Source organism: Panicum virgatum, chromosome 9N (genome assembly GCF_016808335.1).
Source record: "Panicum virgatum strain AP13 chromosome 9N, P.virgatum_v5, whole genome shotgun sequence".
NCBI classification, from domain to species: Eukaryota; Viridiplantae; Streptophyta; class Magnoliopsida; order Poales; family Poaceae; genus Panicum; species Panicum virgatum.
In genome coordinates, this window is record NC_053153.1 from 20,757,886 (window position 1) to 20,828,992 (window position 71,107).

At 46.7% G+C, this 71,107-nt stretch overlaps 4 protein-coding genes across 6 annotated transcripts in view; all 4 read left to right on the forward strand.

The window, feature by feature from the left end:
• LOC120688468 (chaperone protein dnaJ 13-like) overlaps window positions 1-11,841 on the forward strand; it is a 12,164-nt gene extending 323 nt beyond the window's left edge. The window contains exons 1-13 of one of the 2 annotated variants that reach the window (XM_039970802.1): window positions 1-30; window positions 987-1,273; window positions 1,946-2,143; window positions 2,229-2,343; window positions 8,243-8,329; window positions 8,954-9,042; window positions 9,151-9,235; window positions 9,833-9,886; window positions 10,166-10,246; window positions 10,383-10,460; window positions 10,788-11,027; window positions 11,330-11,440; window positions 11,604-11,841. The exon at window positions 1-30 is cut by the window's left edge and continues 323 nt beyond it. In XM_039970802.1, coding sequence (XP_039826736.1) covers window positions 1-30; window positions 987-1,273; window positions 1,946-2,143; window positions 2,229-2,343; window positions 8,243-8,329; window positions 8,954-9,042; window positions 9,151-9,235; window positions 9,833-9,886; window positions 10,166-10,246; window positions 10,383-10,460; window positions 10,788-11,027; window positions 11,330-11,440; window positions 11,604-11,660 — 1,512 coding nt within the window. In that variant the 3' untranslated portion in view covers window positions 11,661-11,841. The remainder of the gene's footprint in view (window positions 31-986; window positions 1,274-1,945; window positions 2,144-2,228; window positions 2,344-8,242; window positions 8,330-8,953; window positions 9,043-9,150; window positions 9,236-9,832; window positions 9,887-10,165; window positions 10,247-10,382; window positions 10,461-10,787; window positions 11,028-11,329; window positions 11,441-11,603) is intronic. The other variant, XM_039970803.1, reaches the window with a different exon arrangement.
• Window positions 11,842-16,060: 4,219 nt separating this feature from the next.
• Window positions 16,061-27,177, forward strand: LOC120688829. Its single transcript, XM_039971196.1, has 3 exons — window positions 16,061-16,154; window positions 25,144-26,007; window positions 27,044-27,177. Exons 1-3 carry the CDS (start codon window positions 16,061-16,063, stop codon window positions 27,097-27,099), a joined length of 1,014 nt encoding a protein of 337 aa, XP_039827130.1. The 3' UTR covers window positions 27,100-27,177.
• Window positions 27,178-40,221: 13,044 nt separating this feature from the next.
• On the forward strand, window positions 40,222-41,309 carry LOC120688470. Its single transcript, XM_039970804.1, has one exon. The coding sequence runs from the start codon at window positions 40,715-40,717 to the stop codon at window positions 41,054-41,056; it is 342 nt and encodes a 113-aa protein (XP_039826738.1). The 5' UTR covers window positions 40,222-40,714; the 3' UTR covers window positions 41,057-41,309.
• Window positions 41,310-70,255: 28,946 nt separating this feature from the next.
• Window positions 70,256-71,107, forward strand: part of LOC120688471 (vesicle-associated protein 1-3-like) — a 3,392-nt gene continuing 2,540 nt past the window's right edge. Inside the window, exons 1-4 of one of the 2 annotated variants that reach the window (XM_039970806.1) lie at window positions 70,256-70,403; window positions 70,527-70,597; window positions 70,726-70,807; window positions 70,940-71,055. In XM_039970806.1, coding sequence (XP_039826740.1) covers window positions 70,349-70,403; window positions 70,527-70,597; window positions 70,726-70,807; window positions 70,940-71,055 — 324 coding nt within the window. In that variant the 5' untranslated portion in view covers window positions 70,256-70,348. Of the gene's footprint in view, window positions 70,404-70,526; window positions 70,598-70,725; window positions 70,877-70,939; window positions 71,056-71,107 lie in introns of both variants that reach the window. The other variant, XM_039970805.1, reaches the window with a different exon arrangement.

A 71,107-nucleotide genomic window follows, 5' to 3' on the forward strand; every position in this document is an offset into this window, starting at 1 on the left:
TACCACCCCGACAAGTACCAGGACCCCCAGGTTGAGCCCCCGCCCTTTTTCCATGCGATTCGATTGGCTTGAACTGCTTAGCTTAGGGTCCCCGCGCCGTGCTCCGTTCGGAGCTGGGTTGTGGTGCGGCAATCGGGTTTAGCTATCCCCAAGTGCTATGTTACTTTTGGGCTGCGGTTTGGTCAGCACACACTGGCATTGCTGTCATGCTATGATGCAATGCTTGTTTTGAACTTTGAAGTTCTACCTGTTAAATGTTTGCGATGATAGTTAGGAACCAAAAAGGATTTTCCTCTCCTCTGGACACGAGATCAAGGGTATGGGTTTGGCAATATGTGTGAGAATGCAATGTGGTTTTATTCGTTCATGTATCTATTTGATTGTGTCTGAAGATATGCCTAGTAGCATCAGAGTAGTGGTAGAAATAGACAGAGCAGTCTGGATAAGCGTGCACTTTGGCACTGGTTCTATGTCAGTTTTGTTCCCAAAATGTTGCAGGGCACATGAAAATCTGTATTTTGTGCCTACGTTAAGATTGGTGACCAGTTGATGGTGCACTGGGGAATTGTAATATATTGCAAGTTGTGGGCCATTTATGTTTCTATTCCCTGAGGAGCCCATGGATTTAATGGCTAGCACCTATTCTTATTTAGGAATCAGGAATTTCTTATTTAGTTAGAGAAGGAATTTCTTATTATGTGATCAAAAGAAAACTTTATCTTTTCTCGGATACGATTCTATGAATATTACTAAGACGAATCCTGCATTCCTGATTGACGTACTGTTTAGGTAACTTGGCAGATGCCATCAAGTGTTTCTAGTGCACTCCTCACCTATATTTCAAGTAATAAAAAAACATAGTGCGGTTAGTTAGATTCTTACACGCATGAATCTGTATTTTATTGAACAAGTCATCTGCTGTTTGCATTAGTGCATACTGCTGAACTGACTAGTATCCTTCTTCATTTTCATCTGTGATTGTCCAGATGAAGGAAGTAGCAACTGAAAATTTCCAACGAATACGCGATGCATATGAGATACTATCCGATGAGAACAAAAGACAGATTTATGACATCTATGGTATGGAAGGTTTAAATTCTGGCCTGGAACTTGGTCCCAAACTAACTAAACCAGAGGAAATTAGAGAACAGTTGGAACGACTGCGGCGGCGCAAGGAGGAAGAAAAATTTCTCGTTCATGCTCGACCCAATGGCTCAATCATTGCTAATTTCTCGGTGCCACAATATTTAGACGGTGATGGCATCATGAAAGGGTACATATTTATTCTATTTTAGTATATATGCCTGTAATCTTTTGTCCAGTCACATTGTTCGGAAGCTGCTAAGAATTATGATAATAATGTGCAACTGTTCTCTTGTTTAATTCATAGTTGCATTATGGTAAAATTGCTTAGTAATTTATTACTTGTAAACCTCAAATGTTAATGTAATTTTGATGATGTAATCAATACGTGCTATTTTGCATCCTTCAGCATTTGTATTTGTGGACTATGTTTAGTCCGTATACATTTTTCATACTGGCACATAAAGTTCTTTTCTTAACTGATTAGTAGTGTTAACTAACTTATGTGCATAACTACCACTTGGACCCCTTTTGATAGCATTCCAGCATGAATGCTTAACTGCTTATATCTAAGTTAGAGATATAGAAAACAGGGAAGCAAACCATTTATTAGGAGGTTGACCACTGGGTGCTGGGAGCCAGCTATGGCTGACTGCCGCCTACCTTTCATGTTTTATGTTTCTCATTTTCTTTCGGTGCTCAACATTTTTCTTGAACTTTCAACAACATATGATGTCACTTTAGCAATTTGTTTGTACTTTAAAACCTCTTGGCATATACGTCCTTCAATTACTTCTTTAGATATCATATGAATAATTGTAGACAGTACAGTTATTTAGTCATTTGTTTTGGACATGGATAGAATGGGAATGTCTAGTGAAGTTGAGTTGCCAGTGTCCAAGCAAAATACTGTCATTGTTGGCGGGAATTTGGTTGTCAATGGCTCAGCTGGAACTGGAGCAGCAAGCACTGTGCTGCGGCACCAGTTATCTTCTGTTTCCCATATTGATTTTATGGCAACAGCTGGACTACGCTCTGTTATTGGCATGCAGACATTTCGGTGAGAATGTCATCCCATATCTTTTCATCCATTACTACTTTCTTGCATGCTGCAAATTGTAATTCATTAACATTGTGTACTTCAGTCAAATTTCACCACATTCTACAGCAACTTCTGGACTTGCTGTTTCTTTAAGAGATGGATCTATCAACCTGTCAAATGCTTGGACTCGCCAACTATCTGAAAATGCTGTTGGGAATGTATGACACTTGACACCTTACACTCAAATGCTTTTCTCATGTGGACGATACTTATCTGTGTAAAAGTTACTTGCCACTCTTTAATATAATGATGGTCATATGTACATGGTAGTGATCCATGATTTCAATAATAGATGCTGAAACAATGACTTCAGTTCTGTTACTTATATACATTACTATGTGAAGAATCATGTTCAGTCTAAAAGTAATTTTTTTAGTTGAGATATAAAGCTTCCAGCTAAAAAGGATTGCTGAAGCTAGGCAAGCTTTTAGTATGAATTCAGGCCTTTTCATGTCTAGAACAGGCATCAACTGTTAACTTTACAGTTACATAGTTAATGTATAAGTTTAGGCCTCATAGGTATGTCCAGAATAAGGTGTTAATGCTGGACAAGTTACAGTATGACCTGCACATATTGCACATTAGAATTTTTCAAGTGCTACAGATGTCCAAGATGTATCTTCCTTTAGATCTTTCTTGTTCTCTTGTAAGGGATTTCAGCAAGATGTTTGTTGCCTGCTATCTTTTTTTGTTACAGCTGTGATATTAGGAGTAGGGTGATAGTTTATCTACTGCACATATTATTAGAGTATATTTGGTAGTTGTAGATATACGTATCGTAAACTGCCATATGTATCCCGGGGAGCCTTGTCCTCCAAGTCTTGTACTCTAATATATACCGGCCGAGGCCTCAATGCAATCCATCCATCAATTACACCAATTCTATTATTCTACATGGTATCACGAGTTTATGGTTTCAGATTCTAGGCAACCTTCCGCTGCCCTAACCCTAGCGCCGCCGGCGCCCCTCCTCTCGCACCGCCGCCTTCCCCATGTTTCCCACGGCGCCCCTCCAGGGCGCCCCCTCGCCGGCCTTCTAGCGCGCCCCCGGGGAGGTCGCCCATGACCTCCACCGGGGGCAGCGCCCTCCATCGCGGCGGATCGAGTTAATCCGCTGCCTTTAGAGGCTCCGGTAGCAGCACATCGTCACGTACCTCGCCATCCGCCGTGGAAACCGTCGACGGCGACCTCGACCAGCGCTGTCGTGGTGGTAGCTGCGGTCAACCGCGGCGCACGCGTCCTTCCCTGCACTGCCGTGGTGGCAGATCGGGCTTCCGCGCGCGCCCTCCACCAGTCGTCGACAGGTCCCATGGCAGCGCCAACCCTCCATCCCGTCGATCCTGGCGGGGATCCGCCGGCCTCGGCATCCGCAGCCGTGGAGCCACCCGGCACCAACCTGGCGGACTCCGCTTGCGCCCGTCGGGCACCGCGCCGCCCGCCACCGTCGCCGGCCGGGACCCGCGACCCCGACCACTAGACGCCTCCGCCGCCTCGGTGCAGATCCCCGCCGCCCAATCCATCGCCGTCGCTGGGCGCCTACCCATCGAGCCTCTGCCTTCTCTCCTCTGTTTCGGTCCCTCTGACCGACGGGTGAGAGAAGGACAGAGATAGGAGGGGTGAGGTGCCTGTGCTACGCGCACCCAGAGGTCCTACACGAGATGATGCTGCTGATTTCTTTTTGGTAATTTCTCTGAATTTTTACTCGATCACTGATCGAGATTGCGTCGCCCACCGCCCGTCGACCGCATGCCTCTTCTTCGACATCGTCACCGGCCGTTCTTCTTCAACACCTGTGTCGCCTGGGCTGGCGTGCGGTGCGCGTCGGTGCACCACCCGCAGCGCCGCCAGGCCCCTCCGCGACACTGTCTCCAAGCCGATCGTCCCCGACTTCTCCGCCATGTTTCTGATCTGCGTGGCATCGTCTTCCGTCGTCTCGTGTGTGCACCCTCGGTCTGATCAGCCGATCAGCATACACGCACGGATCTGGGACGGGTGTTCTCAGCACGCGTGCATCTTCCCCGAGCATGGAGGGCTGCCGCTGTGTCGTCTCTTCTAGCAGCAGCGGTTCCACACATGGTCTCCTCCGCCGTTGCATCTACACCGCCGCCGACCACGTCCACGACCTCATCGTCGACTCGTCGCTGCGCGCTTCGCGCATGGTCTTCGTCAAGCTGTACGAGTTCTTCGCCGTCTCCTTCGAGCACCGCCGCCACGTCATCCGGATCACTCGGCCTTGTGCTAGAAAGTCTGGATTCCCCTCATCGCTTCGTCTAGCACAACCACGTCGCCAGCGTCGCCATCTCGTCCCCGACTACTTCGTCTACTCCAGCAACAGCAGGCGTTGGCACCTTCTACCTCGCCTTCTTCTGCGCCTGCGACCGCCATGGAGGCCTTCTCTGCTGGTCCCCCCGGCGACGACGTCTGGTTGTGCATCCTCCCTTGCACGTCCGGTATTGGCAACACCGGTGCGTGCCCATCGTCCCCGATGCGTTCTCGAGCCTGGCAAACTCGGGTATGTGTCGCCCGATGGCCTGACTGCATCGACTTCGGCAGCGCTCCCTCTACGACTGCTTCGACGCGTCGCCATCTTCGTCTCCGGCGTTTTCTCCGTTACGCCACCACCATGGCGCCTCCTCGTGCGCCCGCGGCTTCATGTGTGGCTACCTCGTCTTCGGCAACCTCGACAGCTCTACGTCGACCATGGCTATCCTATGCACGGCATCTTCAACCATGGCTCCTCGCCCTCCAAGTCGGCTACCTCGACATCGGCACAAAGGGCTACCATCCGCATGAGTTACTCGCCGATTTTCTCTCCAGTCGCAGCATCCGCACCACACCGACGTTATGACTGCAGGGGGATGTTAGTCCGTTGGCTACTGCTTTCGACTTCTTCTCCAGTCTCACCATTTGCGGTGCTCCCGCTGTGACTGCAGGGGAGTATTAGAGTATATTTGGTAGTTGTAGATATATGTATCGTAAACTGCCATATGTATCCCGGGGAGCCTTGCCCCCCAAGTCTTGTACTCTAATATATACCGGCCGAGACCTCAATGCAATCCATCCATCAATTACACCAATCCTATTATTCTACAACACACGCACACACACACACACACATATATATATATAGATAGGGAAAGTATATTCTGTGGCCGGCTATAAAATAGACTATTCTGTAGCCAGTCCATCCAACGCGCCATATGCACCAGCGCTAGATTCCCCCCGCACGATCGCTCCCCCCTTGCGTCCATCTAGCTAGCCAGACTAGGGTGAGCGAGCCACCGTGCTACCGGTTGGGTGAGCCGCCAGCTTCTTTTAGTAATAAATGATCGTGATTACCCATGCATTTACAGGCCTGCCTCTCCTATTATTTTGTCTATACGGTGCATGTGAGTGAGCTACAATGTTTTTGCCCACGCATCCATGCGAGTGCCCAATAGTTACGAGAATGGATCAAGTAACATATTAGAAATTGGTATTCGTAGCACATATGAGTTACGACAATAGCTCAAGTGATACATCAGATTGATTTTATATGATGAGTTACGATAGTACACACTTTACTACTTACTATTTAGTAATTTTGGACAGTTTTACTATGTGTTTGTATTGACAATCAATATTATTATCAATTTACTATAAAATGACTACGTGTTATAGTTCAATATACTGTAACTAGAAAGGAGGGACAGTGGCAACAATCGGGCGTCAAGCAGTTCCCAGGACAATTTGGCAGTAAACAAAGAGATCATTTTACCATGACATAGTTACTAGAATCGATATGTGCCATTACAAGGGGATATGTTCCCAATTATCCTATTATCTAGGCAGGACCGCCGGATCACAAACCAAGGATTTTGGTCTCATTAGGGAAAATAGAAAGGCAACTAGCATATATATATGTTTGCTCATATTTTGAGAATGCAGGCTTCCTTTGGGCACAACATAACAACAAGGGCAAATCAATTTGAATCTGCAAGGAGTGCGCAGTGCCCTCCACAACGTTTGGCCTCAGAATATTTGAAGTGGTGAGCCCATATGGAGGTAGGCACCTAGAAGGTGGTGAGAAGGAACAAGTGAGCTGGAGCACTATCAAACAATGTTGAATATGCTTCTCTCTAAAGTAACTGAATAGATGCTGCTGCCCAGAATTTCCCACGAAGCATCATCACCTGCAAATCTGGAATCATTTAAAACAAGAACATAAGACCAATATGATAATTTAACAAGCATGAAAAGCTGAACTTCAAGCTTCTTCCATTAAAACAGGCATACCGGTAAGAGCCACAGTGACATGTCCAAATTTATTCTATGGCAGCTGAAAATTGAAGATGCGATGGAAGCAAATTTATGATAATCACATGACCGTGGTAACAAAAATTATCAAATTTTGAGCTCTAGCTTGGCAATGACATAATGATATGAGACAAACATCATTTTTGTGTAATCTTAATGCACTAATCCACTGATAAGAGGCCTAGTACTAGAAAGAAATCTGCTAGCAGGAAAATATTAGCCAGGAACAAGTTAATTGAGTGACAGTATAGATAAATAGACAATAGGTTATATGTTTATTTTTTGCAAAAATAATCAGCCATGTAGATAAAGATCGTGGCCTGTGTGCCCCAAGTCTGGCAAGAACCTTCTTATTGATCATACATGTTAACTAATGCATGCAAACTATGGTAAATGTTCAGGCAGTTACAAGGATCCATTAGGGAGGATGAGTTACCAAATTAGTGTTAAGGATTTTGTAAATAGTTTACTAGTATCGATGCCCTGCTACCATGGTAAATTGTTGCAACACAATGATGCCCTTATATGTGGTTAATCTTTTACAAGACTTTGATAAACAATTTACTTGTATGTGATCTACTAGAATCCATGACTGGCTACCACTTGTAAATCCAAAAACCATGACTTACCAGAATCTGTATATGATTTACCAGCATCATGATTTACAGGAATTGAATATCAAGAATACACAAAGTGACTTTTTTGTCATTCGCTAATAAGATTTACTATAAGCAAAAGTTACTAGGCTAATGTGTAAAGAACACAACGATTTACTAGAAGAGTGATAGCATGATGAAAGTGAAACCATGAATTTGTCACCTTGTAAAATCTGATAGAATCGAACAAAGCCGTGCACACCCTGGTGTCAAATTGAAATTCAGATGATTTTCCAGTAATGAGTGTCTAGTAATGCAGTAAAAATGAAAAAAAAACAATGAATGTCCAGTACTGCAGTAAAAATACTCCAAAGGGGAACCAGCTCATAAATCGAAGGGGAATATGCTCGAGATTGAATGGGTAAGGTGGATTTCAGCGTCTGCTCACCTCAGGATCGAGTCTCCGTTGGCCTAGATGGCTATGGCCGAGAACTGCGGGAGGGACAGGGACTTCTGCGACAGCTCACCTCATAATCCTATCTGCATCGGCATAGATGCTGATTAACACAAGCTACTCAACCACCACCGCCGGCAGGCCACTGCAGATGAGGTCGCTGCCTCGTCAGATCGAAAGGGTGCTACTGTCGCGAGAGGGAACGGCCGTCGCCAGGGTTGTTGTTGCTATACCAAGACTCACCTGGAAGGTAGGTAGGAAACAGCACCGATGGGAAACGGCCGCCGCTAGATCGATGATGCTTCCAGCAGGGGCGGCGGCGACGGAGAGAGAAATAAATCTGGATGGGATTTCCGTGATTTGTGCGGGGAAAGAATGAACGCAATTTAGGGACTATGATGGCTCGTCGCGTGCTCTGTGGGCGGCGGTGGACATGCGCCGGCGATGGTGGAGCCGAGTCTGAAGTCTGTATGAGCCGGGTGTCAAGGGCACGGAGCCAAACGGAGATTGGGTCCGGCCATAGAATTAGCTATTTTGTGGCCGGCTACAGAGAATAGATTCTCTCTCTCTCTCTCTATATATATATATAATATATTATATATATATAATATTATATATATATAATATAATATATATTATATATATTTGTTCAGGTAAGCTGATGTCATTTCCCCCTTGTGTCTGTTGCTTTCTCTTTTCATCAAACTCCAGATACAGCTAGTCCTTGGTGATGATTCAAGTATTTCTGTTGGATGGCAAAAGAAGGATGAAAAAAGTACTGCAACAGGAGAAATAAAGGTAAATTTAAAGACAATTCAAACAATTTTGTATTTGTTGATAATTTTTTAGAAATGCTTGGTTAACGCCATATACATTTAGTTTAGTTGTGATCTTAGTGTTCTGTACATAAGAATATATGATCTTACTTTCTTTTGAATAGCCGCGTCGATCTCTTTGGAACGTTTGAAGAAGTTTACTTACTGTAGTTATTTCAAAAGCTTCCCATTCTGTTCTGAAGCTTGCTGGTTGGTGAAAGTATCTACTGAAATGGTCATATCATTGGTATAGGGTAATGCATACAAAGTACTTACAAAACAAATGGTGCAAAGATCTTCAAGACCAGGAACAAATAGTACTTACAGAAAGAAGCATATGCATTTTTCTGTTTAACTTCAGCACTGCCTTGCATTTTATTTAGTTTGGAGCCTTGTTTGAAAACCAGAAACACATATTGTCTCGCTTGTATTCAGTGTGTGGCGTTCAGAACAAAAAACACATTTATTTTGTGGTTGTAAATTCGTAATGCCTTCTGCCTTCACGAGCTACCTGTTTTATTTTTTTTTACCTCTAATGCCAGGCCAACATCATGCCTTCCTTTTGAGGTTGTCTCAATTTTTAATTACCTTTTCTTTTCTTCCTCAGTTTGGAACTAATTTCTTTGGTGCATCTGCTCATTACATCCATCGCTTCTCCTCCAAGTCTCATGCTCGCATTGCTGGTAGAGTTGGAAGGTACCTAAGATTTTGATATCTCTTCTTTCGGGCTACAGAACATGCAATTTTTGCAATTTTATATGAGTTTGTCATCTACTGTTATTTTTTTGAACTGTTCCCTTGCAGCACGGCCCTTGATTTTGAAATTGGAGGAGGGAGGCAGGTATCAGAATTTAGTACTGTAAGGATGATGTATAACATAGGAATTCAGGTGATTGCTTTTTTCTAAGATCCTTTGTCCTATTTGTTGTCAGTTTGTCACTTTGCTTCTTGAACTTGTGCTATACTTGTTGGTGCAGACTGCATTAATGATATTTTCTAAGAGATGTTACCATATCTATCCAGTTTATAGATAGACAGTGTTCCATAAGAGATCTTACCATGCTGTTTTAGGAGCAATCATGTAGGTTTTTCTTTGATGGCCTCTGTTGTCTCTAAATTTATAATCTTAACTAGTTTTCTTCTCATTTGATATACTCCCTCCGTATCAAAATAGATGACACTGTTGACTTTTGATTACAAGTTTGACCACTCATTTTATTTAAAAAATTTATGCAAAAACAAAAAAATATGACTCATGCTTAAAATACTTTAGATGATGAAGTGAGTCATAAATAAGATTTTTGAAAATTATTAAGTTTTTTGAATAAGACGAACGGTCAAACTCAGGATCAAAAGTCAACGGTGTCATCTATTTTGATATGGAGGGAGTATGTAGAAAACTTTTATTGCTTAACATGTTTCACCAGGACTGACCTTCATATCTATTTTGTTCTCTGAATTCCTTTATATCTGATGACTGATGTAGGGTGTCTCTTGGAGATTTGAGTTACATCGTGCTGGTCAAAAGTTAATTATCCCAGTAAGTGGAGCTGTTCCAACCTGGAGTCTCTCCTGGCTTTCATGTGTTTTGTTTATCTGATAGTATATAACTATGGCAGAAAGATTGAAGCATCGCAACACAATTTTATTTGCTTTTAGTATCGAACTATTGATGCCTATGACACATCTCGAGGTTTTGTTACCATGTTTTCCTAGTATCGAACTATTGATGCCTATGACACATCTCGAGGTTTTGTTACCATGTTTTCCTAATCTCATTCTCTGTTCAATTCTCACTGACTTCTGCTTGATTCTGCAGGTCTTGCTTTCGACTGATTTAAACGCATTATTTGTTACCAGTGCATTTGCTATTCCTTCAACACTATATTTTCTGCTTCAGGTTCTGTTCCTGACTTGGTTCTATTCTTGATGTCTTGCAGTTCTATATATAGAGTAGTCCTGCTATCTTACCTTTTCCACCTTAATCGCATATGTTAACTAAAACCTACTTGGGGCTTCTTATTTTTTTTTAACAGACATATGTTGTAAAGCCTTACTACCTTAAGCGAGAAAAGCAGAAGACGCTTGAAAAGATGGAAGGCTTATCTACACAGGTAACCTGAGGTTATTGTGTGTGTTCACATTCTTGCGTATCTTAAAGGATGCACATAAAGGGATGAGGGACTCATTGTACTTTCCTATTTGCACTTTAATGTATATTTTTGTTTCGGAACAATCACCAAAGTTTGGTTGCCACATGCTAGTTTAATTGGTATGCATATTTTACACATACAGGTATTGTGCCTTTCACCTTTCTAACCAAATCATGGTTTCTCACCTTGCAGTATATATGTTTGCAATAATTCACTAACTGCAACGCTTTTCCATCCTTAAATGTTAAAGAATGGACAAGTAACTGAAGATGCCTATTTCCTGTGTAGCTAACTGAAGCCAGAAAGGCAGCTAAAAAAGCTCAAAAATTGCTGGAACCTGTCTCCAACCGTAAGAAGAATAGACAGCTAGAGAACAATGGGTTGGTGATTACTAAGGCTCTGTATGGTAATCACAAAAAAATCAAAGAGAGCAGTGAATTGAATGAAATAAATGATGACGTCGCTTCACAAGTATTTGATGTGACCATCCCACTGAACTTCCTCGTTACCGAGGCTGACCAGCTCAAGGTACATTTGAGTTCCATTGCTGACAAGTGTTTTTATCTGAGATATGAACCTTTAACCTAGCAAGTTCGGCAATATATCATAGTTGTTTTTATTTGCATGGTATCTGTGCTATTGTTTTACTGGTTACTGGTTCCATTGGATGATCAATATATTAGGGGCATTTGCAAATTTGCCATTGGTTTTGCGTCTTGCAAGTAGGTTAAAACATAATCCCTTTTACTAGCTTCTTTTCACGCTTCTTCAAGGAATGCTACCAAATATGTCTCGTTATGTGGCACTAAATTTTCTCTGTCTGCCACATGCAGCTTCACGAGGGGATAAAGAAGTCTGGAATAATGGGCTTCTACGATCCTTGTCCTGGAGATCCGAAGCTGTTACTTGTTGAGTACACATTTCATGGTCGGAAATACAAGGTAGATACTGCCATTACATACCATCTTGTCTTAACTTTTTCAGATTAAGGAAAAAAATCCGGCCTCGATCATTCACAAGTGAATGCCTATCGCCGAAATTCACGATCTTGTCTTAACTATTTTGTTGTGCATAGATTTTCTTGACTGTTTGGTCTGTTGACAGGTCATGGTGGATGACTATGAGGCGCTGTTGATACCACAAGATATCCATCAATTTTGAAACTGTTATACTGATGTAAAGACACACTGAAACGAGAAGGCTCTTACTTTCCTCTTTCTTTTCTTTTTTTTCCCTTGAGCGATGATGTGTTGCTCGCAGTGTCACTTCATAGGGATTGTAATCTGTACATGGCAAACGAAAATGTGAAGATTTTGATGCCTGTCGCTTTGGATGGCCTGTACGCCTGGTGCCGCCTCTGTCAACCGACTTCCCCTGCGCAACACAGCTGGGTCACTGTTTGACTCTCCGACTGGTGTGTGGTGTCTGCATCTCCCTTTCTGGCGCCTTCATCATTTTTCTTGACACGACCACCAACCACATGACCGCCCTCGATCGAATCAGTGCCCTGACGATGCGGATCGCCAGCCGCCCGCGCCGAACATGCAAGCTGCCGGCTCAGGCGAGGCTCCACGCACCTGTGCTGCCGGAGCCGTGCCCCTGCTTGGCTTCTGCCTCGCGCGCGAAGAGGCTAACCCAGTGACGCCCTTGCTCCCCTCCTGTCCCGAGGCCGGTGGAGCAGCCCTGCCCGGGTGCCGGCGGGTGCTCGTGTAACGGACAAGATGCTGCCGCACAAACTGCTGAGGCCGCGATACAGCCAGCATGTGCTCGCAGCGCCGTTTGTTCAACGGCAGGTGCGGCGAACACATTCTTTTAGTGAAGATGCCTTAATGGACCCTGTGACTACACATTCTTTTAGTGAAGATGCCTTAATGGACCCTGTGACTGATGACTTGGGGTTGAAGTAATAGTGCCAGTAGAAGCTCAATGATGCAGACAACAAAAGCTTAGTTTTATGCTACATAGAGTATTTAGTGGTAAAGTGGCATGGAAAGGTTTCCTTTTGCCATCACCCTTTTTTTGTTTGCTCAATTTCACATCACATTGGATCCGATCCCTGGAGATCCTAGGCAATGCACACTCGGGAGGCTCACATTCGTATTGGTTACTCATAAGCTAGCACCACTTTGTAGCCACAAGGTCAAGCACAAGCCGTGAAAAGTTGCAGCTGGACTAGCAGAGAAGTTTTTAAAATCAGATGATCCATACGGAGCATTGTAGGTGCCGGACGCCTGGACCAAAAGCGTGTTCCATCCATCGAAGAACCAAACATGCAGCCGCTTCGACGTTTACAGCAGTGAGCAGTCAAAAGGATGCACAACCCCCAGCAGTCAAAAGGGTCACCAGAGAGTTGGCCGTGTATAACTATGGTGAGTTCTATTTGGTCATGGGCTGGGCACAACAGTCAAAAGGATGCACAACCCCCATCGCAATACCAGCATCATCTTCAATCTTCAATCGAAACCGATGGACTGGGCACAACAGCGGTGGCGGTCCTCTTGGGGTCAGTCTTGCTCCGCGTAGCCGTCCAGTGTTCCACAAGTATCGGCATTATGGGAACCAGGGCCAGGCCTGTCGATGAGGGTGTGCGAGGTGGGCACTCGCACAGGGCCCCAAATAGGTGGGGGCCCAAGCCGGTACAAGCATAGGTCTGTCCATTTGGTACTTAGGTATTTTAAAGATCAGATGTTCAACTGATTGGTGCTTTAGTTAAAATTGATTAGTAATATGTCGATAATAAAATACTCGAGCCAAGGTGTAAGTAGTCACTTGTCATTGCTCCTTTTCAAAGATTAAAAATGAAAACATCTCATATGTTGATTTAATTAGTGGTTGGATTAATCAATAATGGCTTAAATATTTTATTTGTTTATAATCTGATAATTATACCCGCCCCTAGTGGTTTAACTAGGGGTTAGATTAATCTGAAAGCTTTTAGGGGTGGGTGGAGGGGTTACCCGGGCGGGTAACACCATCACTCGCCCCTAAAAATGAGCCCTATTTTTAGAAGCAGGTGATGGCGTCACCTATCCTAAAAATACTTTTCTAAGTGTGGGTCAAGTGCTACAGTAGCTCCGCTCCCTTTGTAGGAGCGGGTTACATTTTGACCGCCCCTAGAAAAAAATAGGACGTTCCTACAAATCATTTTTGCAGTAGTGAAAGTTATTATAAAATATGTAAGAAAAGATAAAATACAAGCACCTGCTCAATCTTAATTAGTAATATTAGACCAAAATATCTTTTTTAAAATTTTAGGGCTCCAATTTGCATTTCGCACTGGGGCCCAAAATTTCTGGAGACGACCCTGACCAGGGCTTTGAAGAGTGACTTGGCCCTATCGACACGGTGTCCCGGTCCTATGCACAGAAAATTGGAATCATAATCCTAGAAATCTAAGAGTGCTATGAACTAAAAACACAATAAATAGAAGTTATTTGCATAACACATACCAGCACAAATGATGTATATTACCAAACCCAGTACTGTGACAGGAGGTAATATGGCACCAACAACCCGTTCAGCTCTCTCCAGTTTGTCTATCCACGACTCCTTGGGTGAAGCATGATCTTCAGGCATTATAGTATCTGCATCTTCCATGACATCAACCTCATGGGTCTGATGCTCATGCCTGCGGTGGTATGACCTCTTTGGTGGGGGAGAGGAGATCAGGTTATCTTCATCACTGTCTGCTACAGAAAATGCCAAGAATGAGTCATCCCCATACACATTAATATGTTATATTAATTTGCTCTGTCAAATTAATATAGCATATTAATAATGTTTCACATTAGGAATCTACTAACATCTCTCCATAACCAATACTGAAACTAGCAACCTGTAGTTCCGCCTACTCAAATCCAAACTAAAATATTCAGCAGAAATATGTTCTGTAAATGAATGACTAAAATATCAACTTGCAGTGTGTACAAATCCAAACTAGAACAATCATCAAGTGAGGAGGATGAGGCTGCAGTTCAAGAAGATGGTATTAATTTACAACAACCCTCATTCTAGCTAAAACCAAACTATATATTAATTTACTGCAAATCTAAACCATGTATTGGTGCATACTCCGAAAATATTAATTTGCTGCAGTTCAAAAAGATGGTATTAATTTCCTGTAGATCCAAACTATATATTACTATGTATTCCAAAAATAGAAAAAACTGGGTTAAAAATGACATAATGGTAACATCTTCACATTTCATCTAAATGTACCACAATATATGCAAAAAAACGGAAAAGACATAAAGCGTATACTACTTGTACACATGTTTTCTTCCGTAAATCCAAACTATATAGTACTGTGTATTCCAAAAATAGAAAAAGGGTAAAAAAAATGACATAAGGGTCACATTTCAGCTCAATGTACCATAATGTATTGAAAAAAAGGGAAATAGACATAAAACGTATACTACTTTACACATGTTTTCTTCATCAATAATAGTTATAATACTCAACACAAAGTCTATGTGCTGCAGTGAGTGCACCAAGTAGATGCTTCAATTACTTGTAGATACTACAAATTGATATTTTAGTCGTTCATTTGCTAGAATTCTGTTGAAAATTTTATTTCCACTTACTCAAATCCAGTCTAAAATGTTCAATCTACTCAAATCCAAACAAAAATGTTCAACCCATGGTTCAACAGAAAGAAAGAAGTCTAGAATGAGGGGTGTTGTAAACTAATACCATCCGGTCGATCTTCAGAATCATCATCATCAGTCCACTGGTGCTTCAGAACACTGTCCGGTAGAGGAAGGGGCCCAGAATCACGAAGCAGAAATGACTTACTTATTGTCATGGGTGCTGGGCCCAGGATGACCCAGCCTGGGCTGGCGTGAACAGTACCCGCGGTACTGTAGTGCTCATCTAGTTTAGGAAAGATTATATTAGATTAGATTGGTTATTTCCTTCAATTTAGGTATTGGTTTCTTAAGAGTCAAGTCAGCCCATCTATATAAGAATGGGATTGTATCTCTTTTAATCAAGCAATGAAGAAAGAACAAACAGTCCAAATCTCCCAAGTACTCTAGTTTCTCTCCACGCCGACTTTGCTCGGCCATCTTCCTGACAATGGTTATCCTCCCTTTCCCCAAATGAACTAAGGTTCATAACATCTGGTATCAGATAACTTTAGTTTCGATCTGATTCCATGGCTTCTACTGCCAGTGATCCATTAGCATCGATGAAGGATTTGTGTGTCGACATACTAGATTGTTGTGTACAGATCCAAACCTTTACTCTTGAAGTTGAAGGAGAGCTGCGGCGTAAAAATGTGGCGGTGCGGTTACAAGCAGTGGCGCGTGGACTCATGGCACGCCGGAAGGTGCAGTCTCTCCGTAGGGAGAAACGCCTAGTTGTTGTCTCCAGGTCCATCTCGTGGCCATCATCGGAGGAGCAGGCAACGGTGCGCCTACAGGCAGTAGGGCGAGGGTTCCTTGTCCGGTGGGGGGTGTGAAACATGTGCATGCTACTCAGCTCATCGCTGCAGTGCGCGTTCAATCACTCGGGCTCGCCTCCACGCGCCCTACGGCTCCAATTGAAGTAGAGGTTTAGGTATGGGGCCTCCCGGCGCGGCGAACGACCAGCGCAACACAGCAGCACGCACCGACGGCGGTGGTCGTCTCAGTTGTTCTGGCACATGCCTTAGTGGTACCCAGTGCAGTACTGGGTTGGTACATCTTCCCCTCTTCGTCTCACAGGCAGTCAGCAGTTAAGCTCTTCCCATGGGATCCAGGAGGACATAGTTCACTACTGGAAAAAGTGGCATTCGTCCACGTTCAATTAATACTGGTTGCTTTGAGCCGGTACTGATGTCAATTTAGTACTGGTTATATAGCACAGTGCCCCCTGAGACCATTTAGTGCCGGTTTGTAACACCACCCGGTACTAAATGGTGGCATTTAGTACCGGGTGGTGTTAAAATCCGGTACTAAATGGTCCCCGGGATACTCGGAGGTCCTCAGACATTTAGTACCGGATCATAATACCACCCAGTACTAAATGGTGGCATTTTAGTACTGGTTGGTGTTATGATCCGGTACTAAATGGTCATTTAGTAACGGGTGGTGTTATGACCCGGCACTAAATAGTTCTCCTGTGGTTACTTCAAAAGGATAGCATATCCCATCCAGTCACAAGTGATGCGCATGCGGGATGGTAGGGGGAGATACACGCGAAGCTAAAGGTCGCAAGTTCGAACCCCACGGAGGGGCTCCTGTGGTTTGATTTTTTTCTGGCCGCGTGCCCATTTAGTAGGCTCCCCCAGTTTTTACAACCGGTACTAAATGGATCCCCCATTAGCACCGGAGACACAATACTGGTTGTCACAACCGGTACTAAGAGGGGGGTTTACAGCCGGTACTAAAGCCCATAAATCTGGTAGTGGTTGCAGTTCAAATTTATTTCATATTTTTTTAAATTACAAAGGTAAGCCGAGATGTAAAAGGCTTAACCCTAGGTCGCGCCAAGTAGGTCTGCGGCAGCTCGTGGGCGAGTTGCTCCGAAAGGGGGAGAAGTGTCTGGGTGTTGGGCCCAGGATGACCCAGCCTGGGCTGGTATGAACAGTATCCTCGGTACTGTAGCACTCATCTAGTTTAGGAAAGATTAGATTAGATTGGTTATTTCCTTCAATTTAGAGATTGGTTTCTTAAGGGTCAACTCAGCCCATCTATATAAGAACAAACGGTCCAAATCTCCCAAGTACTCTAGTCTCCCTCCACACCAACTTTGCCCGGCCATCTTACTGGCAATGATTATTCTTCCTATCCCCCAAATGAACTAAGGTTCATAACACTTATACATTTTTTTCATCGATAATATTAAACATAAAATCTATGCAATGCTGCCGTAACAACAACAGACAATTATTTCTAAACACTGGATGCTTGGTGGGGGCGGCGAGCGTGGCGGCGGTGAGTGTGGCCGCAAGGAGAGCGGCGCCGAGGGCGACGCCATGGGCGGCGGAATGCGAGAACATGAACCCGCGACCTAGTCCTGTTTAGTTCTCAAAAATTTTCCTACAGTACCTATCACATTAAATTTTTGGACACATGCATGAAGTATTAAATGGAGTTAAAAAATAACTAGTTACATAGTTTAACTGTAAATGACGAGACAAATCTTTTAAGGCTAATTAATCTATGATTGGACATTAATTGCCAAATAATAACAAAGTGCTATATTACTAAAATCCAAAAAAATTCGCGAACTAAATGCAGCCCTAGAGTTGCGGATTTCTGAATTTCTGAAGATGGTTGCAGTTTTGTGGGGGAGTTGTTGGTCTGTCAATTGTTGGAAACAGACAGGAATTCTGTTGGATGGCGGCTGCGGACGTGCCTCTCTTCTGTGCTGCAGAGGAACTCGTCCCACTGATGCGTGGGCCCCAACACGGCGGAGCTTGCACGTCAGAGAGAGGGAGTCGACCTCCGACGATAGCAGCGGGAGAGAGATGACTTGGGGCGCGGTGTCAGGAGCACATCACGAAGTGGCGGATCCGAGCGGGCCGCCGCTAGATCGGTTTGCCGGAGCGTCGGATCCGAGCGGGCACCGCCGAACACCGGAGCTGCAGATCCTCATGTGGTGTACTGGTGTTTGGATTTATAGGGAATCGAATGGTGGGATAGGGATATGACGACAAATATTTTCCAACTTTTAAAACTTGACTTGCGGGGTAATACCGCCCCCACGGCATTTTTTTGAGAGGTAGAATGACTTTCTCACAGCAGGCCAAGAAAATCCCCGAACCCCTGCCCCACCCGTACACAGGGGCCCGTCGCCTTGTGAGTTAGGCCGGGCTCCACAGTGCTTTGGACATGAGGCAGGCGAGGGGATTTTTTTAATCTCAACCTGAAATTCGCTCCCATGAGGAGTCGAACCCAGGACCTGAGGAGTGCCGCTGGGTTCCCCTAACCAAGTTAGCTAGAGGTCCTTTGGCCTGCTTTTAGATTTCAGATTTAGATAGAGGCCGTATTTAGTTCCACGCGCAAAATTTTTTGCGTTGGAATCTTGTTAATTTGAAGTATTAAATGAAGTTTATTTATAAAACTTTTTGCACAAATGGGTTGTAAATCGCGAGACGAATCTAATGATGCTAATTAATTCATCATTAATTAATAATTAGTGGATGGTTACTGTAGCATCACTGTTGCAAATCATGTATTAAGTAGGCTCATTAGATTCGTCTCGCGATTTACAGCCCATCCATGCATAAAGTTTTGTAAATAAACTTCATTTAGTACTCCATGCATGTGTCGAAACATTCGATGTGATGTTTTTTTACGTTTACGGGATTTATGGGGTGTGATCCAAACAGGGCCAGATTTAAATTTTAGAAAATTTCTTAGTTGACACTATTAAAGTTATTAATTCCTTTCTTGATCCTCCAAAGTTCAAATTCTCTATTTGCACTAGTTGTGAACTTTGTTTCTAAATTGATACTACCGTCTATTTGAAGCTATAACGATGTTAAGTAGCAGGTGAGACCCATTTTATCTCTAACCTAATTAAGGAGTTTTAGGGAATTTAAAATCAAAAAATTATACTGTTGGGGAAAAGACTCCACCAAGACGGCCGAGAGGAGAGGAAACGAGAGAGAGTGAGAAATGCTCCAAAGGGAGAGAGTGTCCCCTTTGACCCCTTGGGCCTACTATATATATATATATGAGGGGAGGAGATGTCAATTTACCCCCGGCCCCCTGATGGGCACAAGATTTATAAATAGGTCCTTGGGCTGCCACAATAGGCCCATTTACAGGATGGGCTGGACCATTCCCCAGTAGCCCCTCAGCTGAAAATACAAGAAGTGGCCCAGACCAATCTATGACTTAGGCCATGGGGTGAGCCCTTGCGACTTTCCGCTCGCTAAAAACTCTATCCAAAAATCATGTGGGACAAAACAGATGGAGAAAAGAGTACGCACATCTTGCGGGCCCCACACACACAACCGTGAAGTCAAGCTGGTGACTGCCTTCAGTGTCGATGATGAAGCGAGTCTTCGCTGATGACGACTGTAGAAACTTCGTTGGCTTTGAAGCCTTGGCTCCTGGGTGCTCACATCTTCGGAGCCGGTTGAGCCTTGCCGCAACCTCAGACTATTCCAGCGTGGCCGATGTAGTTGAAGTGGTTGAAGTAGAACTTTTGGTCTTGCCGAAGCCGGTGACACCTCTGGGTCTTCGCTCACGAGCACCGGGCAAGCCTTCCCCACCAGGCTCTGCCAGTCTTCCATGATCCCGCCCTAGCCCCTCTTGGCTGGGGTTCGTAGCGGAGGGCGCAAAGGTTCTTCGGGGTCGTAGTCGAAGTCGTCGTCATCATGGTTGCGAAGAAGTCGACGCCAAGCCCCTTCCAGCCGAACACTGTCGACGATAGCGAAGGCCGAAGCAGTCGTTGCAGAGGGTAGAAGACGGGTCCCTGGAGTCGAATCGTGTCTACTCTGGCGAAGGCTGAAGTCGTCGTCGCCGGAGTAGAGGGCGAGCCCCTCGAGTCGAACTATATCGACGAGGGAGACAAGACACTGATCTGGAGCTTGCATTTCGAAGTCTAAGCTGTGACCGTGGACCCTGGGTTTTTGAAAACGATAGCTCTGATGATGAAAGTGAAGACGAAGATGAAGAGCAGGTGGAAGAAGAATTTGAATGGAACTCCGATGATGACAATATTCCACACACTAATGATATGGAAGGAAAGCACGACGCATTTACTCAAATCCTTGGATTTCGTCCCTACAAAGAGATTATCTTCTTCGATAGAACATCAAGAGGATTGGCGTATCATTTGAGTAGCTCTAAAGTGGAAGCGTTGGGCAACTTGTTGCCAATCAAGTTGCATTATATGCAAATGCATGTACTCCCTCCTTCCCTGTTTATAAGGCATACACGTATATCAAGATTCAAACCTTGTCATCTTTGACCAATAATTTGACTATTAAATTTTTATTTTTATAATGCAAATTTCATATGATTGGATTCATAATCAAATATATTTTACAATGATTATAAGTTTATAATCAAAAGTGATATAATATATGATAAATAAATGGTCAAAGTGTTGTTTAGAAGACCGTGTCATGTTCCACCATGCCTTATAAACGGGGAAGGAGGGAGTATATGTGAGGCGTTCGGTTCCATACACGCCTTGTTGGATTCGAGGATTATTGCCTCAAACTTTTAGGTAATAAATCCAACATCATCATGTATCAGGTTGAAGTTGTTTTATGAGCAAAATGCATAGTTTCTAAGTCCATGGCTTCGTTTCTCATGTACGAGAAATATAATCAATTACTGATAATGAATATATGAAAACTCAACAATGTTTTTTATCGTGTTACCATTACCTTTACACATCATATTATGCAATTGCTCCTATTTGTTTGTTCGAAGTATATTGTATATATTATCAAATGGTGCACGTATTTTCTCGCAAAAAAAATGGTGCACATATTGAAGATTGAGCAGCGCTCGGTTGGCTAGCTGCAGCGACATGCGGGCAGTGCCGGAGCATGAAAAATATAGCTGGGGCGACTTCTAGAAAGATTCGAAATCGCAAACGGTTTGGACTCCAATTCACACCACATCCGTGAGTACTTGTGCGGCTGCCACTTGAATCAGCTCCCAAGCTTGTGGAATAATTCTAACTAGTGAGGTGACCCGCGCATTTACGCGGCTAGTATTGATATTCTAAATATATTTTATATTTTTATCTAATTATTACTCATAGATTTTTATCTTTCTCATTATATTCTGCTTGCTTCAATAATCAAGAGTGTTTTTCTGCTGCTAGTGCATTGGTGCCTCATTTTGCCTACATCTTTCTTTGTCAGTGATGTGGCCGCATGGCAAGTACACAGTCCTAATCCTGTCATGACTGTCTATCTTCTCGGTCTTAGTTACCACCATTCGTTGTAGTAGTAGTAACATATTTCTTATCTACCAGCTCTTGCAGTAATGTTGTCTACTGCTCAGTTCAACTGACTCAGTTGTTCTTTTGCTAGCTACCCTACTTTATGATACTTTTGGTCGTCTATTGCTACTATGTTTAACTCTGTCGTCTGTTGCATGGCGCCATGCCTCCATGATCTAGTTTCTGTTGGGGAACAATCGATCCAAGTTTCTTGCTTGTTAGAAGCCAACAAATCTCCATAGTGCAGAGCACAAGATTCTATTCAGAATTTCAGCAACCTATGTTCATGTTCAAACCTGATGAGCTTACTACACCAATCATAGCCCAATCGATATTGTCCTCGTTCTTGATCTGCTTGTGGTGTTAATTTTTTTGAGCTTCTGGTGTTAATTGTGAGGTACGGTAGTGTTTTGTAGCAATGTCGGTAACAAACCTTTAGAGGGTGGTAGTCTAATACAGTGAAAAGCCTAGAATTATCTTGTTTATTTTGACTAATAGTATATAATCGTGAAGGTGCATTTGGAATTTTGGTAATATAATAAGATATGCGAGTGGTGAAATATGTTAATTGTTTGTGTAGCTAGTATCCTATAGGTATGCACGATATGTAGCTTGACGTGCAAAACGATGAATAGATTTATATTTATAAATAGAAATATATTTTAATGGCAGTCGTGGATAATTTATAAACATGTATATGTGTATTTAGGCTAATTTTTCGTAACGGCAGTGGTGAGTAATTTTAATTTTTTTTTATTTCTTCGATTAACGTAGGAATTTCTAGGCCTTCAAAGCGATGAATACATTTATATTTATGAATAGAAATATATTTTAATGACACTGGTGGGTAATTTATAAACATGTATATGGATATTTTAGGCTATTTTTTTGTAATGGCAGTGGTGGGTAATTTTAATTTTTCTTTTTTTCTCTGATTAACGTGGAAATTTCTAGACCTCGAGAGCGAATGTGGTCATATGGAGGCTCTGCTTGTTGGCCAAATAATATCGACAGGTACAATGGAGCATAGATTTGAGATTCTATGCAAGGATAGAACTGGTCGTGGTATCCGTAGAGATAGGGTGGTACATGAGAGTTTGATTACAGTAGATGGCAAAGCCTTCTGCTCCTGCATGAAGCCTAAGTTATTGCATTTGCCATGCTCCCATCTCATTGCGGCATGTGCAGAGTCTGTGTTGCAGTTAGGAGTATTTGTTTCACCTTACTTCAGCAAGAAAGCAGCTGTATCCACCTGGGGACATGAGATATACGGGATTGGAATAGTAGGGCCTTTCATTCAGGATAATGAGAATAAGATGTTTATTCCTGATCCAGCCACTGAGAAAGGCAAAGGCCGCCGTCAGACACGTCGTATTCGGAATGGTATGGACGAGTCCGAAGCAAACAAGGCACAAAAGCGTTGCAGCCAATGTGGAGCATTGGGTCACAACTACAAGAAGTGTCTGGAGGTGGGTCTAGCAAGAAGAATTACTACGGTTTTGGGAAAGGAAAAGGGGGAATAAAGGGAGACCCCATAATATGGGAGGGGCCTCTTGGACCTGATTCCTTTCCGGAACCAGTGTTTGAGTTTCCGCCACAGCAAAAGAGTGAATTTACCAATGAAACTCCTCTTCGACAATACGATAATCGTAGAGAACCGTGGCCAAAATGCAGACATGGTGAGGACTGCTTAGTCCGGAATCTGTTTACCGTAGTTTGCAACGGGTTCTGCCATGCCACTGCATGTGTGATGTGTGTTTCATTATCGTTGTATTATGATGTAAAATTTGATGGTTCACATTATGTAATGCATTTCTTAATTCTTATTTCTTATCGTTATATTAATTAAATATGTGCTTTTTAGTATTCTAGTGACATGAAAAGCTCCCAGGGCCATGTCCGTGCCCAGCAGAGGGCTAAGAGGGTCCGACACCCTAGGGGTGGTTAGTTATATCTGATGTTTGTATCTCTGATATTTATTTGTAATGAGATAGCTGTGGACCGCTTATTTATACACTTCAATGTTCGCCTCTGATCACTCTCGTATTTTCCATTACATACAATAGATGGTATGTTTATACTTCGATGCTCCATTACGACTAAGTACGATTCAAACTCGACATTATGTACATGTCCAGTGAATGCAAAGTTAGGTACGAGACATACATACAAGTATAATACAACATTAACAATACTAAATGCGAATACATCTTAAACCGATGAACATCATATGTTATAGATCATGACATGAAATCATCTAGGTCGTCATCCCAGTTGACAGATGGTGGTGCTGCAGGTGGTGTAGTATTGCTCGACGAACCTCTTGCCTTTCCCTTTCTCTCTTTTCTGGATCTACGTTCATGTACAGGGGGAGGAACATCATGTGTTGGAGGTCATGGTTTGGGGGGCATGAAGTCATCCATGTCGTCATCCCAGTTAACACAAGTTTGTGCTGCAGGTGGTGCAACATGACTTGACGAACCTCTTGCCTTTCTCTTTGTCTCTTTTCTGATTCTAGGTTCATGTAAAGGGGGAGGAACATCATGTGTTGGAGGCCATGGTTTGGGGGGGCATGAAGTCATCCATGTCGTCATCTCAGTTAACACAAGTTGGTGGTTGAGGTGCTGAAGCATGACTCGACGAACCTCCGAGCATCTGTTCTTGCGCAGGCCAAGTACTATCACCCGAAGATCTTATCCAGCTCCTTCGTCTAGTTTGCGGCATAATTCCACCAAAGATACATACCAATTTACGGAAATTTGGTATCGTTTTGTTAATCAACTCCGTGTTCTCGGGGTAATCCTAGCATATAATTAAAAAAATAATGTTACTGTTTCATAAATATGGATTCGAAATGACGGACGAGATTACAACTGAATGAGAGTTACTTTAATGTGCATCTCATGCACCTCTGGCCGCATCCATATCTTACAAGAACTTTGTAAGAATCCAATGATATTAGAATGATTCGCAAGTTCACATACTCTCATGTATATCTTCCGACGTTCTAGCAGGTATCCCTTTATATCTTGCGTCGTAATACCTCGAAATAATGTGAAATCTTTAAACTCTACTACTTTGGACAACACCATCTCTATCGTACCATCCTCTAACGGATCCAACTTCTTACTGATAACAAGATGGGTCATGATATCAAGTATTATACTAGATTTTTCTTCGGTCCATGAAAATCCTCCACAATTGGAGGCAGTCATTGCCTTATGCTGCAATATCAATAAGGTACTTTCATAATTCTATTCTAATTCATAATTAATTTAAAAACAAGTCTGTAATAGTACTGAAATTGTAATACTAAACGAGTGTTCTAAAGCACCAAATCTAATTCAGCTAATCCGCTAATTAAATTAAATTGTTATACAATATCAATGGATTCATACGGAAGTTACCGGTAGATCACAAGTACGCAATTCGGCAGAGCTTCGCCGCTTTTCTTCTCCTCACCCCTCTCTTTTTTCCTGAATTTTTAGCCTCAAATGACAACGGGAATGGCGGCCAGGGCTTATATAGGGGGGAGGGGACCCTGTCGCCCCCCCCAACGGGCGACAGGCCCCTGTCGCCCCTGGGGTGGGCGACAGGCCCCTTTTTTAGGGACCTCGTTGCAAATTTAAAGAAAAAAAATTACACTTAGGGCCTGTCGCCCTATGGGGGACCGGGGAGTATTTTTGAAAATTTTCAAAACGAACATATATTTTTGAAATTTTGATTTTTTTAAAATATAAAAAAGAAAAAAGCGCGACCAGCGCTGACTACACCACTCGTTTTGTGGATGGGTTGAAAAGTGAAATTCGCTCTGCTGTAGTAATTCAGCGTCCTCCCGATGTAGATACTGCTTGTGTTCTTGCTCTGTTGCAGGAGGAGGTCCTGGATCGTGATCGGCAAACCCATGTTCGGCCGTTTCTGTTTTCTTCGGCTGCTCGTCAACCGGCCAAGACACCTCTGCCATTGCCTTTGCCTCCGGCACCAGACAAGATCAGTGCCACAGTTCCTGCAACTGACAGGCGTGCTCCTGAACCTACTCGTGGCAGGCCGTATGATGATAAATTGGCTGCTCTGCGTTCTTATCGTCGTGCCAAGGGGCTGTGTATTAAGTGTGATGAGAAATGGCATCCTGATCACAAATGTCCTGACTCTGTTCAGCTGCATGTGCTCCAGGAAGTGTTTGATCTTCTCCAGCTTGAAGAGGAACCAGTTGATGAGGAGGTGGCCTCTCAGCATCATTCTGAACAGCTGTTTTGTGCCTTGTCCGATAGTGCTGTGTCAGGTACAGAAGGTCCTCGAACAATGAAATTCCAGGGTTCCATTCAGGGGTTGCCAATTCTTATTCTTATTGACTCTGGTAGCTCTCATACCTTCATCAGTTCTACAGTGGCATCTAAGTTATCAGTTCATTCTCAGTTGCCTGCACCTATTGGAATTCTAGTTGCTAATGGTAACTACTTGCAGTGCACTACTCAATTGTTGCAAGCTGAATGGCTGGTCCTGGGATGCTGTTTTCAGACAGACATGAAGATAATTCCTCTCAGCCACTATGATCTCATTGTAGGTATGGATTGGTTGGAAATTTTTAGTCCTATGAAAGTGCATTGGCAGCAAAAGTGGATGGCTATTCCCTACCAAGGTACCACTGCAATTTTGCAAGGCCTGCTGCCTGAATTTCCTGTGGGATCTGTAGTAGAAGTCTGTGCTATTCTGGTATCTGATCACACTCCTGTTCCATTGGATCTTCCTGAGGATATTACCTCTCTGCTGTCTGAATTCCAGGAGGTATTTGCCATTCCTTCTGGCCTACCCCCCTCCAGGGATTTTGATCATATTATTCCTTTGGTGGAAGGAGCTACACCTGTGTCAGTGAGACCCTATAGGTATCCTCCAGCCATTAAGGATGAGATTGAGAGGCAGGTACAGAATATGCTCAAGGAAGTCATTATTCAACCTAGTAGCAGCCCATTTTCTTCTTCAGTGCTGTTGGTCAAGAAGAAGGACAAATCTTGGAGATTTTGTGTGGATTTTCGGCACTTGAATGCCATCACTCTTAAATGCAAGTATCTTGTACCTTTGATAGATGATTTTTTGGATGAATTGGGCAAGGCCAGTTGGTTTACCAGTTTGGACCTGACTGCTGGTTATCATCAAGTTAGACTCAAGGATGGAGAAGCCTATAAAACAACATTTCAGACTCATTCTGGCCATTATGAATTCAGGGTCATGGCTTTTGGCCTGTCTGGAGGTCCTGCCACTTTCCAGAAGGCCATAAATACTACATTGGCATCTCTCCTACGAAAATGTGTGTTAGTGTTTTTTGATGATATTTTGATATACAGCCAATCTTATGAAGAACATTTGCACCACATCAGATTAGTCCTTCAGTTGTTATCTGCAGATCAGTGGAAGGTGAAATTATCTAAATGTACCTTTGCTCAAAGGCAAGTCACTTATCTGGGACATATCATTAGTGCACAAGGAGTTTCTACAGACCCTGTCAAGATTTCAGCAGTTCTAGAGTGGCCAGTTCCATCTAATGTCAAGGAGTTATGGGGTTTCTTAGGATTGGCTGGTTATTATAGGAAGTTTGTCAGGCATTTTGGGATTATAGCTAAACCACTGACTGAATTACTAAAGAAAGGAGCATTGTTCATTTGGACCCAGGAGCATCCTTTCAGACTCTACAGAAGGCTCTTAGCTCGGCCCCAGTGCTGGCTTTACCTGATTTTGCAGTACCATTTTGCATAGAGACTGATGCTAGTGGTTTAGGCATTGGAGCAGTGTTACTTCAGAAAGGCCATCCATTAGCCTATCTCAGTAAGGCTTTAGGCCCAAGATCTAGGGGTCTGTCTACCTATGAGAAGGAGTATTTGGCAATTTTGGAGGTTGTTCAACAGTGGAGGCATTACCTGCAATTTGGGGAATTCATCATTTACACTTATCAGAACAGTTTGGTGCAGCTGTCTGAACAGAGATTGCATACCCAGTGGCAGCAAAAGGTTTTTACCAGACTTCTTGGTCTCCAGTATAAGATTGTGTACAAGAAAGGGGCTGACAACAGAGTGGCTCATGCCTTATCTCGCAGAATTGTACATTCTGAGGAATGCTTCAGTATGTCTTCCAGTACACCTGTGTGGTTGCAACAGGTAGCTGATTCCTACACTGATGATACTTATGTGCAGTCTATTATTGCCAAGCTCATTTTGGATGCAACTGCTGTTCCACGTTTTTCTTAGAAGAATGGTATTTTGAGGTTTGATAATAGGATTTGGGTTGGCCAAGTGCCTGAATTGCATAACAAGCTTATCTCTGCCATGCATAATTCTGCTGTTGGGGGGCATTCTGGTGTACCAGTGACTTACAGGAGGATTAAGCAATTGTTTGCATGGCAAGGTCTCAAACAGGCTGTACACAACTATGTGCAGGAGTGTCAGGTGTGTCAGCAGGCCAAGCCTGATCGTTCCAAGCTTCCTGGGTTATTACAGCCATTGGCAGTTCCTCAGCATTCTTGGCAGCTCATCTCTATGGATTTTTATCGAAGGGCTGCCTAAAGCTTCGGGCTATGATTGCATTTTGGTGGTGGTTGACACTTTCTCCAAATATAGCCACTTTCTGCCTCTGAAACATCCATTTACTGCTGTCTCGGTGGCTAAGTTGTTTCACCATCAGATTTACAGACTCCATGGCCTTCCTCTTTCCATTGTTTCAGATTGTGACCGAGTGTTCACTAGTAGATTCTGGCAGGAGTTGTGTTGTCTGGCTGATGTCCGGTTGAGCATGAGCTCTGCTTACCACCCCCAGTCGGATGGGCAGACTGAAAGGGTGAACCAATGCCTGGAAACATTTCTTCGCTGTTTTGTGCACGCCTGCCCCAAAACATGGAGCCAATGCATGTCTCTCGCTGAGTTTTGGTATAATACAAGTACTCATTCTGCTACTGGGAAATCTCCATTCTTGGTTCTCTATGGCCATGAACCACGTCACTTTGGCATCTCTGAATCAGCTGTGCCAGTGCCCGAGCTCAATGAATGGCTTCAGGAACGCCAACTGATGACAGATTTGATTCGTCAGCATCTGTTACGAGCTAAAGATCGAATGAAGAAGCAAGCGGATAAACATAGATCAGAACGCAGTTTTGAGGTTGGTGACTTGGTTTATTTGAAGTTACAACCTTATGTTCAATCTTCCTTGGCACCGAGGGCACATCAGAAGTTGGCCTTCCGGATTTTCGGTCCCTTCCCGGTGATTGCTCGTGTTGGCTCCGTCGCGTACAAGCCGCAGCTTCCAGGCTCTTCGCTGATCCATCCGGTGGCTCCGTCGCGTACAAGCCGCAGCTTCCAGGCTCTTCGCTGATCCATCCGGTGTTTCACGTATCACAGTTGAAGAAGGCCAAGGGCACCAATCATCAGGTTACTGCATCTTTGCCTGACCAATCTTTTATGTGGAGCATTCCTGAGCAGATTTTGCAGCGCCGTTCTGTCGACCATGGGCATCATTCAGTGCCACAACTTCTCGTCAAGTGGTCTAATGTGCCTGAGTCGTTGGCCACCTGGGAAGACGCTGACTCTCTTCGGCAGCAGTTTCCTCGTGCGGCTGTTTGGGGACAAGCGCGTTTTTTTATTTTTATATTTTTCAATTTCGTTTTTTACAAAAATATATTTTTGTTTTCGAAATTTACAGGAATATACCCCGACCGCCCCGCTGCCGGGCTGCCGGCACCTGGCCGCCCCGCTGCCAGGCGGCAGGAGCTTTTCTGCAAAAAGTTTTGCAGAAAATTTGCGCTCAGGCCCCTGGAGGACCGGTCGCCCGGCAGCGGGGCGGCCGGCCCCCAGGCCGCCCGGCAGCGGGGCGGCTGGATCTGGCCGCCCGGCTGCAGGGCGACCATCTCCCATTCCCTTCTAAAAGGGCTGCCCCCCTCATTTGGTTCAAAAATTCCAGGAAAAAATACTCGGTTCGTCGTAACACTATTTATACACCATATCATGGTCCAATAGTTCATTAGTACTGTAAAAGTGTGCTTGCATTGCAAGGTAGCATAGACGAAGTTTGAGTACGGAATATAAAAACCAAGACGACAGGTCCATAATGACAATAGAGAAACAAGTGGCAACAACTAACCACCCCTGTCATGCCGACCTCTCTTACGTTGTGCGTGTACGTGATCTGTAGGGTAGCTATGACGGTCCGGTGGTCTCACGTCTCTGGCAGTACGGCGTAATAGAGCCACAGGTGTATGTAAGCTGGGATCATCGTCCTGGGCAGGCGTAGAAAACAACTGTGTAAAGTCATCGAAGTTGGCCTCGTCGTTGTCTTGAGACCACCCTACAGATCACCAAATTTTTTTAAGCAACGTTCAATAGGTGAATGCAATTCCGTATAAATTATTGTACGTACCCTGTGTTGGAGGTGGTGGTGGTGGTGGATAGGAAGAAGCTCCCATATTCTCCTGGTGGCGGCATAGGGTGATACGAAGAAGGCTCCGCTCCGGTGAACTATTGTGATCCTGAGTGTAAATAATAACGTATGAGCCTTCGACCATAAAACATAAGCAAATAAAATTATGCACCACATATTTACCTAAAGTCCCTGCAGCTGGTGTCATAGAGGTAAACTGGGTTCCTTGAAATGGAGCCCCTTCCGAGGCGCACCTAGCCCTCCATAGGGCTGAGAACCGGGGTACCCGTATCCTATGTGGAGTCGTATTTAAATACTGCCTACAAACATACGGATCGGTAAATATCATACCATACCTTCATACTGTCGGTGGTATGGGGGAGGCTGCTGCCATGCGGGACCAAAAGGAACCGACGTCGACGCTTGCAACGATCCGTAGGAATCCTCGTACTCCGTCCGCGTACCAAAGGCCTGAAGGATGCCTTGGGCTCTATCACGTTGAGTGGTCCAGGCCTCGAGTTGCGCCGGCATGCTCATCGTAGACCCGCCATGAATCCTCATTACATTCAGTGAGCAATCTAATTCAAGCAACCTACACATTTCGAACTGCAACCAAGAAAACTTAGTACACAAATCTTAAAAGATCGAAAATGCTGTCAATATTTACTCACCGCCCCAGCAAGTGCCTTATCCCTGTGTCGTGCATAGCCATCATACGAAGTCGCAACATGCGACTGTGGATGCATGTCAGCCAACTGCTCGTTTGCATCATCCTACGCAGCCACCCACAGTTGTAATCTAGTGACCCACATTGTTGAGAAAGGATGTCCAGCCCTTGATAAACTGCACGTTAAATAGAAATTAGTTACACATTATTTGTACATGGGACTTATACGTTTTTATTACCTATGATCGTGACGCTGAACACGATCCAATGCTGAAGACACAGGAAAAGATTGACGTTGACCAAACTGCCACATGACTCTGTCCGGGCAGTGGGCCTCAACCGCAACGTCATACACCAAAGCTGCAGTAGTCACCCATAGGCCCTGGTCCTGTGTGCACACCGAAGATATCCCAAGCGGTGCACGTGTGGCTATAGTCGAAGGACTATATGGCTCCCACACAATATCTTCTGGGGTCAATCGATCAAATTCCGCAACAAACTCAGGGTAAGACCGCCGGGTCTGTACATGTGCCCATGTTTTCTGCAAAAATAAAAATTATGTGTCCATAAGGAAGGTATTGAGGGAACAATGTATAACCATAGTATGCATAGAATACAAATTTTTATCGGGTCCATACCTGTCGAGAGTACCAGAGAGTCCCCATGGTGGGCCTGTCGTCCTCCGTGTCACCATACATATCCGGCTTGTATGGTGACTGGTCAATCATGTGACGACTGATAGCAATCCTCTCGTAAGACCAAAGCTGTAGCAGAATTGGGCATCCCGTTAGGATAGCATTCCTATCATTCTGTCGTGATGCCTTTCAGAGTCCACGGTATGTGCATGCAAGAACCGCTGAACCCCAACTATATAAGGGTATGTCATCCTCATCAGCATCGGCGATCTCCTGTGCGTAGGACACAAGCACCCTGTCCACACAGTGGCCGTGTGAGTTGTTGAACATGATGTACCCAAACAACCACAGCAGGCATGCCTCGAGTGATCTAGTCACGTTGTACTCATCAGCATCGGCTGCCAACAGATCCGGCTGCAATGAAGTACGAACATTGAGAATAAGAAACACATGAGGTATTTCAAAGCCATAAAATGCATCAACACATCGTTTTGGAGGAAGTTGTACCTGAAACTGTAGGAGCCATGACTTGGAAGGGCCTTTCGACTGTGGGTGCTCATTAAAATCTTCAGGATCAATCGTGGTGGCAACACCTGCAAAACGTTGCTCAAGATCCTCCAGCCACGTAGAAGGTACCACGCGGGGCCCGACAGCGTCTCCGGTGATAGGAAGACCAAGCAGCATCGCAACGTCCTGCAGAGTCGGTGCCATCTCCCCACAAGGGAGGTGGAACGTGTGTGTCTCAGGTCTCCATCTGTCAACGAGAGCTGAAAGTATAGACATGTCTAGCTTCACCAAGGCACTCTCAGCAAGACGAGACACAGTGAGAAGACCTGCCTCGCTCAGCCTGCATCATACAGTGCACAAACTCTACAGGAACCAACTCTGCAGGTGGACGTGGACGCAGCACGTTGAGTTGTTGGTGCTGAACCACAGCAAGGAAGGACCGGTGACCCGAATCTATTGTTGGGTCCAGCAACGCAGGAGTAACCCCGGCTATACCTACCACGTAAGATCAAAACAATGCAATACAATCACACACATCTAAATTAAATTGTACCATCGTACAACACAATATGTCCATACATAATAAAATTATATTGTTACATGCTACCATCTAGTTCAACTACACATATATACATAATAAAATTATATTGTTATCATATATACATAATAAAATTATATTGTTACATGCTACCATCTGGTTCAAATATATATCCATACAAAATCGTACCTAAATCCTTAATTAAAATCCTTAATGTACCACTAATCACTCCTGACAATAATTAAAATGATTGCTAATCTACTGTGTCAACAAAATTAATTACAACATAATCTATTTGTAAAGTGTAGAAAATTTTAGTTACCTGCAGTCGCCGGCTTGAAAATCCGGCAGGGCTTTGCCGCTTCTCCTCTCTCCCTCACCCCTCCTCTCTTTTCTTTTTTTCGGGATTTTTAGTGAGCCAAATGAGGGGTGGGATGGCAGCCAAACCCTTATATAGTGGAGGGGGAGGCGGTCGCCCCGCAGTCGGGCGGCCTGGGGGGCCGGCCGCCCCGCTGCCGCGCGACCGGTCCTCCAGGGGTCCGGGCGCAAATTTTCCGCGAAACTTTTTGCAGAAATGCCCCTGCCGCCCGGCAGCGGGGCGGCCGGGTATATTCCTGTAAATTTCAAAAACAAAAATATATTATTGTAAAAAACAAAATTGAAAAATAAAAAAATCGCGCCAGCCAAGGTGGAGGGGATGTTAGCCTCGCCGATGATACTGAAGCCCATGGGCCTCGCAAGTCTACTCGGCCCAGGAAGAAGAACACTCATGTTGCCGGCCCGGAATGGGTGTAGCGTGTGTGCGTGCTGTCTATATAAAGCAGAGAAGGAGAGACGAGAGAGGACATGAACAATGGTCTTCCCGGCCCGGCACCCACAGCTCCAGATGCAGGGGGCCAGCGTGGCGCGGCCGCAATGGCAGAGGAGCTCAGGTGCATTGCAAGTGCCTGCCACGCCTGACGCCCCCTGCGTTCTCCAGGACCCCCCGTGACTTCTCGCGGGCTCCCCGCGTCCAAGCGCGGGAAAGCCGTAGGGTTTGCCGCCCTCGTTCGCGCCCCCGCTCCCCCTCACGAGCCTCTCATCTCATTCTCACCGCCACCGGTCTCTCACTCCCTCGGCTCCATTGACCATTGCTGCTGCTCTCTTCCTCTCGGGCCAGGTGAGGCAAGATCAGGTCATGACTGATAAAGCTGGTGATTCTGAAACTAAAGAGAGAGCTAATGCTACCAGGCCAACTAGGAAGCACCAGCCCAACAAGAAGTTCTTTGGCTCGGACTGGCAGCCCAAGTAGACGCCGGCCCACTCCTTTGCTCTGGAGACGCGATGTACAAAAGAGAACATTCCGTGGAGGAGAGGAGGATAGGAAGGAAGTAGAACAGAGAGGCCGGCTGCGTCCGGAGGCGGCGGCGATCTGCGGATCCCGTTTGTATCTTACCAATTCCCGGCGAGCTGACCGTGTTCTGTGTTACGCTACTAAACTACTTCCTATAATCGAGTTCCCATACTACCTAGATCGCTAGTTCATGACAAATTGGCATCAGAGCCAGTGATCTCCGCGTGGCGGTGGTCGCTCCGTTCCCCGACATCATCGACGTGATCCGGCAACCTTGGTGGAGGTTCCCGACTATCTCCTACGGCCGCAGTACCAGACGCTCGAGCAGAAGAAGTTGGCGGCCATGGATCAGAACATAGCTGATCTCACGGCTGTGCTGAAGGACATGCAGAAGGACCGGGTGGAGGACCGCAAGACTTTCGACTCGCTTCGTCGTGCTCTTGAGGCGAACACGGAAGCGATGAAGGATTTCGCGTCCTGGAAGCCCCAAGTCGACACCAAGGTGGATGATCTGAAGAATCACTTGCAAGGTCTGCGAGATCAGGTGGATTGGCTGTGCCTCAGGACAGAAGAGTTCGTCAACCCCGCCTACAAGCACCTTGATGACGAGTGCATCGATCTCACGAAGCCAGCGGCCGCTCATCTGGTCGGAACCTCTCCGGAGGTGGCTTCAGGGCCTGATGGCCACCGCGATGCACGCGATCACCGAGGAATTGGCCAAGGTGTGGTCACCACCTATGTGCCTTCCCCGGTCACAGGTGTGAAGCCGATCACCCCTATACCTTTTTCTCTTGCTGATACTGAAAGCCCAGAATTGCCTAGCAGCAACCAGAATTGGAGTACGCTTTTGCCTCAGCTTAGTTTCCCTACTTTTGATGGTAGTAATCCTAAGATTTGGAAGAAAAAGTGTGAGAACTTCTTTGATATCTATTCGGTTCCTGCTTCCATGTGGGTCAAGCTTTCCACCATGTACTTTTCTGGTTCGGCAGGCTTTTGGTTGCAAGCCATGGAGACCAAGTTTGTTTCTACTAGTTGGGATGATCTTTGTCAGGCCGTGTGTGATCGCTTTGAACGCGAACAGCACAACCAACTAATTAGGCAGTTTTTCCATGTCAAACAGACTGGTAGTGTAGCAGAGTATGTAGAGCAATTTGATTGCCTTGTTCACCAACTGTTGGCTCATGATCCTACCATGCGTCCTGCTATGATAACCAATAGGTTCATTGATGGTCTTAGGGACGAAGTTCGAGCTATAGTTCTTTTACATCGGCCCATCGATTTGGATACTGCATGTTCCCTTGCATTGTTGCAGGAAGAAGTTGCTGGGGATTCTTCTAGAAGAGAAGTAAAGAAAACTGAGTTTCTACCTCAGATCAAGAATGTTGGGAAGTCAATATCCATCACCAACCCACTGAGTTCCAGCTCTCTTGTTCTTTCTGATAGCAGAAGAGTCAATGATCATTCAAGGACTCCCAACAATTCATCTTCAGACAGCAAAATGTCTGCCCTGATGGCTTACAGGAAGGCTAAAGGCTTGTGTTATAAGTGTGGCATGAAGTGGAACCCCAGTCAAGTGTGCTGCTTCTGTACCTTTGCATGTAGTGGAGGAACTCTGGCAATTGATGCATGATTCTGAAGATGAAAACCATCTGTCTCTCAAGAATACTATTTCTAACTCAGAAGAGGATCTCTGTGCTATTTCACTAGCTGCAGTCAATGGTGTGGAAGCACCCAAAACTGTCAGGTTTTTGGGCAGAATATCTGATCATCAGGTGATTATTCTTGCTGACTCTGGCAGCTCTAGTAGTTTCATCAGTGAATCTGTGGCTACTCAATTCTCAAATTGGTAGAGGTTGTCCCTACCTATTCAAGTGAGGGTTGCTAATGGTACCATTCTTACTTGCACTGAGCTTCTAAATTGTCCTATAGTGATCAATGGGCACAAATTTGCTGTTACCCTGAAAATCCTTCCTCTCCACTGTTATGATGTCATTCTTGGCATGGACTGGCTTGAAATGCATAGCCCTATGGAAATTCACTGGAAACACAAGTGGATGTCATTTCTTCATCAGACTGTTAAAATCACTTTGCAAGGAGTTCAACCTGACTTAACCGGCTGCCATCCCATTTCCTCTTCTGATGTGTTAGTTTTGCAAAAGAAGGATGACTTGTGGTGTATTCTCCAACTTTATTCCATCCACCAAGAGGATAGTACTCTGAACTTGCCACTAGAGATATCTGAATTGGTCACCAAGTTTTCTGAACTCTTTGAGAAACCTACCGGCCTGCCACCCAAGAGACCTTATGACCATTTTGTTCAACTGGTTGCTGGTGCACAACCTTTCAGGCTGAGACCCTATAGATACAATCCTGCACAAAAAGATGAGATAGAGAGATAGGTACATGAATTGCTACAGAATGGGATGATTCAGGCCAGTGTTTCCCCTTTTGCTTCTCCTATTTTGCTTGTCAAGAAGAAAACTGGGGATTGGAGACTTTGTGTTGATTACAGACGGCTTAATGCCTTGACCATCAAAGATAAATTTCCATTGCCAGTCATTGATGAATTCATGGATGAGCTGGCTGGGTCCAAATGGTTCACTTCCCTCGATATGAGATCTGGATTTCACCAAATCAGGATGAATGAAGCTGATCAATATAAAACAACATTTCAAACTCATCATGGACATTTTGAATATAAGGTAATGCCTTATGGGGTTACTGGTGGGCCTGCTACCTTTCAGAGAGTGATGAATTGGGTACTAGCTCCTCTTCTCAGAGTTTGTGTCATTGTCTTTATTGATGACATTTTAGTGTATAGTAAAACATGGGAACAACACTTAGAGCTGTTAAATGAGCACCAGTTTAAAATCAAGTTGTCCAAGTGCTCATTTGCTAAGCAAGAGTTGCCATATTAGGGACATATCATCAGTGCTGAAGGTGTGGCTACTGACCCTGGCAAGATCAAGATAGTCCAGAACTGGCCTACCCCCACTTCAGTTAAAGAGCTTCGAAGTTTTCTTGGTATGGTTGGCTATTATAGAAAGATTGTGTAGCATTTTGGCATCATTGCTAAACCACTCACCAATCTCTTGAAAAAGAATGAGTTGTTTGTTTGGACAACAGTACACCAAGAGGCCTTTACCACACTGAAGAATGCTTTGGTCTCAGCTCCTCTCTTGGCAATGCCTGACTTTTCTCAGAAAATTTTCATCGAGACTGATGCTTCTGCAGCAGGAATTGGTGCTGGACATCCTATTGCTTTTGTCAGCAAAGCCTTGGGTCCCAAGAACCAGACCTTGTCCATTTATGAAAAGGAATATCTAGCTATCTTAATGGCTATTGATCACTGGAGGCAGTACTTGACCACAAATGAATTCATTATTCTTACTGACCAGAAGAGCCTCATCCACTTGGATGACCAGAAGTTGTCTACTCCATGGCAACATAAAGCACTGACTAAAATGCAGGGCCTTCAATATAAAATCTGTTACAAGAAGGGCTATGAAAACAAAGTGGCAAATGCTCTTTCTAGAGTGCAAGCACCATTAGATCAAGAGGTCCTGGCAGTTTCTCAACTCCAACCTGCATGGCTCCAAGCAGTCACTGATGCATATCAGACCAATCCTGAACTTAAAGAACTATTGGCAGCACTATCCATTAAGGGTGTCATTGATCATTTCTCTCTGACAAATGGAGTTATCAGATACAAGAATAGAATTTGGCTAGCCCACAACAATTCAGCTCAGCACAATGTGATACAGGCCCTACATGCCAGTCCATTGGGAGGTCATTCAGGTATTCATGCAACTTATATCAGAGTTAAGAATCTCTTTGCCTGGCCTGGATTAAAAAAGCAGGTTCACTCTTTTGTCTCCCAATGCTCAGTTTGTCAGCAGGCTTAACCTGAACATGTTAAATACCCTGGCCTCCTTCAACCTTTACCTGTTCCAGAGTACACTTGGCAAGTAGTTTCATTGGATTTCATTGAGGGTCTTCCTACTTCTAATCATTGCAACTGCATTTTGGTAGTAGTTGATAAATTCTCTAAATATGCCCATTTTGTTCCACTGTCCCATCCTTTTACTGCCATGAAAGTAGCAATGTTGTACATGGAACACATATTCAAACTTCATGGGTTGCCTCAAGCTATCATTTCTGACCGTGACAGAATTTTCACCAGCCACCTTTGGCAAGAACTCTTCAGGCTTTCTGGTACTCATTTGAAACTTAGTACAGCCTACCACCCTCAGACAGATGGTCAAACTGAGCGTGTTAATCAGTGTTTGGAGGCCTATCTTCGATGCTTTGTTCATGGGTGTCCTACTAAATGGAAGGACTGAATCCCACTTGCTGAATTCTGGTACAACACTTCTTATCATTCTTCTCTCGGCAAGACTCCTTTTGAAGTCCTTTATGGTCATGAGCCTCGTCACTTGGGCATTGATAGAATTGAATCATGTGCTGTTGATGATCTTAAAGAGTGGCTGTCCAACAGAAAGGTTATGACTCAACTGTTACAGCAACATCTCTGCCGAGCTCAACAGCGACAAAAGTCCCAAGCTGATAAAAACAGAACTGAACGGCAGTTTCAGCAAGGAGATTTCGTTTATCTTAAGCTGCAACCATATATCCAACAATCAGTTATGCCAAGAGCTAATTCTAAGTTGTCCTTCTGTTACTTTGGGCCCTTTCAAATTCTGGAGAAGATTGGTACCGTTGCATACCGTCTGCAGCTACCACCGTCGTCCTCTATTCACCCAGTTTTCCATGTTTCTCAGCTTAAACGTGCTGTGGGCATTGACACAAAGGTCAGTTCATCTCTGCCTCCAACCTCCACTCAGTTTCAGGTTCCAGAACATATTCTGCAGCGTCAAACAGTTTACCACAACAATCAACCGATCCCTCAAGTGCTAGTCAAATGGTCTTCTTGGCCTTCATCCTTGTCAACATGGGAGAATGAGACTTCCCTTCGTCAGAGTTTTCCTGCTGCACCGGCTTGGGGACAAGCCGGTTCTGATGGAGGGAGAAATGTCATGACTGATAGAGCTGGTGATTCTGAAACTAAAGAGAGAGCTAATGCTACCAGGCCAACTAGGAAGCACCAGCCCAACAAGAAGTTCTTTGGCTCGGACTGGCAGCCCAAGTAGACGCCGGCCCACTCCTTTGCTCTGGAGACGCGATGTACAAAAGAGAACGTTCCGTGGAGGAGAGGAGGATAGGAAGGAAGTAGAACAGAGAGGCCGGCTGCGTCCGGAGGCGGCGGCGATCTGCGGATCCCGTTTGTATCTTATCATTTCCCGGCGAGCTGACCGTGTTCTGTGTTACGCTACTAAACTACTTCCTATAATCGAGTTCCCATACTACCTAGATCGCTAGTTCGTGACAGATCATCCCCTCTCCTCTCTACTCGTCGCCTCTCCTCGCCTCCTCCACTCTAATGTGTCCACACGTTCCTGCAGTGGGGCGATCGGTTGGCGGAGGGACGCGAAACTCATGAGATTCATTTGTGCCTTGCAGTGGGGAGAATTCGATTGCAGGCTTGCAGCTGCGATTTGCAAGAAGGCAAGTTCTTTCCCCAGAGCCACCATTCCAACCCGTACCTTTCCTGACTTTCCATTCTCAATTTTGCATTTGAATAGGCTTGGATCCGTGCTGCTTCATTTCTTCCCCCGCGTGGTCCTTGTACGGCAACGACGAACAATCCCCTTCGTCTCCTTTGCCGGATCCGCCTGGAGTATGTACCTTTGGTGCTTTGATCTCGTCTCCTATGTGTGTGGACTGATCTTGCTTGCCCCCGCGGTTTGGAGAGAGATTGCTATCGTCGTCCAGCTCGTTGTAATTGTCGTTCTGCTGTGCAAAATCATGGAAAAACTAGCGCTGTCGGGAGCCATGGTGTAAAACTGCTGCCGGTGAACTTAGCCTCTGGGGGATCATGCGATGGATCATTTGCAGCCCTGTATCGAGTGTTTAAATGTTGGCATGTTGCTGCTCATATTTACGAGTAGGTTGCAATCCTAGTACATTGGTCCTGGGCTTCTGGTGCCTAGCCTGGCCAAACCAAATCATCGGCTGCTACCAAACCGGCGCGAGGTGAGACGGCGGCGCTGCTCCGGACATCCGGATTCCGGGAACGCGTCTTCTCTTATGACCGGGCCGGCGTACGTGGCTGCTTCAGCGCTTGTTGCTCCGGGGCCAACGAGCTTGGTCACAGTGGAGCCAGGAGGGATCCAGCTGCGCCACAGCACGGCGTCCTCCGGCCTCCCGCCTGCCGCCGGCTGCTGGGAAATAAAGACGCCGCCACTCTGACGCTGACGCCGGCCAAACGCGGGCCCCACCTCCCGGCACACAGAGCTGTGCTGGTGCGAGTACCCAACGGATCCTGTCCTGGAGATGCACTGCCCGTGTGAGAGCCTTCCCCGGACGGATCGTTTCTCTCTGGATGCGCCATGCGAGCTTGGGCTTTGCTTGCTTGTTTTGTCACAGTGGATTAGATGAGCGGCACTTGGTTTTGTGCAGTGCAGTTTGGTACGCATGACGTCAGCTAGTCCAACTGGAACAAACATTCTCCTCGGTACCCTCACACATCGATGGGTGGTTGTGTACTACTCGTAGAAAGAGATTTGATTTTAATTAAGAGAGAGAGAGAGAGTTTTGATTCTTCTAGCACACTTGCTACAACCGCACCATTTCACCAAGCTCACCAGCCAGAATAGCTTTTCTTCTTCCGATAGTAGCACAACACAACCACTCCTCGTAAAAGGCACAGGAGATGAGTGGTAAGGATATCACACAGCCATGCCCATGCTTTGCTCGCTACCCCCAAATCAGGCGGCGCGCGGGCACGTCGTCCACGTCCAGGTCAGCCCTCCCCGAGACAATCTCCCCCGATCCCGACCTCCTCCCGTCCCGGGTCCCAACCAACCAAACAAGCAGCGGCGAGCGCAGATGGCAGCAGCGTCGCATCACAGTGCAGCAGAAGTTTTGCCCAGTGAGACCCAGGTCACCATCTCCCTCGGCCTCGATTTTCATGTGCCAGCCAGGCGCGAGACCACGGCCCCCCTAGACTCCTGCCTCTTCTTCCACCTCAGCTCAGCTCGCAGCCCGTATATATCCACCCCACCCCCTCCACCACCCTTCTCACATTTGCCAATTGCCGCACAACTCTGGAGCAAGCCTTGAGGGAGAGGGACGGAGGGAGTTGCATTGCAGATAGGAGATAGTTTTTGCGGCGGTAGAATGGCTGGCCGCTGCGGCTTCTCGCCATTGGCAAGGCTTCTCCTCCTGGTGGTCCTTCTTGGCGCTACCCTTCACGGCGCTGGCGCGGTGGCCAGGCCGCTGCTGGGCATCGCCGAGCCGCCGGCCTCGCCGGGCGCCGCGGCGGCGGGACCGGGGGACGCTGCGCATGCCGGGGCAGGCGGCGGGCCCGGCCGAAGTTCCGAGGCCGGCGGGGAGGTGATCCTCGCCGGGTTCGCGGCCGCGTTGATCATCGTTATCGTCTGCTACATCGGGGTCACCAGGGAGAGCAGCAGGAGCAGCAGTGGAGTTGGAGAGAAGCAGGGAAGCTTAGGAGGGTTCTAATCGACAGATGAACATCTTAACTTGATCGCCAAAAAAAAAGGATAGATGTAGTACTAGTATAGCAGACTTCAGAGAGGGTTGAAATATATAGTTTAGCAGCTGTTTGAGGTTTGTCAGTCCACTGATCTCTGATGTGTGCGTGTGTGTGCCCTGTACATCCCTGTTGAGATGTGGTGAGATGCAGGAGAGAAAGGGCCTGTTTGGTTGTGGGGTGGGAAAAAATTTCATGGAAACATTTCCATGTGTTGGTTGGTAGTGGAGGGGTGACAGGTGGGATCCGCGCCCACCGTGTTACGCTGCCCCGTGAGGCTCCCCAGGCGCAAACCCGCCCCCAATCCCGCAAGCGCAAACGCCCCGCTCGCACAGGCGCCGCCGCTGCGCGCCGGCCTGGAGCCAGGAGACACCCCCCGACATCGCGAGCGGGCAGCGTCAAGATTGGGGCCGGACCGGCGGCCGCTGCTCGGTGTTTGGCCCCGCGCCCGCGCCCCACAGAGCAGCCGGCTTGTGCCCCCAATCATTCTCCTTCCTGCGCAACGATGGCCAGGGAGCCGGAGGGGAGCCGTGAACGGGGCAGCAGGCGCAGGCACTGAAGGACGGGGAGTCAAACCAGGGGCGGCCGCAGACGGCACGGGGCAGGTTTGGCGGCGGGATGCTGGATCCCCCCCCCCCCCGAGGGAGCGCGCGCCGTGGCACGAGTCAAGGACCGAGGCCGGCCGGCACACCGGACCAACGCAGGCGGCGGCGACGGAAAAGGAGAGCTCCGACCGTGGGCGGAGGAGGCCTTGCAACCGAGGGGACGATGCCGCGGCCGGGGAGGACACCGATGGGGGGCGGACGTCGGTGGATCCGTCCGCCCCCACGGCGGAGGGGGGGCGAACACGGCCCAGCGCCCGCTGGTCCGGCCCCAACCGTGCGGCGGCGCTCGTGCTCCTTCTAAGGCGGCGGAACGCCAGCCGACCGCCGATCCGGGGCGTGGAGGGTGGCGGCCACCGGATCCGTCGAATGGCCGACAAGACGGCGGCAGATTTTGGTGGCGCGTGGACGCGAAGCTTGGCCGGGGAGGCATTCGGCGGATGAGTTATTGCGGGTGGGAGGAGGCCGCATCGTTTGCGCTGGAGGCAGCCGACCGGGGACGCCTAACGCGTTCGGCCGTGGGTCCCGGCTCCGGCCCCATCCCCTGGGTCCACTTTCCATACTGTTCTAACCAAACACATGAGATTCAAACCAGGAAATTTTTTCCATCCTCTCAACCAAACACGGAAGCGTCAAGTTTGCTGAACTCTTTGAAAAATTCTTTGCATCACAGTAATTGCCTGCCATGATTTCTGGGAAGAATCTGCAATCGAATTTAATTTGCTCCGGATCAATCTGCCGGTGTGATTCCTGACCGGTAGTACTATATATATGCAGGAACTCTCTTTGCTACACATCCGCAAAAATTAGAAGGAAAAACATATCCCTGTCTTTGTTGCGTATTACTTTGCTATATAAGATCTCCTGTCATGCACCTTTCTAATACCAGCAACAGCAGAGAGAGAATATTTCACTCTTTCACAGACGATCGAGAAGTGCAGGTATGACCAAACCAAAAAGGCCGGTGCTAGTCATTGCCCCAAGCACTGTATGTCTTAACCCAACCATTCCCAATAATCATAGGTTTTCTTGCCATCACCAAAACACCAACAAAGCTGGATTGCTGGACCAGCATCAGTTGTACTCTCCCATACTAGGCTACAACACAAACTGTATTGGCCCCGTTTGGTTTGTGCTGTGCTAGTGAATAGTGACATTTTAACCGCTAATTATGGTGTCAAACAAAGCCAGTTTATAAAACCAACTTCAGAACCCCCACACTAGTGACCCTGAAGAATCTAACGAGGCCTTTGACCGCGCGATTAGAGGATGATTACTATAGCATCACTGTAGCAAATCATCGATTAATTACCATCGTTAGATTCGCCGCGAAAAGTTACACCCATTTCTAAAAATGTTTTACAAATAGATTTCATTTAGTACACAATATATGTGAGAGTCTTTTGTAGAATGGAGTAGAATGGGAGGAAACAAAGCCATTGTAGCTGGCCGCGTCTGCCAAGCCAATCCAGCCGAACAGCTCGACGCCAACCACTGCTGCAGCTGCGTTCTGCTACCAGGTACCAGCACCGAAAACACCATTCGTACCAGCACAACCACTGCTCTGCACAGTCTGCAGGCCCCAGGCACGCGCCCAGCAACAAAAGCCGATCAGACCGCGCGCGCCCAGCCCAACCAGCCGCATGCGTGCGCCTCGCCCGGGGACACGGCGCCGTCAGTTCAATGCTCGTCGTCGCCGGGCGTTCAGGGGGTGTTTAGTTGGTGAAAAAAAAATTGAATTTGGCTACTGTAGTATATTTCGTTGTTATTTGATAATTAATATTTAATTATGAATTAATTAGTATTATTAGATTCATCTCATAGAAATCAGTTAAACTATATAATTAGTTATTTTTTTCAACTGTATTTAATGCTCTATGTATGTGTTCAAAAATTTGATGTGACAGATACTGTGCAAACTTTTTTTTTGACAACTAAACGCAGCCTTAATACATCGATTGGGGTCGGCGCGCACGCGTCTTCCCTTCCGGGCCAGCTCTCCCGCCCTCGGAGCCATAGTCACCCGGAACGTGGAACGCCGTTTCGGGAACGGGGACGGAATACATTTTCGTTTCCGTAGTGTAAAAGTTCATCCCAGACATTGTTCCTCATTATCCGCTCCTCGTTCTTCGATCCGTTGTTCCAGAAACTTCGGTGACTATGCCGGAGCAGCGGCCGTTTCAATACGAAGGTCCAGCGCGGCGGCGACCCATTTCAATGCGAAGGGTCAGCGCGGCGGCGGCATAGCAGAACATGTGATCGTGGTCGTGGTCGCCAACTCGCGATGATGAATCAGAATTCAGACATCCTGACAGAGATAAGACGCCACATCTCTTCACTGATGCGTGTTCCTTCGCTGCGAGCGCACGCGCTAAGTGTAAGAATTGGGTGGGTCGGTTCGCTTGTTGGGTCGGGTTACTGAATTGGCTTTAGATAAAGTTGACTCCCAATTCTCTTCAAAGCACCCACAACAATTAGCGACAGTTGCTCTCTATAACACTGCCACCTCAGCTTACCTCAGCTTGTAGTGCCGTGTTGCGTTCAGACTGTCTGCACTCATCATACTATAAAACCATCCTCTAAAGAGAATAGTCATGTCTAGTCATCGAGATTATCTCCTCTATACTCAGTTTTGCTGCACTCATCATCCTCTATATCTCATCCTATATGTCAACTACCAACCGCAAGACCCGCATGTCAGAATTTTTTTATCTTTTCACCTCACACCCCATCCCCCCCAAACCTCCTCTGCTTCTCCGCCACAGCACACTCGCTGCCACTCCTACCGACCGCCGCCCTCTGCCTCCTCATGGCCGTCCCTGGAGCTCGCCGCCCCTCCTCTGCTCCATCCGCCCGCGGGCCGCACCACCCCTTCCCTGGCGCTCGCCACAGCTCCCATAGAGCTCGTGGCTGCCGCGCTCGTCGTCGCCCCTTGGAGCTCGCGGACGCTGCCTCCTCTCTCTGCTTGGTGGGTTGCGCAACCTCCTCCCTCGCCGGCTGCCTCGAGCTCGGCGGAGGCGCGGCACGGCCGAGTGAAGCGTCCCCTCATAAGAGAAGACTTAAATGTGATACAAAGCACTAGTCCCAAGAGGCTGATGCCACATTTATTACATCAGATGGTTCAAAACCGTACAAACCTTGGAGGACACTCGATACAGATGATAATAATAATTAACCAAGCTACGACGTAACACCAGACCGCAAACCACATGGGGTCTACCACGGGCTCTGAGTACTGCGACAGTGGAGGCATCTCAACAGGGCCGGTTCCACATGCAAGGTTGGGTGTAGAACGATAACCCTACTCGGCGTCGTCTGGTACGAAGTCTGGGTCTTCTTCTGTAAAAAGTAAGAGTGGGGTGAGTACAAACGTACTCAGCAAGTCCAACCACACCCACGGAGGGGGTTATAACAGAATAATATGCATAGGTAAATCAAGGATAAGGTTACGGTTTAATTTACAGAAAAACGACATTTTATGTAGGGGTTTATTTTACGGAAAACCTTTTAGAAATCAGTTTTTGCAGTAACACAGAGTTCAGGTTTTAAAACTGCTACCGGACTCCCCGTCCGTCGTAGCACACGGCACAACTGCCGGACACAATTCCAAAACAACTCACACCAGCCCATCCCAAAGGAACACTAGTTATGTGACCACACCGTAACTCGCCCAATACCGTGGGCACGGACTATTCGAATAGATTCTTAACTCTGCAGAGATGTGCAACTTTACCCACAAGTAGGATACCACAACTCGAACACCGTCGTGTCGGTGTAGATCCCAACATAGCCATTACTCACCATAGCTAAGCCTGACTAGCCATCACGGGATGCACCAAGGGGTCATTGACCATTCACTTAGGTATAACCGGGCATAAGTCACTCGGGGCTTATCCCTTTTCCTTAGTTACTCGTTGCTCTCAGCTCTCCTGATGGCTACCACACCAACTAGTGGGATTTATGCTACGCCGTTGCCCATTCAACGGTCGAGTGGTTTGCACGATAATGGAGTTAGGTGAGATGACACACCAACTCGGTCCTTAGACACGACAAGATGGATATCTCCCTTCTTTGCCCTGCCACACAGGCATAAGCACACCAATCGGCAATTCACACAGAAATGCCGTCCATCCCGTCCATACTCATCTTTCGAAAATCCACATTTTATCCCTTCCTACACACACACATTTCCTTTATAAAATAAGTCGTATTACGAGTAAAGTCCTAAGCGTTCTAATATTGATTAATGTCCAAACAAAATCAGACATTAATCTAGGTAGTCAAGGAATGGTCATCACAAATCAAGGGGTGGCTATCCAACCATGTTTTCATGCAAGCAAAAACTTATGCAGTTTTATAAAGCAGGCCATTGGGTTGTATTTATAAAAACTAGGGCAGAAACATGCATCAAAGGATGGGATTGAACTTGCCGTCTTCGTAGCCTTCGGGGAAGTCCTGTCCTTCGGGCTCGGGGTCGCAGAACTGGTCCTCGTTCTCCTGCTCACAGTACGGCTCGTTGACGGGTTCTCCTTCGTTCACTCCGTGGTCTACAGCGCACACAAACAAGCACACAATCAAAATAAAGATTTGTCGTCGAGCTCGAAACGGGGACACATGAAATATAGAGTATAGAGTGATATTTTCAAGTGGTTTCTGAATGACATGGTCAAGACTGGGTTAAATTAGGCATGGTAAAGTTTCGGTTTGATCCGGGGTTGTTTGGTACATGAAATGATAGGTTTAGTAAAGGTTTGTTGCCGGACAAGGGGTCGGGGCTTAGTTGTAATTATTCTTGAGGAGGTAGGGGCCTGGTTGCAATTTTCTAGAAATATCTGGACTATTTTGGGAAGGGTTAATGGCATAATTAGAGTTACGTTTATATGTGGAAGGGATTTATTTTGAAATATGGTAAAGGGGCAGGGTCTCCTTTGCAAATGGTACAAAAGGTGGGAGGACTCTAAAAAAAAGGAAAGAAGGCCAGGGGCCTTTGGGCAAAACTGCCCTGCCTTCTTCCTCTTCCCCCGTGCTGGAAAACAGAGGAGCGGGGAGGGCTCGCCGGCGGCGGCCCGACCGGCTGCTCTAGGCGCGGATGTGGCCTCGGGGTTAGGGGAAAATGGGGAGCGGGGCGAGAGGACCCGGTCCCCTGCCGCGGCTCGTCCTGCGGCGGCCTGCAGTGGCCCAGCCACGGTGGCCGGCGACATTAGGCGGCGGCGGTGCTCGGCCGGTGGCCCTGGGCCATGATAGTGGATGGGGGAAGGGGGAAAATGAAGTGGAGAGGTGTGGGGTCCAATCCCCGGCTTCACCTTGAGCTGAAGTGGCGTGTGAGGGCGGATCGACGAGGCGGCGGCGATGGAGGAGCTAGGCGGCGGCGCTGCGAGCTAGGTGTGGGGGCCGGAGGTGGTGGGGATGGCTGTGGGGTGGTGAAGCGGCGTCGGGGTGCCTTTTATAGGCGAGCTAGGTCGGTGGAGGGGAGGGCGCGCCGGCGAGCGGCGACATGGGCGCTGTGCAGCACTGGCGGGGCGTCAACGGCGGGGCGCGCTTGCGTGCGGGCGACGAGGTGATGCGACGCCTCGGCGCAGGCGTCGACCGTCGCAGGCGGCGCTGTGCGGAGGTCGCCGGTGCTGTGGGCGAGTACGGGCGAGCGGGACCAGCGGCGTGGTTCGGTCGGCGCCGCGGCGTGGCGTGGGCGCGTGCACGGCTCGGGTCGCGGGGCTGCCTTGCAACGCGTGGGAACAGGGAGTAGGGAGGTGGTGGTGTGAGCACGCACGGGCGGCGGCGTGGCTCGTCTCTGCGGCCGGCGTTGTGGTGAGCCCCGGGCCTGCGTGTGCGCGGGCGTTCGCGTGGGCACGGCCCGGGGGCGGTGTGCGCGGCGAGCAGCGGGTGGCCGGGGCGCGGGACTGCCCCTGTGGGCGCGTGCGGCCAGGGCAGCGTCGAGCTGGTGCGGTCGGCGGAGCAGGAGGGAGGAGGGGCCGAGCGCACGGGGTAGGAGGAAGGAGAGAGAGAGAAAAGAAAAGAGAAAAAGAAAATGGGAAAAGAAAAGAAAGAGAGAAAAAGAAAAAAAAGGAGGGGAGAGGGAAATGGAGAGAGAGGAAGGGCGGGATTCGGGCCGACGCGATGCGGCCCCGGCCGGCCACACGCGACGGTCGCGTGCGTCGAGTGCAGGCGGGATTCGCGGCGTGGTCCACGGCTGGTCGGCCACGCGCGCGTCGCGCGCAGAGGAGGATGGGACAACGGGTGTTCGGGACAGAGAAATAGTCTCGGGATTTGGGGTTTAGGGTTTTGGAATGATCTCGAGCTCAACGACGAAACACAGCTTTAGCGCATGATTTATTTTAGTCAATTTTCGGGATGTTACAAACCTACCCCACTTAAAATGAATCTCGTCCTCGAGATTCGGCTGGTTCCTAAATAGGTGGGGAAATTCCTTCTTCAGAGCGTCTTCGCGTTCCCACGTAGCTTATTTTACTCCGTGTCTGCTCCACTGAACTCTGCAGATTCGCACTTCGGAGTTTCTGGTTCTTCTGGTGACAGTATCTAGAATCTTGATCGGTACTTCTTGATATCGTAGGTCTGGCTGTAGATCTATCGTTTCCACTGGCACCTGTTCTGCCTCGGGTACCCTCAAACACCTTCTCAATTGCGAGACATGGAATACTGAGTGTATATCCGACATTTCTTCTGGTAGCTCCAGACGGTACGCCACTGCTCCGACTTTCTTCAGGACTCGGTATGGTCCAATGTACCGAGGGGCCAATTTTCCTTGCACCTGAAATCTTCGGGTTCCTCGGATGGGTGATACCTTGAGATATACGAAATCCCCTGGGTTGAAACTTATTTCTCGTCTTTTCTTGTCGGCGTAGCTCTTCTGTCGGGACTGAGCTGCTTTCAGCTTTTCTCTAATCTCGGCAACTCTTTCTTCTGCCTCTTTTATGAGCGCGGGCCCAACTAGGGCACGTTCTACAACTTCTGACCACATCAGAGGGGTTCTGCATTTTCTTCCGTAGAGAGCTTCAAACGGTGACATGCCCAAGCTTGCTTGGTACCCGTTGTTGTATGAGAACTCGGCATAGGGTAAACTCTGTTCCCAATCCTTGCCATAAGTGAGGACACACGCTCTCAACATATCTTCCAAAATCTGATTTACCCTTTCTGTCTGACCATCAGTCTGCGGGTGATAAGCGGAACTAAAGTCCAGCTTGGTGCCCATGGCTTTATGCAAACTTTTCCAAAATCTAGAGGTGAACTGGGTTCCTCTATCTGAGACAATTCGACTGGGCACACCATGCAACTTCACTATGTTTTCCACATAAAGCTTGGCTAGCTTCTCTCCGCCGTAATTGGTTCGTACGGGTATGAAATGAGCTGATTTAGTAAGTCGATCCACTATTACTCATATGGAATCGTGTCCTTTCTGGGTCCTAGGCAGACCCACCACGAAATCCATTCCTATCTCGTCCCACTTCCAAACCGGGATAGGTAGGGGTTGCAACAATCCTGCCGGCTTCTGGTGTTCAGCTTTGATTCTCTGGCAAGTATCGCAATGGGCGACAAATCGTGCAATATCTGCCTTCATCCCATTCCACCAATATTTATGTCTTAGGTCCATATACATTTTGGTGGATCCTGGGTGGATGGAGTAGGCGGAGATATGGGCTTCGTCCATGATTATCTGTCTGAAGTCTCCCTTCTGGGGCACACAAATCCTATCTTTATACCATAACGTTCTCTTATTATCCACTCGAAAGTCTGGTGCCTTATTTTCTCCGGTCTGTCTCCGGATTTCCATCAGTCCCTTGTCCGATCTCTGGGCTTTCCTGATTCTTTCTTCTAGAGCGGATTGAACGTTCAGCACTCGGCTGGAGCCTCGAGGGACAATGTGCACGTTTAATCGTGCCATTTCCTCTTGTAAATGGTCATTCTTGGGCCCGTAGGATTTCCGACTTAGGGCATCGGCTACTACATTGGCTTTACCTGGGTGATAATGAATTTCCAAATTATAATCTTTGACTAATTCCAGCCATCTTCTTTGTCTCAAGTTCAAGTCTGGCTGGGTGAAAATATACTTCAGACTTTTATGATCGGTAAAGATTTCGCACTTATTTCCAATCAAATAATGCCTCCAGATCTTAAGTGCGTGCACTACGGCTGCAAGCTCCAAATCATGGGTCGGGTAGTTTTGCTCATGAGTCCTGAGCTGACGGGAAGCATATGCAACGACCTTCCCATCTTGCATTAGTACACAACCCAATCCTTGTCGGGACGCATCACAATAGATGACAAAATCCCGATGAATATCCGGCAGGGTTAGCACTGGGGCTGTCGTCAATTTCCACTTCAACTCCTGGAAGCTCCTTTCACACGACTCCGTCCAGGTGAACTTCTTCTCTTTCTTGAACAACTCTGTCATGGGTCGGGCTATCTTAGAAAATCCTTCAATGAATCTCCGATAATACCCAGCTAATCCAAGAAAACTTCTGATCTCACTCACGTTGGTCGGCGGTTGCCAGTTGGAGACTGCTTCGACCTTCTCGGGATCCACTGCTACTCCTTCCGCGGTCAGAATATGACCAAGGAAAGCTACTTTCTCCAGCCAGAACTCACACGTGCTGAATTTGGCGTACAGCCTATGCACTCTCAGTTTCTCCAAGACTACCCTCAGGTGCTGTTCGTGCTCCTGAATACTCTTCGAGTAAATAAGTATGTCGTCAATGAAGACTACGACAAACTTATCTAGCTCGTCCATAAAAACTTTGTTCATGAGGTTCATGAAATAAGCGGGTGCATTTGTCAGTCCAAAAGACATCACTGTGAACTCAAACTGTCCGTATCGGGTGACAAAGGCTGTCTTCGGGATGTCGCTTTCCCTAATCTTGAGCTGAAAATATCTGGACCTTAGGTCAATCTTGGAAAAGTACTTGGCTCCTTTTAATTGATCGAAAAGATCATCGATCCGGGGAAGGGGGTACTTATTTTTGATAGTGACTTCGTTCAGTGCTCGGTAGTCTACACATAATCTCATACTTCCGTCCTTCTTTTTGACAAATAAAACCGGGGCTCCCCAAGGCGACGAACTTGGCCTGATGAAGCCAATCCGTTGTAACTCCTCTAGTTGTTTCTTTAACTCTGCCAACTCGGAGGCTGCCATCCTATAAGGTCTCTTGGCTATGGGGGCGGTTCCAGGAACAAGATCGATGACAAATTCTATGTCCCTATCTGGTGGCATACCGGGGAGTTCTTCGGGAAAAGACATCGGGGTACTCATTCACTACTGGAACTTCTTCCAAGGTCTTGGTTTCCATACTGAATACCATCGGGTTTGTTCCACTTTCCCGGGTGTGACAGGTCACTCGGACTCCCTCTGGGTTTGTCAGATGTACTACCTTGTCCGTACAACCTATGAGGCCATTGTGTTTGCTTAGCCAGTCCATTCCGAGGATCACATCTATCCCTTCTGACTTAAGTACTACTAGGTCTGCTAGAAACTCTACCCCACTTAAATTGATCCTTACCCGTAGACAACCCAGTTGACACCTGATGTCTCCTCCGGGCGTCCGGGTTAATAGGGGTGTTTTTAGTAGTACTGTAGGTATTTTATGTTTCTCCACAAAGCTTGAGGAAATGAATGAGTGTGATGCTCCAGAATCAAACAGTACTGTTGCAAGAGTTGAGCTGACTAGGTACTCACCGAGTACTACGCCCTGAGCTCCTTGAGCTTCCTGTGCGTCGATGTGGTTGACGCGAGCTCGTCCAAAAGACTGCTGGGATTGCCTCTGCTGGTTGTTGTTGTAGTTGTTGTTGTTGTTGTTGTTGTTGTTGTTGTTGTTGTTGTTGTTGTTGTTGTTGTTGTTGTTGTTGTTGCTGCTGCTGCTGCTGCTGCTGCTGCAGAGGGGCACTCGGTTGGCACCGGTCAGAACTGGTTTGGGTCCGTTCACTGTGTTAGAGAAAGCTGATGTAGCCGGCTTGTTCTTGGCATAGGGGCAGTCGGCGATGAAGTGACCCGTCTCACGGCAGTTGAAGCAGGCCCTCACGTTGCTGTTGTTGGTGGTGACCTGGCTTGCATTACTCTGCGGGGCCCTCATGGTGTTCTGGCTTCTGGGCTGGATGTTAGGGGCCCGTGGTCCTGCCACTTGAGACTGAGTTCTGTACTGCATCGGGGCTTGTGACCTTGGTGCGTTGTAGCTGAAGCTTCTGGGCTTCTGGAAACAGTCCTGCTGGCGTGACTTACTCTCCAGGAACTTGCGCTTGTTCTCTTTTCTTTCATCAATCTTAGCCTTCTCGGTGAGGATTGCCTTGTTCATCAAGGTGTTGAAATCAGGGTAGATCTGAGGAGTGAGCAGAGTCCTGAGTTCTGGGTTCAGTCCCTTTTTGAACATATCCTGCTTCTTTTCGTCTTCGTTCACTTCTTCTGGTGCATAGTGAGCTAGCTCCATAAACTGGTGTGTATACTCTTCCACCGTCATATTCCCCTGCTGAAGTGCGCGGAATTCATCCGCCTTGCGCTTCATGGTGGCCGAGGGGATGTGATAACGGCGGAATTCCCTCACGAATTCATTCCAGGTGATGGTGGAGGCATCTCGGGCAGCAGCGCAGTAATTCTCCCACCAGGCTAAGGCAGTCCCGGTGAGTTGATGTGCAGCCAGAAGGACTTTATCTCGATCCTGGCACCCAAATGGCTCGAGCTTCCTCTGGATCACGCGGAGCCAGTCATCTGCATCCAAGGGGTTGCTGGATCCGGCAAAAGTGGGTGGCTTGGCCCTTAGAAAAGCTGTCAGCTTGTCATTAAAGGTCTGCTCTCGTGGCTGTCTGTTCACTAAAGCATTGGCCAGTGTCTCCAGTATGAGAGTCTGGTTATGGATTATTTGTGCCAGATCTGTGAAGGGTGGTGGTGGTGGTGATGGCAGCTGTGCACCAAGATTTTCTCCTCTGCCCTGACTCACTTCTCGTTCTTCCTGAGGATGGTTTTGCCCGTCGGGGTGTACTCCTGCAACAGCGGCTGCAGGGTCCCTGACGCGGGAGGCCCTCGTGATGCTCCGGGAAACCATCTGCAGATCGAGTGGATTTGGACTAAGATTAGGTGATGTTTAAGTTGTTTAATTCGTATTTTTGAAAAGGCAGCATCTTTCTACTGCCGAAAAGCACACAAGCACACAACAAACCAAACAACAAGCACAACAACTTTATTACTGCAAGGGGGGGGGTTCAACACGGGGCAAGGCCAAATGCGTACTACACGTCCGGATACACAACTTCAAAAGAAAAGGGGGCACAGATCTTCTTCGAACCACACGGCTTCATCCCTTGACGGTCACTAGCACTTTAGGCTGACTCATCGGCTTGAGTGGGTTCCTCCCTCGGAAGGGAACTCACGACCTCCGGGGAAATGAGTGGTCCTGGCTCGCCGTCCTCTAGATCTCCGTTTTCCCGGGGTCGCGTTCTGGCGGTGGCGGCCGTAGACCTGCCAGGGTTCTCGGGTGGGGCTATTGGGTTTCCAACGAGTGGTCCCCACCCTAAGACGGGCGTTCCGAGCAGAACATGGTCTTCTCCTATTGCCGGAACTGGGGTTCCACTACTAGCCCATTCTTGCATACGCCGGTCTCGGGCTTGCCTGAGGCTCTCCTGAGCAACTGCTTCACTGCTGACCGCTGCTGCGGCTCTTGCCTCGGCTTGGACTGCTCGGATCTGCTGCAGTCTTAGCGCGAGCTCTGCTTGCTCGGCTCGATGGGTCTGTTCCCTCAGCAAGTTGGCTTGCTCGTCAAAGAGCTGATCCAAGGAGGCTAGGTAGGTAGCTACTTGGTACAGGAGGACTTCTTCATGGCGGCGCCGTTCCAGGCTTCTCATTCGAGCTTCCCAAACTGGAGTTCTGATGGCTGGTGGGAAGAACCTCATTGGTGTGGGGGTGAGGTGTCCTTCGAAAATCTGGCACAGGTAACGAAGTGCTTTCCTGACGGCTAGGGGATAGGTGTCCTGGTGCCTAAACCCTGTAGCAGTCACTCGCCATGACTGGATGTCGGGGTAGCGGTCACTTCTGGCGACGACTAGGATCACCCTGCAGCGGAGAGTGCCATGATGCTCGTACTCTCTGCTGTAGTACCTTGGGCGTTCCGTGACTCCAAGGCTTTCCAGGGCGTTGATCAAGAGGCTGGGGAAACCAGGTGCAGCTTGGCAATCGCCCCGGGTCCATCCTTCCTCAGCCATCTGAAAATAAAGATAGGGTGAAAAACTTGCACAATTATTTGAGGTACACAAAAGGGGGGTAGATGACATTTATTACGGTAACAAGGTGGGGTACAACTTCATGGATACACGATTATTAGGGCAAAGGTTCTAGCTTGGGGCTACTCCTATCATGGGGACTTTTCCTCGATCCTAAGAGGGCGCTTCTTCAGTGGGAGATACTGATCCATCATATCATCCTCGGTCTGAGTTCCCTTATCCCAGTGGGTTTCTTCAGGTTCTTCTTCTTCAGTTTGAGTTCCAACATCCCAATGGGTTTCCATGGGTTCTTCTTCTTCGGTCTGGATGTCTACATCCCATTGAGCCTCTTCAGGTTCCTCTTCTTCGTCTTCCTCTATCCATCCACCTATTCCCCAGCGAGCCTCGTACCTCCGCATTCGGGCTTGGAGAGCGGCTAGAGAATTCTCGGCGCGTATGGCTCTTGCCTTTTGCTCTTCCAGTTCTGCCTCTTTTTCATCCATTTGGACTTGGAGGGCGGTTAGGGAATACTCGGCATGTACGGTCCTCGACCGTTGTTCATCTAGCTCCTGGGTTGCCTTTTCTGCTCTATGGATATGCTGCTTCAGTTGTGTTGCTTGCTCTCGGTAGAGCTCATCCAGGCCGGTGAGATAGATGGATAGATGAGATACTGTGTCTTCCAGATCTTCTTCTTCCCTTCCGAGTCCTCTCATCCGGGCGATCCAGGTGCGTCCTCTTCCTTCAGTTGGCGGGAAGAACCCCATGGGAGTCCGCTGAAGGTGATGTCTGTAGATCATTTGGAGCCGTCGCAGGGCCTTACGGGCGGCTTTCCGATAGGTATCCGGGAAACGGAATCCAGTGGTGGAGATGAACCAAGGGTCCACATCAGGATAGCGGGTGGTTCTTGCTATGAAGATCATCAGGTCACACCGAAGAGTGCCCTAGGAGTCGTACTCCCGGTAAGGAAACTCTAGCGGATCCACAACTCCAATGCGTTCCAGGCTGAGTATCAACAACTTAGGAAGGCCGGGCTCTGCGAAATAGATTCCGCCGATCCATCCATCGTCAGCCATCTGGAACAGGGCAAGAACCAAAGGTAAGTGTTCGTGTGAGGAAAGGATTAAGGATAGAAAAGTCCTAAGGTGAAAGGTCCTGAAAACGGGTTTCGCTCCTAGGGTCATGTCCTACGGCAAACCTACGGCTCTAATACCACCTGAAGCGTCCCCTCATAAGAGAAGACTTAAATGTGATACAAAGCACCAGTCCCAGGAGGCTGATGCCACATTTATTACATCAGATGGTTCAAAACCGTACAAACCTTGGAGGACACTCGATACAGATGATAATAATAATTAACCAAGCTACGACATAACACCAGATCGCAAACCACATGGGGTCTACCACGGGCTCTGAGTACTGCGACAGCGGAGGCATCTCAACAGGGCCGGTTCCACAGGCAAGGTTGGGTGTAGAACAATAACCCTACTCGGCGTCGTCTGGTACGAAGTCTGGGTCTTCTTCTGTAAAAAGTAAGAGTGGGGTGAGTACAAACGTACTCAGCAAGTCCAACCACACCCACGGAGGGGGTTATAACAGAATAATATGCATAGGTAAATCAAGGATAAGGTTACGGTTTAATTTGCAGAAAAACGACATTTTATGCAGGGGTTTATTTTACGGAAAACCTTTTAGAAATCAGTTTTTGCAGTAACACAGAGTTCAGGTTTTAAAACTGCTACCGGACTCCCCGTCCGTCGTAGCACACGGCACAACTGCCGGACACAATTCCAAAACAACTCACACCAGCCCATCCCAAAGGAACACTAGTTATGTGACCACACCGTAACTCGCCCAATACCGTGGGCACGGACTATTCGAAAGATTCTTAACTCTGCAGAGATGTGCAACTTTACCCACAAGTAGGATACCACAACTCGAATACCGTCGTGTCGGTGTAGATCCCAACATAGCCATTACCCACCATAGCTAAGCCTGACTAGCCATCACGGGATGCACCAAGGGGTCATTGACCGTTCACTTAGGTATAACCGGGCATAAGTCACTCGGGGCTTATCCCTTTTCCTTAGTTACCCGTTGCTCTCAGCTCTCCTGATGGCTACCACACCAACTAGTGGGATTTATGCTACGCCGTTGCCCATTCAACGGTCGAGTGGTTTGCACGATAATGGAGTTAGGTGAGATGACACACCAACTCGGTCCTTAGACACGACAAGATGGATATCTCCCTTCTTTGCCCTGCCACACAGGCATAAGCACACCAATCGGCAATTCACACAGAAATGCCGTCCATCCCGTCCATACTCATCTTTCGAAAATCCACATTTTATCCCTTCCCACACACACACACATTTCCTTTATAAAATAAGTCGTATTACGAGTAAAGTCCTAAGCGTTCTAATATTGATTAATGTCCAAGCAAAATCAGATATTAATCTAGGTAGTCAAGGAATGGTCATCACAAATCAAGGGGTGGCTATCCAACCATGTTTTCATGCAAGCAAAAACTTATGCAGTTTTATAAAGTAGGCCATTGGGTTGTATTTATAAAAACTAGGGCAGAAACATGCATCAAAGGATGGGATTGAACTTGCCGTCTTCGTAGCCTTCGGGGAAGTCCTGTCCTTCGGGCTCGGGGTCGCGGAACTGGTCCTCGTTCTCCTGCTCATAGTACGGCTCGTTGACGGGTTCTCCTTCGTTCACTCCGTGGTCTACAGCGCACACAAACAAGCACACAATCAAAATAAAGATTTGTCGTCGAGCTCGAAACGGGGACACATGAAATATAGAGTATAGAGTGATATTTTCAAGTGGTTTTTGAATGACATGGTCAAGACTGGGTTAAATTAGGCATGGTAAAGTTTCGGTTTGATCCGGGGTTGTTTGGTACATGAAATGATAGGTTTAGTAAAGGTTTGTTGCCGGACAAGGGGTCGGGGCTTAGTTGTAATTATTCTTGAGGAGGTAGGGGCCTGGTTGCAATTTTCTAGAAATATCTGTACTATTTTGGGAAGGGTTAATGGCATAATTAGAGTTACGTTTATATGTGGAAGGGATTTATTTTGAAATATGGTAAAGGGGCAGGGTCTCCTTTGCAAATGGTACAAAAGGTGGGAGGACTCTAAAAAAAGGAAAGAAGGCCAGGGGCCTTTGGGCAAAACTGCCCTGCCTTCTTCCTCTTCCCCCGTGCTGGAAAACAGAGGAGCGGGGAGGGCTCGCCGGCGGCGGCCCGACCGGCTGCTCTGGGCGCGGATGTGGCCTCGGGGTTAGGGGAAAATGGGGAGCGGGGCGAGAGGACCCGGTCCCCTGCCGCGGCTCGTCCTGCGGCGGCCTGCAGTGGCCCAGCCACGGTGGCCGGCGACATTAGGCGGCGGCGGTGCTCGGCCGGTGGCCCTGGGCCATGATAGTGGATGGGGGAAGGGGGAAAATGAAGTGGAGAGGTGTGGGGTCCGATCCCCGGCTTCACCTTGAGCTGAAGTGGCGTGTGAGGGCGGATCGACGAGGCGGCGGCGATGGAGGAGCTAGGCGGCGGCGCTGCAAGCTAGGTGTGGGGGCCGGAGGTGGTGGGGATGGCTGTGGGGTGGTGAAGCGGCGTCGGGGTGCCTTTTATAGGCGAGCTAGGTCGGTGGAGGGGAGGGCGCGCTGGCGAGCGGCGACACGGGCGCTGTGCAGCACTGGCGGGGCGTCAACGGCGGGGCGCGCTTGCGTGCGGGCGACGAGGTGATGCGACGCCTCGGCGCAGGCGTCGACCGTCGCAGGCGGCGCTGTGCGGAGGTCGCCGGTGCTGTGGGCGAGTACGGGCGAGCGGGACCGGCGGCGTGGTTCGGTCGGCGCCGCGGCGTGGCGTGGGCGCGTGCACGGCTCGGGTCGCGGGGCTGCCTTGCAACACGTGGGAACAGGGAGTAGGGAGGTGGTGGTGTGAGCACGCACGGGCGGCGGCGTGGCTCGTCTCCGCGGCCGGCGTTGTGGTGAGCCCCGGGCCTGCGTGTGCGCGGGCGTTCGCGTGGGCACGGCCCGGGGGCGGTGTGCGCGGCGAGCAGCGGGCGGCCGGGGCAGCGTCGAGCTGGTGCGGTCGGCGGAGCAGGAGGGAGGAGGGGCCGAGCGCACGGGGTAGGAGGAAGGAGAGAGAGAAAAGAAAAGAGAAAAAGAAAATGGGAAAAGAAAAGAAAGAGAGAAAAAGAAAAAAAAAAGGAGGGGAGAGGGAGAGGGAAATGGAGAGAGAGGAAGGGCGGGATTCGCGCCGACGCGATGCGGCCCCGGCCGGCCACGCGCGACGGTCGCGTGCGTCGAGTGCAGGCGGGATTTGCGGCGTGGTCCACGGCTGGTCGGCCGCGCGCGCGTCGTGCGCAGAGGAGGATGGGACAACGGGTGTTCGGGACAGAGAAATAGTCTCGGGATTTGGGGTTTAGGGTTTTGGAAGGATCTCGAGCTCAACGACGAAACACAGCTTTAGCGCATGATTTATTTTAGTCAATTTTCGGGATGTTACACCGAGCCATGGCGGATCCAAGTCGGCGCATGGGCCCCTCTCTTTCCACCTCTCCGCCGCTCTCCCGTGCGGTGCACCGAGATCTGGCGGGGAGGTCATGGCGTCCCGTCCTCTCTGGCGGCGGGAGCCATGTAGTTCCCCTCCTTCCTTCCCGGTGCGCGCCCGTCCTCCCAAGCCGGGCGGCCTCGAGCTCTGCGGCGGAGCCTCTGCTGTGCTGATTGGGAGATCGCGCCCGGACCGACGAGCCGCCAGCTCCCCTCCCCTGCTCCATTTGCAAGCAAGCCGCAGAGCTGCACCATGTCGTCCCCCCATCTCCCACCCGCACCAGCGGTGGGATTCTTCCTCCTCGCGCATGGCGGCGGCAGCGGCATGGCGCAGCAATATAATACAAACTTTATAGGATTGGATTTGTAATCAAATATACTTTACCATGATTGTAAGTTTATAACCATAAATAATATAATATATGATAAAATGAACGGTAAGTATTATTATTTGGAAGACCGTGTCATATTATACTATGCCAAACTTCCTCCATATTGTAAATCGAGTTGTTTCGGATATCGATACGGTCTCTAAAAATAACTTTGACACTATCTTTTTGCTATAAAAATTTTATAAATATAGTCAATATATATTTTTATGAAACTACATTTCAAGATGAATCTACTCACGTCGCTTTTATATTTCCAAACTCAATCTAAAATAATTTATTTATAGTCAAAATTTAAAATGTTTGACTTAAAATAAACTCAAAATGATTTCCTTTACAATATGGAGGGAGTATAAAAGTGAAAGGAGGAAGTAAGAATTTTATGGAGCTCTTTGTGAAAACAACATTTTTAAACTACTCATAAAATTGCAGGATAATTACCCACTCATACCACCACGACGCTGATTGGTGACAAAAAAAGAAGCCCCATCCTTCTAGTCGGCCCAAGCCAGCAAACGTCCAGTTGTTCAACCCAGATGGTAGTAGCATGCCGTGCGTGTTGTTACTTTCTTATCTTACTATTACTAATTGAAGGCTCTTTTGAAGCCTCTAGGTAAATCCACCAAGAATTCTAGGTGGATAGTTTAAAAGAATAGAGTAATCCTATAAATTCTAACAAAAATCAGAAACATCTGGCCATCAATTCAGCAACTCTAATCATTATAGTCATTGGATCTATTATCTTTTTTTAATAAATTACACATCTTTATTATTATGAAAATAGACTAAAGTATCCCCTACACATATATCAATTACCCACCTCTACCATTATAAAAAATAATCTAAAGTAACCCTCTAATCATCGTATAAATTACCCACTCATGCATTATAAAATAATATCAAATAACCCCCTATTCATATATATTATCCAATGATATCATAATAAAAAGTTAAAATAAACCCCAAATCTGAATCAAAATTATATTATTATAATAAAATCTTAAAGCATATCAATATAAAATTTTAAATTACTATGTCTATCATTAATGATATATTCTTTATGTTATTATTTATATAAAATACTAACTGTAATGTGTGTGTCACCATATATTCATGTATAAGAGAAGATAAGACTACCAATTTTTATATTATTCACATAGCTCAAACAAAGTGTTCAGTTAAATACATATCAAACATATATGGAGGAACTATGCAAAGTGAGAAAAAATTGTTAGTAACTAAACCTATCACATTTATTTATTTTTTTGAAATAATAAACCTATCACATTTATCACAATCACATAATGATAAATATGTATCTTTACAGTGCTGGAGTCGAATATTTAATTAGTTAAAGAGGGTGTGAAATAAATAATTATTAGATATCTCTAACTAGTCCGTGGAGGAGCACGGGTTAATAGACTAGTTATATATAATCACGTGTGTGTGAGCAGAGAGGAGTACGATTAATCTTGTAACAACTCTGAATTCCTAATCATTCCTCAGCTCCTCGTCCCTACTCCAATTCTTCTAGCCTGATCTCATTCTTCACTCCATCCCTATTACCGTGCTGTTAACATCCCCATTGTTCACTCTATTCCCGCTATATATCCTGCTGCTAACATCCCCTGTCTCCTCCTGCCTCGTCCACCTCACTCCCTCTGTCCCTCGGCTCTGCTCACTGCCCACATATACCTACCCCACCCCACCCCCTCCACCACCCTTCTCACATTTGCCAATTGCCACACAACTCTGGAGCAAGCTTGAAAGAGAGGGAAGAAGTTTCGTTGAAGACAGCTTTGCAGCAGTACAATATGGCTGGCCGCTGCAGCTTATTGCCATTGTCAAGGCTGCTTCTCCTGGTGGTTCTTCTTGGCGTTGCCCTTCACGTCGGTAGTGCCGTGGCCAGGCCGCTGCTGGGCATCGTCGAGCCGCCGGCCTCGCAGGGCGCCATGGCGGAGGGACCGGGGGACGCTGCGCAGGCCGGGGCAGGTGGCGGACCCGACCGTTCCGAGGCCGGCGGGGTGGTGATCCTTGCCGGGTTCGCGGCCGCGTTGATCATCGTTATCGTCTGCTACATCAGGGTCACCAGGGAGAGTAGCAGCACTGGACTCGGAGAGAAGCAGCATGGAAGATTAGGAGGGTTCTAATGGGCAAATGAAGTAACTCGATGCCCTCAGGCCTCAGTTCACTGATCTGTGTGTGTCCTGTAAATACCTGTTGAGATGTGGTGAGATGCAGGGAGAAAAAGCGTCAAATTTGGTGAACTCTTTGAAAAATTCTTTGCATCGCATTAATTGACTGCCATTATTTCTGGGGAAAATCGGCAACAAAATTTAATTTGCTCCGGACCAATCTGAATCTGCCTGTGTGATTCCTGACCGGTAGTACTATATGCAGAATTTCCCATCACTCACCATTATGCATAATGTTTCTAGGTCATTTTGTAGCAGGAACTCTCTTTGCTACACATCCGCAAAAATTAGAAGGAAAAACAGATCCTCGTCTTCGTTCCGCTTTTGGCGTATTACTTTGCTATATAAGATCTCCTGTCATGCATCTCTGTACCAAGATACCAACAGCAGCAGAGAGGGATTATTTCACCTTCACCCTTTCACTGACGATCAAGAAAGTGCAGGCATGACCAAAACAAAAAAAACCGGGGCTAATCATTGCCCCAAGCACTGTTAAGGCTGTGTTTAGTTGGTAAAAAAGTTTGGGTTTTGGTACTGTAGCACATTTCGTTGTTCCTTGACAAATAATGTCCAATCTTACTATTACTAATTGGATGCTCCTTTGGAGCTTTAGCGTGAAGCCACATATGATCCTAGGTGGACACTCTGAAAAAATAGAGAAATTTTATAAATTCTCACAAAAATCAGAAAACATCCAGCCATCAATCCAACAACTCTAATTATAATAACCATCGAATCTGTTATCTTTCCTAATAAATTACCCACCTCTGTTATTATGAAAATAGACTAAAGTAACCCCCTAAACATATATCTAAATTACCCACCTCTGCCATTATAAAAAAATAAAGTAACCTCCTAATCTTTGTGTAAATTACCTATCTATGCCATTATAAAAATAATGCAAATACCCCCCTAAATTTGTATATAAATTATCCAATTATGTCGTTATTATTACAAGTTAAATTATTCATAAATCTGAATCTAAATTATATAATTACAATAATATATTAATGTGCACCAATATGAAATTCTAAAATTACTATTTTTATCATTATTAATATAGTATTTATATTATTATTTATATAAAAATACTACCCACGATATATGTCACCATATATTCATATATGATGGAAGAGATAAGAACACTAATTCACAAACAAATAGTTCAACTAAACATATACTGAATACATATGGAGGTGCACAAAATGAAATCTATTATAACTAAATAATGAAAATATATATTTTAGAGTATGTGTTATAATATTTAATAGATGAAAAAGGCGTGAAATGGATAATTATAATTATTGATTTTATTTTTATATTAATTCTAATTAGCCTGTGCGGGAGCACGGGTTGACAGACTAGTTATGGACTAATTAGACTTAAAATATTCAGCTCGTGCTAATTAGTTAGATTGTGTAATTAATTATTTTTTCAAGTGTATTTAATACTCTATGCATGTGTCCGAAGATTCGATGTGACGGGTACTGTGCAAATTTTTCTGCGAACTAAACAGGGCCTAAATCATTCCCAATAATTGTATGTTTTCTTGCCATCACCAACAGAGATGGATTGCTAGCTTGCAGCTGGACCAGCATTAGTTGTACCCTCTTACTTCCTCCATCTACAAAAAATGCAATTCTCACTTTTCGATAAGTCAAACATTTTAACTAAAGTTATATAAAAATAATAATAAATATCATTAGACTAGTTATAGAATATATTTTCACAATAAATTTATTTGAAGATATAAACTCTAGCCGGTACGAATTCTTTTTTTGGATGGAGAAAGTACCGCACAAACTGTAGCAGAGCTCGCCGTGTCTGCCAACCCAGCCGGACAGCTCACTCGACGCCATCCAATGCTCTGCACAGTCTGCAGTCCCCAGGCCGCGCCCAGCAACAAAAACCCATCAGATCGTGCGCCCCCCCAACCCAATCCCCCGGAGACGCGGCGCCGCCCGTTCAATGCTCGCCGTCGCCGGCCGTTCAATGCATCGATCGGGGTCGGCGCGCACGCGTCTTCCCTTCCGGGCCAGCCTCGCCGGCTCGGTGCTCTGCTCCTGGAGCAGCGGCCTGTTTCAATGCAAAGGGCCAGCGCGGCGGCGGCGTAGCAGAACGCAATCGTGGTCGTGATCGCGACTCGCGAGTTGGATCCTGGATGGAGGTAGCGTGGTCAATCTAGTGCTAGGCTGCTAGCGTGGTCAATCTAGTGCTAGGCTGCTAGCGTGATGTGCCTACACAGACCATGCGGTGGCAAGGTATCAATGCTTCAGCGCTGAGACTCGGTTGCATATGATTGGGTTTGGAGCACCAGCAATAGCTTTGTAACTACTACCATTTGTAATTTTCCTTTGTTATGTACATGAGCCGTTTGTAATCCATTTTTTTTAGATTGAGGAAAATCCAGCCTTACCCTCTCACAGCTGAGAGGCTACAGCTACAACACAAGTAAAAAAAAGAGCCGAACTTAGCTATATGCGGTCAAATAAATCGGGGACTAATCTTCTTTAAAAAGAGACAGGGATTGAGAAAGTTGGAAGTTGGAAGAGAGTCTGATCAAGCAATCGTCGCGAAGCTAGGCGAGAAGATGATGGCGTGGCTTCAAATTCATACTCCAAGCTTAGCTAGTGTTTCTGATATTGTGGAACTTTGATTATCTTTTTTTCTGTTGCGTTTTGCCTTTTGGTAGTTATGCTACTTGCTTAAATGGGTCTCCCCCATTCCTGTAACGTACTCTGAATTGCTTTCAAGAAAAGCAGAGTTATCTCCTTTCAAAAAAAAAAGAAAGTTGGAAGAGTACACATAGGAGTAGTTGTTCAAAGAGACAGGGACTAATCATACTGGGGCTAGTTCTTCAATATTGCTGGGGGCGTGTTGTTCCTTTTTTTTAGTTAGAAGCTTTATTAATTTTGAAATCCTTACACTGAGATGACAAAAAACCATGAAAACTCATTTCTCTTTAAAAACAAACGAAACAAGAGAACTTGTGCTTGGGCCGTCCAATCAAACATATGAAGAAATAAATTTTTGGGACTGTTTAATCACTAATTAGGAGTATTAAATATAGATTAATTATAAAACTAATTACACGGATGGACGGGAAATCGCGAGGCGAATCTATTAAGACTAATTAATCTGTCATTAGAGGTTGTTTACTGTAGCACAACATTGTCTAATCATTGCATAATTAGATTCGTCTCGCGATTTCACCCGGGGGTTATGGAATGGGTTTTGTCGGTTATCCATATTTAATACTTCAAATTAGTGGTCGAACAAGTTACTGTAGCACATAAAAATTTTTGGGAACTAAACGGGCTCTTGGTCTGGTTTGCCCAATTGGGTCGGATGAGCTGAGACTGAGAGGGGCCTTTGCTTCAGGTCTGCCGGGCCAGTGATGGGCCTCGTTTCTCTGCATCCGTTGTTTTTAAATTTTAATTGACCCGCAATATTTATTTTTGCCGGGCCTAATCAATGCCGAAACTGACGGCACGTAGTACCAAACCGTGACCGCGAGGCAACATGGAAAGAGCGTGCATGTGGGGGATTGCAGAGGTTGAAGGAGCTTGTCATGTCCAACAGTCCAAGGCACTGGTAGAGTGCTCGATCCACCTTTATGCTTTGACAAAAAAACCATCTACACCGCAAATTTTCTCACGTATGAACACCCGGTTGTCTCTCCTCTCCCCTTGAGAGGACGTATGAACACCCTCTGTATTTATTGCGAAATGCGATGCCGGCTTGGTCGACAATGACAGCGCAACGACGAGATTATATGTCTTTTAAAAAAAACGACGAGATTATGTGCTCTGTATCTTGCTGATGAGTGGAAGCTAGCCTTCTTTTAATTTGTTCTAACTTCGACATGGGACCTTCTTTTAATTTGTTCTAACTTCGACATGGGAATTGGGATCATACAAAGTTGCAGTGTCATCTTGGGAAATAGAGAAGGCACGCAGGCAATGGGCTGCACTTGCAGTGAATTAAGAAGAAAAAGGATCGTTTGTTTTTCCGGTGTACTAGAAGTAGAGATAGATAGCACGTGTTTCATGGCCGTGTCTTTTCTTTCTGGAATATCCTTTCTTTCTGTCTTGATTGAGACAGGAGAGATTGGTCAGTGTCCGCATGGTCATGTATTCTATATTTTAGGCTTGTGGGTACTTTCTCCTGTCTAAAGGAACAGAGATACGCACCCATGACCCATGAAGCCATGACCGAATGGCATAGCTGCTCTAAGCATGGTAGTTGTCAAATATGCATGTGAAAGCAGAATAGATAAAAAAAAGAATGACGCAATATGCATTCGCTATATATTTAATTACAAGATCGTTTCAAGGAAAAAACTAATTATTTTTTAAAAGTCAACGGGAGATGACAGTTCCCCACCTGAATAATTGCACTGATACCAACAGAGTTGGAAATGGCGGGCACCAAGCACCAAAACTAACTAAATTAGATGTTATATTTATATATAACATAATTGCATTTATCAAAGAAAAGTCGGATACATTAAAAATAAAATATTGTTTAAGGGTGTCAATTCTACAAGTTGATGCCCCACGATGGCCTTGGCGAAATATGGAAGTACGTTTGGTAGGTGACAAAGATAGACCACTTAATGCAGAAATTCTGGAAGTCAACTAAGCATCTTTCATAAATCACACCACTAAAATGAATTAAACCGCCAGTACCTTGTACCATCTATAGTAACTTTGAACATTGATATGTTCGGTAAAATTGGAAGCACAACAAAGAAACTTCACTCGTAAGTCAAACTGAAGTGAAAACATGGAAGAAAAAGAGCCTAGGTGTGATGTAAGAGTATTATATAAACAAATAATGGCTAGGCAAATTCATTTCAATAGTAAAACCTTGTACATTGCTTCTGCTCCATATTTTTTTAAATTAAAGTTGTATTTCATTTTATTAGGACGAAGGCTTTGACCGGAAATTTAATACAATAACCATACTTTGACTTAGTAAGACTTTAACCCTGAGAAAGAAAATTTAAATTTATACATTTGATAAATTTTGTAGTATTGAAAATAAGTAGAGGTGCACCATAATAATCCCATTAAAGAATTTCCATTCTACTTGTTTTTATTTGAGACAAGTTCTCTCCTAGTAAAATCGTCTGCCCACCTTATGTGAATGAGAACTGCGCATTTTCATATTAAGAAACTAAAATAGTTTGAGAAAAACATCATGATGCAATCCTTTTTTTTAGAAGGATGATGCAATCCAGTTGGATGGGCAGCCACGCATGCGCCACATGCCTAGGCTCTATTACGCGGTAGAGGTAATCGGAACATTTCAGCAACTATCTGCTACTCACTAAGAGCAACTCCAATCCATGTCCTACTCGACCTCCTATCCTGTGTTTAGGAGAGAGAAACGAAAAAAGTCGCTCCAACCCGCCTCTCATCCGCTTCCTAAGGATAGGAGAGCCCTCATCCTCGACCTCCAGACTCCTACATCTAGGAGCCCCTCTCCGGGCTCTCATCCGAGTGGAGGCACAACGACCGCTCCTTCCCGCGCTCGCACGGACACCATTGCCGCCAGGTATGCCTCCTCCCCGTCGTCCCCTTCCATTTTTTTTGTATCTGCGAACTAGATCTAGAGTGAGTTAGGAGCGAGAGCGGTTCGGCCGCCGGCGCCGGAGCCGTGTCGGCCCCACGCTCCGCGCGCGCCAAGGCGGAGCCGCCATGGAGCGGGATTCGTGGCCGCTCCCCCGCTGAGGAGGCGGGGCACAAGGACGGGCGGCTGCCAGGGCCCACAGGACCCAGGGGCAGGGGGCAGCGCGCGGAGCTCCTGCTCCCTTAGGCTGCCAGCGGTGCTCGCGGGGCACAGGGAGGGGCGGATGCTGGGGCTCGCTGGACCCGGGGCCAGGGGGCAGCAGCTCAAGGGAGGGACCGTGCGGGGCTGTTCCGGCCGCCGGCCGGTAGTGCTCCATGTCGCAGGGAAAGGATGGAAGGGCAGGGAGGTCGTAGAGAAGAACAGGGGTTGCAGGCCGCCTGCTAGTGTGGCTGCTCTTAGACAGAGTCTCATTTTCTTGCTTAGCTTGAACAGAGCTGTAAGGATCACCGGGGTGTCCGACCCTAGAGGGAGAGGGGGTGAATAGGGTCGCTATTTGCTTTTTAACCTAGGGCTCAATCTAATTGCATAAGATAAACCTAACACGCCCTACACATGCTAGTTATGACTAAGGTTTATCTATGCTACCCTCTACTTACCCCAAAAGACTTGCAACCTATAGCCAATCCTAATCAAACTAACTAGGAAAGTAAAGGTAAGCAAGAAAGAGTAAATGCGGAAATATAATGCGGTAAGTAAAGCGGTAAGGGAGAGGATATGCAAACTCCCGTGAAGACACCAAGACACACGATTTAACGTGGTTCGGTTAGGACACCAAAGTCCCTCCCTACGTCCACGGCCACTTGTCCAACACGAACAAGTGTGATGTCGAGTCTCTTCACTCGATCACCGTCTTGCCACGCCTCCAAGGCTCCCGACAAGTAAAGGCTAAGTGACGCCAAGTCACAAAGACAAGGTCACCACCACCATCTATCTCGAAGCGTCACCACGGCACCGTCTTCACTATCGGAGCTTCTCACCAAGAGGGGTCTCCTTCCCCGCACAAAGTGTCGTTGCCTCTCCACACCAAGTAGGAGGGTCACACGACGAGTACAAGTGTTTGCTTGCCGCAGCAAGACTTCTCTCAAGGGAGCTCTCGCAAGAACTAATCCCTAATCAAGCACTAAGCACTCTAACAAGTGTGCTTAAGCCTATATGATGTACAATGAAGCTCTATGGTGATTGGAGATGATCTTTGGCTCTTGTATACTTCCTTGGTCTCCAGCACTTCCAAATGACCCGGCCTTGGGGGTATATATAGGCAGCATAAGCAAATATAGCCGTTGGAGAAAAGATACCAGAAAACTGCGTAACGCCGGTTAATCCGACGTACCCCAAAAGCCATCATTGGTTCAACTGGTGTATGTAAACTGCTACTTGAAAAACTAGCCGTTATCAATCAACCGGTATATCGCCGGTTTAACCGATGTAATCAACCGGTGTATGTAATATTAGCATCGGTTTAACCGGTGAGTGTAACTTCTTCACGTTCCTCCAAAAACCACCTCTCTGGACAACTGAACCGATGCAATTGACCGATGCATCGTCGGTTCAACCGGTGTAGGCATTTTCCTCGGTCTTCATCTGCCAATGCACCGACGTATACAATTTCCGTAGCGTCGGTTCATCCGGTGTAAAACCCTAGCCCGCAGACCTTCTCTGTGATTGCACCGGTGAGTTCATTTTGCCCTACGTCGGTTTAACCGATGATAGCAAAATGCCTCAAATCTTGTCCCTTGGTCCGAAGAGCTTTCAGGGCGCTGCCCTGAGACCCGCGAGGGGCGGCTCCCCCTCGACCCCCGTCCGCTAACCGGGTAGCGGAACCCCCGTAGGGGTGGCCCTTCGGGCCTTACTACGTCTCTCTTCTCTTTGTCATCACTTGAACCTAAAAGCATGAGAATAGTCATCTTAACAATCACATTAGTCCAAGTGTTGTGTGCGTCATCAATCGCCAAAACATTATATTGAAATATGGCATGAGAGGCCATTTTCGCTACAAGAGCAATTGATTTCTGTAATGCTTTAATTTTTATTTTTGATATCGTTGGATCTGACAATGCAGGGAGGAAGATGGAACCCTGGATGATCGATATGCTTGGAAGCAATGCTGGTGGCAGCCATGATCTGAATATGATTGGAAGAAATGCTGGTGGGAGCCATGATTTAGAATTTGCTGAAACTCAATATGCTAGCCCACAAGAGGAACAAGTTTGCAGAGAGGCTGTACCTGTGGAAGCTAGCACTGCAGTGAAAGGTAACAAGAAGAGATCCAAGAATTTTAGTGTCCAGGAGGACAATTTGTTGGTGGCAGCATGGTTAGAAATTAGCATGGATACAATACAAGGCATTGATCAACCTCGTGCTACTTACTGGGAAAGAATCCATGAGCACTACCACTTGCACAAGGATTTTGAGACTGACCGCAATAGTGGTTCTCTTGCTCATCGTTGAGGTATCATTCTAGAAGCAGTTAACAAGTTCTGTTCATGGTATGGTCATGTGCAAAGAAGGCAGGAAAGCGGTTTGACAGAGCAAGATAGGGTATGCATTGTTGTTTTATTGTTTCAGCTTATACTATTTTGCTTTGCGAACAACAAGATATATGTTCCCTGTATGGCCATTGACACATATATATGTTGTGCAGGTACTGAAAACCTGTGAAGTGTTCAAAAATGAGGAAGGCAAAGCATTTGGTTTGCTGCATTGTTGGAATGTCTTGCGGTATGAGGAAAAGTGGAAGGAGGCATGTGCAAATAAGAAACAGAAGACCACATCCAATGCTAGTCCAGGGGCATCTACTCCTCCAAGCTCTGAAAATAATTGACGACCAACCACAGAGCCACCCCGCCTTGGAGCACTTGTACCCTCATACTGCGTGTGAGCTATGTGTAGTGCCGAAAGGATCAGTTCATCATCGTCATCCGACGACGACGACGAGTCTAAACGAAAGAGAGAGCTCATTTCAGCAAGGAAGAATGGTGTGGTGTGGAAGGCATGAGTATAGGGGCGCGCGCGCACACACATATATATACATGAGAAATCTGGTCGTTTGAATACTAGCCGTTGAAAATACTAGCAGTTAAAAATACTAGCCGTTGGAAATAATATCCGTTGCAAAATAGGGTGTTCAAAGTAGGAATGCGAAATATAGCCGTTATGAATAGTACTATCCAAATTAGGGTCGTTGAGAAAAACAAGACATTCAAAATATTGAGGTTCCAAATATGCTCGTTGGAAATAATCATGCAAAAATAAAATGGCGATTCAAAATAATGTTCATGGTAGTTATTTCATATGAATAAAAAATAAGAGAGTTGGAGATATACGAGTCAGTATGAGAGGTCTGTTGGAGTTCATTGTGAAATAGAAAAGAGAAACATAACGAGAGACTCATATGAGTGAAATAGGGGGCCAATAATAGGAGTTGGGTTAGAGTCGCTCTAAGCTGGCCCGAGCCGTCATGAAACATCACTATCAAAAACCATTTTTTTCACACAAGAAATAAAGCCAGACCATACCAACATAAAACTTCCAGGAAAGTTTTTTTTTGCGACTAAACTTCCAGGAAAGTTTTGCGAGCCAAAAACAAAAGCGATAGTACGGCCCCAGTGCCTGACCTCCAAAGTCCCCTCCCCCCCCCCCCCCCCCCCCCCCCTTCTCCGTTCTCCCCACCTCCCGCGAAAGCAGCAGCAGCAGCCATGGCCGCCTCCCGCGACCTCCTCGACGTCGACCCGCCGGAGCTTCAGTTCCCGTGTAAGCTCCCTGCTCCTATCGGGTCGCAGCCCTCCGTCACCGCCCTTCTCTCGTCTCAGATTATCTCCGACTTCTCTCCTTCAATTTTTCAGCTGATTCTTTCGCGACTTGTTGTGATTGCAGTCGTGCTCTACAAGCAGATCTCTTGCCCCCTGCGGCTCACCAACAGGACAGACAGTACCGTCGCCTTTAAGGTGGTTCACGGTTGATTTGCGGTGTAAAACCCTAGGGGATTTCTTTCTGGAATCGCGGGTGGCTTCATGAGGAACTCTTTTTTCTCTTATGCTTTCCTTGGCGCCCTTGTGATTTGTGTGGGTAGTAGGTCAAGACGACGAGCCCCAGGAAGTACTGCGTGCGGCCTAACAATGGCGTCGTACCCCCACGGTCCTCCTGCACAGTTGTAGGTAACGTGTTGCAGTTACTGGACTGGCCACAGTTCAAGAAACGGTTCAATTTGGGAGACTATATATTCGGTAAGCTTTGCTGGAGAGATTTCAACTTTTTTAGATTTATTCATGCATTTTGTGCTCCTGCAGTTACGATGCAAGCGCAGAAGGTGGTGCCTCCCGATTTGCAGTGCAAGGACAAATTCTTGGTGCAGAGCGTGATTGTCAGTGACGGCTTTTCAGCCAAGGACATAACCTCGCAGATGGTAGTACTAGGATGCATTCCTTTTAGTTTGATCTATGGTTATCAGTTTGGTA

Coding starts and splice junctions, on each gene's coding strand:
- LOC120688829 (XM_039971196.1), top strand. CDS start 16,061: ATGGGGCCTCCCGGCGCGGCGAACGACCAGCGCAACACAGCAGCACGC. Junction 16,155..25,143: donor TTCTGGCACATGCCTTAGTG/GTACCCAGTGCA, acceptor AATATAAAAAAG/AAAAAAGCGCGACCAGCGCT. Junction 26,008..27,043: donor TCCTATGAAAGTGCATTGGC/AGCAAAAGTGGA, acceptor ACTAAAGAAAGG/AGCATTGTTCATTTGGACCC.
- LOC120688470 (XM_039970804.1), top strand. CDS start 40,715: ATGGCTGGCCGCTGCGGCTTCTCGCCATTGGCAAGGCTTCTCCTCCTG.